At 31.6% G+C, this 62,620-nt stretch overlaps 8 protein-coding genes and 1 long non-coding RNA gene across 22 annotated transcripts in view; 5 read left to right on the forward strand and 4 right to left on the reverse strand.

Annotated features, from left to right (window-relative positions):
* LOC107912013 (transmembrane protein 53) overlaps window positions 1–214 on the forward strand; it is a 2,241-nt gene extending 2,027 nt beyond the window's left edge. Inside the window, exon 4 of the mRNA XM_041105564.1 lies at window positions 1–214. This exon is cut by the window's left edge and continues 207 nt beyond it. Within this exon, the coding sequence (XP_040961498.1) occupies window positions 1–58 (58 nt within the window). The 3' untranslated portion in view covers window positions 59–214.
* A 6,323-nt stretch (window positions 215–6,537) lies between these two features.
* LOC107923766 (syntaxin-112) lies at window positions 6,538–8,134 on the forward strand. 4 transcript variants are annotated; one of them, XM_041105565.1, is made up of 3 exons: window positions 6,538–6,714; window positions 6,832–6,895; window positions 7,006–8,128. In XM_041105565.1, the coding sequence occupies exon 3, from the start codon at window positions 7,035–7,037 to the stop codon at window positions 7,935–7,937; it is 903 nt and encodes a 300-aa protein (XP_040961499.1). In that variant the 5' UTR covers window positions 6,538–6,714; window positions 6,832–6,895; window positions 7,006–7,034; the 3' UTR covers window positions 7,938–8,128. The 4 variants fall into 4 exon arrangements, with proteins under 4 accessions (XP_040961499.1, XP_040961502.1, XP_040961501.1 ...); XM_041105568.1 differs by having other exon boundaries at window positions 6,839–6,895; XM_041105567.1 differs by having other exon boundaries at window positions 6,839–6,873.
* Window positions 8,135–9,641: 1,507 nt separating this feature from the next.
* Window positions 9,642–12,743, forward strand: LOC107912012 (tubby-like F-box protein 5). Its single transcript, XM_016840044.2, has 6 exons — window positions 9,642–9,839; window positions 9,948–10,071; window positions 10,306–10,698; window positions 11,094–11,181; window positions 11,548–11,677; window positions 11,764–12,743. Exons 3-6 carry the CDS (start codon window positions 10,345–10,347, stop codon window positions 12,434–12,436), a joined length of 1,245 nt encoding a protein of 414 aa, XP_016695533.1. The 5' UTR covers window positions 9,642–9,839; window positions 9,948–10,071; window positions 10,306–10,344; the 3' UTR covers window positions 12,437–12,743.
* A 7,003-nt stretch (window positions 12,744–19,746) lies between these two features.
* On the forward strand, window positions 19,747–21,406 carry LOC121223642 (uncharacterized). Its single transcript, XR_005920936.1, has 2 exons — window positions 19,747–20,294; window positions 21,184–21,406. It is a non-coding gene; the product is annotated as an uncharacterized lncRNA (long non-coding RNA).
* A 7,897-nt stretch (window positions 21,407–29,303) lies between these two features.
* On the reverse strand, window positions 29,304–31,569 carry LOC107912010 (zinc-finger homeodomain protein 2). Its single transcript, XM_016840042.2, has one exon. The coding sequence runs from the start codon at window positions 30,347–30,349 to the stop codon at window positions 29,456–29,458; it is 894 nt and encodes a 297-aa protein (XP_016695531.1). The 5' UTR covers window positions 30,350–31,569; the 3' UTR covers window positions 29,304–29,455.
* A 1,420-nt stretch (window positions 31,570–32,989) lies between these two features.
* Window positions 32,990–38,913, forward strand: LOC107911244 (sugar transporter ERD6-like 6). The gene is made up of 18 exons (XM_016839117.2): window positions 32,990–34,434; window positions 34,537–34,599; window positions 34,689–34,778; window positions 35,424–35,483; window positions 35,577–35,642; window positions 35,787–35,852; window positions 35,940–36,015; window positions 36,198–36,262; window positions 36,360–36,452; window positions 36,546–36,626; window positions 36,708–36,792; window positions 36,942–36,988; window positions 37,062–37,124; window positions 37,286–37,345; window positions 37,496–37,561; window positions 37,713–37,772; window positions 38,286–38,400; window positions 38,588–38,913. The coding sequence occupies exons 1-18, from the start codon at window positions 34,246–34,248 to the stop codon at window positions 38,698–38,700; spliced, it is 1,458 nt and encodes a 485-aa protein (XP_016694606.2). The 5' UTR covers window positions 32,990–34,245; the 3' UTR covers window positions 38,701–38,913.
* Window positions 38,914–40,551: 1,638 nt separating this feature from the next.
* Window positions 40,552–48,002, reverse strand: LOC107912007 (phosphatidylinositol transfer protein 3). 11 transcript variants are annotated; one of them, XM_041105574.1, is made up of 10 exons: window positions 47,888–48,002; window positions 47,722–47,788; window positions 47,145–47,637; window positions 45,951–46,116; window positions 45,048–45,864; window positions 43,278–43,338; window positions 42,794–42,970; window positions 41,621–41,719; window positions 41,293–41,538; window positions 40,552–41,046 (listed from the first exon to the last, which is right to left on the reverse strand). In XM_041105574.1, the coding sequence occupies exons 6-10, from the start codon at window positions 43,332–43,334 to the stop codon at window positions 40,756–40,758; spliced, it is 870 nt and encodes a 289-aa protein (XP_040961508.1). In that variant the 5' UTR covers window positions 43,335–43,338; window positions 45,048–45,864; window positions 45,951–46,116; window positions 47,145–47,637; window positions 47,722–47,788; window positions 47,888–48,002; the 3' UTR covers window positions 40,552–40,755. The 11 variants fall into 11 exon arrangements, with proteins under 11 accessions (XP_040961508.1, XP_040961509.1, XP_040961507.1 ...); XM_041105575.1 differs by having other exon boundaries at window positions 45,944–46,116; XM_041105573.1 differs by having other exon boundaries at window positions 45,048–46,116.
* An 802-nt stretch (window positions 48,003–48,804) lies between these two features.
* Window positions 48,805–53,026, reverse strand: LOC107912006 (sulfite exporter TauE/SafE family protein 3). Its single transcript, XM_016840035.2, has 12 exons — window positions 52,616–53,026; window positions 52,302–52,461; window positions 51,857–52,057; window positions 51,675–51,739; window positions 51,553–51,592; window positions 50,626–50,687; window positions 50,442–50,528; window positions 50,279–50,329; window positions 49,904–50,125; window positions 49,521–49,614; window positions 49,242–49,382; window positions 48,805–49,152 (listed from the first exon to the last, which is right to left on the reverse strand). The coding sequence occupies exons 1-12, from the start codon at window positions 52,835–52,837 to the stop codon at window positions 49,070–49,072; spliced, it is 1,428 nt and encodes a 475-aa protein (XP_016695524.2). The 5' UTR covers window positions 52,838–53,026; the 3' UTR covers window positions 48,805–49,069.
* A 4,153-nt stretch (window positions 53,027–57,179) lies between these two features.
* LOC107912005 (probable polyol transporter 6) lies at window positions 57,180–59,133 on the reverse strand. Its single transcript, XM_016840034.2, has 2 exons — window positions 58,957–59,133; window positions 57,180–58,760 (listed from the first exon to the last, which is right to left on the reverse strand). The coding sequence occupies exons 1-2, from the start codon at window positions 59,051–59,053 to the stop codon at window positions 57,358–57,360; spliced, it is 1,500 nt and encodes a 499-aa protein (XP_016695523.2). The 5' UTR covers window positions 59,054–59,133; the 3' UTR covers window positions 57,180–57,357.
* Window positions 59,134–62,620: the final 3,487 nt, after the last annotated feature.

Genomic DNA, 62,620 nt, shown 5'->3' on the forward strand with positions numbered 1-62,620 from the left:
CTCATCAGAGCTTCATACTTTCTTTAAAGAATGTTTCCCACTTTCTAAACAAAAATGAACCCTCCAAGTACTTCAATCACTTTATTGTTGTTGTTGTATGCGGATATTCCTTTGGAAATAAACCTTTTCCTGGGCATGAAGTTGTACTGTTTATCAAGCTGATGCTAAGAGATCACTGCCGAACACTAATAAATTGCCCGTCTTGCATGCTAAAGCTGCAAAAAGATCTCTTATTTTGAATGTATTTTGTTCTTAGAATGCGATGCTTTGAACTTCACTGCTGTTTTAGACCTGTCCAAGAATCTAGGCTACTCCATCCATTTAATATAAAGAAATAGAAACGATTTTGAGCATGGGTTAGGTGCAAGCATGAATACCAATGTTAATTTAATCTCAGAGTCCAGTTTCTTTAATAAGAAAATTGATGATACTTTTTCCTCATTTTCTCAATGTAAAATCCATACATCAAGCCTTCAACAAGTTAAAATTATTCCCATAAAAAAAGAGAGAGTATAATCACAAATCATTTTAGTCTTATTAATCATTCTCTCAATATTTAATTAATTTTTAAAATTTTGAAAATATTAATAAATATATTTTTAATAATTTTATTTTTTAAAAATAAAATAAATGATAATGTATAATTCATGTAGTAATTCATGTGTATGTCACAACAATAAAATTAAAAAATATTAATTTTTTCCATTAATAACAAAAAAAATATATTTAAAAATTAAATTGAATGGTGAAATAAATTATTATGAAATAAAACAAAAAAAGTTAAAATCATTAGAAACGACAAAAGCTTCTAAATCAAGAAGATTTCATGAACAACCTTACAACAAAACTGACTGTGTTGGAAATTTCAAAGAATTCAGCCTAACATGTGATATGAAAAGTTGAAAACACGTATTTTCGAATCATGTGAGAATATTCCCAAATAAGAGTATCAAAATTATCTGTGTTAGACAGGTTTGGAGGAAGGTTGGTTTAAAATTTGAAAAAATTTGGATCAATTTATTAAGTTTGAAAAATGAGTTCGGACAAAAAATTTAAAGTCTCTTTAAAATATAGATTGGGCTCAGGTTAAAAATTCAAGGCCTGAGTTCGATTCTATCTGATTCGTTTTTAAGTTTATAGTACTTTATATTATGTTATTTTTATATATTATATAATTCATAATACATTAAAAAAATAAACCTATACTAAATATATAATATTACTCTAATATAAACATTAAAATAATATTAAGATGATTATATGAAAATTTACAATAAATAGAAAATTATATAAAATTATTAAATATTAAAAAATAATATAAATATTTTTAAAATTTTAAAAAAATAATATGAATGAACCTAAAATAAGTTTGAGTTAATCTTTTACAGATATAGAAAAAAATGTAGACTCATATTTTAGATTGAATCGAGCTTAAACAAACATAAAATACATCAATATCATACTTAAATCCAGTCCAAACCATGAATACTTCTAATACCCATGCTCCTGCCTTTGCCCAACCAACAACAATTTGTCACGACTTCCTCTTAAAAACGAAAAAGGACACAATAACATAGATAAATCCTTTTAAAAAAATTAGTAAAAATTTTATATTGAACTCTGAAATTTGTTTCAGATTTGTAATCTATGAATACATGTTTACGTCCTATACACGTGTTGAAACCTATGTTTATATGGTCAAATATATTTATTATTTTAAGCGTAATTTAGATTCGAATTATATTAATCGTATTTGTTGTTTGAATTTTACTCTTTTATTATAATTAACCAAAAAAAAAAAGAAAAAGAAAAGAAAGAAAGTGAAGTGTATAAATTTTAGGTTTAGCAAAAGGTGTAAGTAATAACAATAGATTTTAACAATGACACTATGAAAGTAGTGATGGTACAATAAAGCTATTAATGGAGCTTCTAGATATTACCGATACAAGTTTCCAAGCATATTGAGTATTAAAAACTCTCTTATTTAAAGCATTTTAGTATAGTTTTCGTAGGAGTAATATAATTATATTTTATTTACCTTTTATTTGTTTTTATTATTTTTAGAGTTAATTATTTTTTCCCTTGTAGATTCAAAATAATAACGAAAGAATTAGAGCATAAAACATTAAACAAGAGACGGTAAAAATAAGCCTTTCACTCCATTGGACCATATTAGTGATAGAATATATTTTAAGTTCAAAACTGTAATTTTTTATTTGACAGAGCGTCACGATAAAAACTTAAGGTAAGAGTAAGAATTTACATGGAGGCAAAAAGAATACTCTCACATCAAGAGAAACTTCAAGGCAGGGGCTCTAGTCTCCTCTAAAATAGATCTTTTTAAAATTTATAAATTATAAACAATATATGGTAAAGTTATAGTTTAACCCCAAAATGATAAAATTTTAATTTCATCATTCTAAAAACTATAAAGATTAATTTAGCTAATATAATAATGAAATTGCATTTTAGTTATTATAAAAATATATAACTTGGTTTCAACTCGTAAAAAAAAAAAATCTAGCTTCTCCCCTACTTCAATTTTGAAAAAACAAGAAGAAAATTATATCAAAATAACTCCATCCAAATTCTTCATCTATTTTTCTTTATAGATTATTTCCTTTTTCTTTTTTAATTGATGCAAAATTGTCTTGAATATCTTTTGTGATGTTTTCTCAAACTTAAGATAAATTAAACTATATTTCTTGAAATGATAAATTAAACTAATTATTTATTCAGTTTAAGCATATTTAATCTGCTTGTATGGTAAGTGACAATATATATTAATTTGATATTCTTAATTTATCTTGAAAAAGAAGATTAAGGTTGAGATCTAGACTAAACAGATTAGTATTAACTCTAGTTGCACTAATGAACGAGTTAATCTGCGGCTAAAACATAATAATATAACTAGTGGGGGAAAGAGATTGACTTAGCTAGATGCTTGAAAGGTCTAATTAATGCCATTAGATCTTAGATTAATAATTAAATACATTGAATGAGAGATGGTTGATTAATTATTTTAAGTGAAGTTTCTAAGTTCCATTGAGACATTGCCTTAGTTCAATAAAATCTTTATAATTTGCTTAGTTTTATTTTTTTAATAATAATTAGAATTAAGTTTATTGATTTGGATTAGATAAATGTGTAATTATTTGTACTAACCAACTTAGAAATTGGTGTTTGTCTTATCATTATGTTACTTGGATGATACATTAATTGGCACATACAATTTCAGTCATCAACTATCCTGGTGCCAAAAGATTATTGGGAGATTCTCCTAATGCCAATATTTTTGGTAGCTATCTTGTGTGCTATACGTAGGAGTCGACAATGCCAAATATTCGTGAATTGCAGGAAAAGATGATGGTTGTTTCATTGTTGGGAAAGCAATGCATGTCTTTTAAAAGATACTGGATAAATATAGTAAATACTGAAACCTGAGGTATTCTCCTAACCAAAACATCATTATGATGAAGTTGGTGAGTTCACTAAAATCAAAGTCGAAGTCAAGCCCAGGCTGAACTCAATATTGAAGCCGCACAAGCTAAAACACAATCCAACTATTGTAGTTCTAATGACTCACAATCATCTTACATCACCACATTCGTAAATATGAATTTCTCAAATATATCTAAAAATGTATGATTTGAATTTTCCTTTATTTAAAGATAATAATAAGCTTACAGTTGGCCAAGTTTCTCTATGAGAAGAGGTTGTTATTAAAAGAATCAAGACCTACACTAATTTAGGGTAAACATTCGATCGAATCGAGTGTAAAAATTTTGAGTTAATCAAGTTGAGAAGTCTTATTTTATCATCTAAACTCGATTTGGAATTTTTTCAAATCGAATTAAGTGAAATAAAATTCGAATCGAGTGAAATTGTTTGAGTTAAATTAAAAAATGAAACATGTCAAATAAAAATTTTGTTACAGTATATATAACTAATTCAAACATAAATTTAAAACCATATATATTTAAATTTTTTTAAGCAAAATAAAAAAAATATTTTAGTATAATAAACTTGAATCATTAATTCTTATTTAGTTTCCCAAAATTATTATTCTAGAAATTTTTTAATTTTTTAACTTTCTTTATATATTTTTTAGAATTTTTTTTATAAATATTTTGAATTTTAAAAATTATTTTTAAATTTTTTTGTAATTTTTTATTGAGAGAGATCAATTTGTTCATTTTCAAATTTGATAATTACCAAAATGATGTTTATATCAATCTGTTATTTAAATTATTCGAATTGTAAAATTTAATTCGATTCAAACTCGAAACTTGAATTACTTATTTGAATTAACTCGAATAATTCAAATAACTTGAGTAATTTAATTTAATTAACTCAAAAAATTTTTTAAATAAATTAAATTTTATTCACCTCTATACAATCTCATATAAATTCATGAAGTCCAGTGTAAATGCATTAAATACAAGATTGATGCAGGCCATCATTGTAAGGTTTGTCACTGACTAACATATTTTCCATATTTGCTACCAATTCTAAGATAGGATACGAAGTAGCAACCTTTTCTATGACAAAGACAGTTGTCTTGTCTCATGCCTGCCAATTTACTTCATTTTCATGCCTGACATTTATGTCCTGCTATGGAGCGCAGTCTTTTCTATCAGCAGATATTATAGGGGCACAGCTTCAATACGTGACGAAACATTAGTTATATAAAAGTAAGATTAATGACAGTTGAAAACATAACGGGTTTTCTACTAAATTATTATAAAAAAATAAAAAATAATCAAAATATTATAATTTTTTTATTTATCAAAATATTATAATTTTTTTATTTATCAAAATATACCAAAAAAATAAAAACATGTAAAGGGTGCCAAAGAGATTGGCGGTACCAATGGTGCCAAAAGACTAAAATGTAACTATCTATAATTTTAAGGACCTGACATGCAAATTTACTATTTTAAATTTTGAAAGTGAATTGTTGCCGCCGTGAGTGTGGGGCGCACTAAAATTGAAATGTGACTAATTACCTTCTAAGCCCTCCTTATTTTAATTAAGTAATAAACTCTAATTAGTTAAGTGATAATTAAGATACTTAGAATTCTAATTAAGTAATAACTCTATTTTAATTTAATAAACTATTCTCATTTAATAAAATCTAATTTAATAAACTCTATTTTGGTAATTTGATGAGAATAGTTTATTAAATTAAAATAAAGTTATTAAATGAGAATAGTTTATTAAATTAAAATAGAGTTATTACTTAATTAGAATTCTAAGTATCTTAATTATCACTTAACTAATATTAGATTTAATTAAAAAATTAATAGAAATACCAGGCATGCCTTATTGAAAAACCAGAAGTAATAATAAAACTGATCACTCATAAATGTAACCCAAACAGAAAAAATAAATTATAATTATAAACTATTCTCATCAAATTACCAAAATAATGCATAAAATGCGAATTAGTTTATACTTTTTTAAATAGCTTTACTTTAGGTAAAATATATTTACTTTAATAATAAAATAAAGGGCTTTTATGAGTAAAAATTATAGATTAAGAGCTTATTTAACTACAAAAATAGGTTGAGGGCTTGTTTATTAAATAAAAAAGTGAGTTAAAAGGGGAATAAAAAGAAAATAATAAATAAGGAGGGCTTCGAAGGTAATTAACTACATTTTAATTTTAGTGCGCCCCACACGCACAGCGGCAGCAATTCACTTTCAAAATTCAAAATGGTAAATTTGCATGTCAGGTCCTTGAAACTACAGATAGTTACATTTTAGTCCTTTGGCACCATTGGTGTCGCCACAGTTTTTTTTTGCAGGTTTTTGTTTTTTTTGGTATATTTTGGTAAATAAAAAAATTATAATATTTTGATAAATAAAAAAACTTATAATATTTTGGTTATTTTTTATTTTTTATAATAATTTAGTAAAAAACCCAAACATAACCTTCTAATTTTATAAATTTAATCCTCATTTAATTCTCATTTTATTAACACTTAAATTTATAATTTTTTTAATCAAATCACCTTAAAATAAATAAAAAAATTAATGTTTTTAATTTTACTGAAATTACATGTACGCCGATTGCCACATGAATAATAGATCATCATTTAATTAATTTTTTAAAATTGAAAAACTCAAAAAGATTATAAAAAGTATTTTTAAAAATTTTGTAAATTTTAATTAAATGTTAACGTGTCATCTTCGTGGCAATTTACATGTATGCCTTTTCAAGAATGATTGGACAAAAAATATAAATTTAAGAATTAAAAAATAATAGATTAAATAAAAGTTAAAAAAAGCAAAAACATTGGAAACAAGATCAAAAGATGGTACCGAGAGAAGAAGTGTAATGTTAAGAAAATAAGTCGTAGTAAAGCAGAAACCATTAATATTAACAAATCATGTGAAATGCTAAATTTCTAGTCCCTACTGTGTGATCAATAATAAATCCAGTGGATGAATGCGTTACATGTTTAACCTGTTGTGGCGGACTTAGATTACCTTTTTAAAAAGGAAAAAAAAAAGTCCAACGGCTATTGTATGTGAAACGAACCTTTAAATTCCGTAACCGCACAATCGCATTCCCGGATTCATTTCAAAAACTCCCCCTTTCAAACAAACCCTATAATCTTACACAGAGAAGAAGAAGAAAGAAGGCTTTGGCACTCAACAAAGCATGCTTAACAATTCTCCTTAGTTTTATTGGAATCCCACTTTCAGGTTTTCTTCTTTACTTTCATTACTATTATATTTTTCATGGGTTTTTTTTTAGTTACTTTATCCTTGCAAGTTGCAACTTTTTTTCTGACTCTGTCTCGGCTAACATGGTGAATTTAGATTGCAGAAGAATCATTTTAAAAGGAAAACACTGAGAAATCTGTACGAGTTCATCCAAACAAGGGTTTTTTTTGTTCTTTCTAATTTCTCTTCCTTTCTGATGTTTATTTTCTTTTTCCCGGGAGAAAGAAAGATTTTCATTTTCTATTTCTTGATTGTTTTTTTCTTTTTCAGGAGGGTTATATTGCAAAGTTCTTGCAAAGATGAATGATCTAATGACAAAGTCTTTCTTAAGTTATGTGGAACTGAAGAAACAAGCAGAGAAAGACTTGGAATCGGAGCTTGATGTCGAGAAAGGCGTTGGGCGACTCAACCCTACTGATGAAATGAACCTATCTAAGTTCTTCCAAGAAGTGGCATCGATCAAGATAACAATGGAAGAGATTACCAATCTCGTGTTTGATCTTCAAACCCTTAACGAAGACACTAAGTCCACTCACAGCGCTAAAGTTGTTCGAGGGTTAAGAGACAGGATGGAATCCGACACGGTTTCCATTCTCAGAAAAGCAAAGATCGTCAAGGCAAGGCTTGAATCACTCGACAAATCCAATGCAAACAACAGGAGATTATCGGAGGCATATAAAGAAGGGACATATGTTGATCGAACCAGGATATCTGTAACCAATGGCTTAAGGGCTAACCTTAAGCAAATGATGAATGATTTTCAAGCCTTGAGAGAGAAGATTTTATCAGACCATAAAGAAGACCTCAAGAGAAGATACTTTACTGTTACCGGAGAGTTCCCGACCGAAGACATGCTCGAAAAGGCGGTTTCCGGCAGCGAAAACGATCGGTTTTCGTTGAAGGAGACAGTCGAAATGGATTTGAAGAACAAGGAAAGGCATGAAGCAGTGATGGACATTCAACGAAGCTTGCAAAGGCTGCATCAAGTGTTCTTGGACATGGCTGTTCTGGTGGAGACACAAGGGGAGAAAATGGATGATATTGAAGAAAACGTGGCCAATGCAGGTAATTTCATCAGTGGTGGAACCAATAACCTTCATTATGCAAATCAAATGATGAAGAAGAAAGCATGGGTTTATTGGGTTTGGGGTGTTATTGTTATCATACTTGTGGTTTGCGTCATTTCGATGTTAGCCTCTTGAGAAGCACAAGATTAAGCGATAGTTCTTTTTTAATGTTTCATAAAGTGAGTGATATGAACTTTTTGATCCCATTGTCTAACATTAATGGGACATCACAATTGGTTTATTTTGGTGGGTTTCGGCATTTTTAATATTTCATTTGGATTCTGTTTTTTTGTTAAATGCAATTGAAGATTTTATACGATTGTTTGGAAGAGACATCAACTCGTAAAAATATCATTCTAGCCCCTTTTAATTTAGATATTGAGCTAATTGATTCCTCTTAAAGAAAATAGAGCAATTTAATCCCTATCAATTTCGAAAGTGAGTAACTAAGGAATAATTAATTACAATGTTAATATTTTTCGTTGATTGTACATATTTTTATTACTATAGTAATAAAATTTTCTTTCGATGTTTATATATTGTAAATGTTAAACATAATGTGTAAATATTGTTGCGGGTTAAATTTACTAAATTAAAAAAGTGAAGTGACAAGATGTAAACGTTGTAAGTTGAATTTGTTAAATCAAATATCAAATCGACGAAATGCGTAAACATTGAAGACTAAATTTATTATAATACTAATAAAAAATATTTACAATTGTAAAAAACATAAACATTGTCATCATTAATTATCTTTCACTCACTTTTGAAATCCGCATTAATTAAATTGTTGTGGTTTTCTAAAAAGAGACTAATTTGTTTAAAATTAAAATTGAGTGGGACGAGAGTGGTGTTTTTACCTTATTTACACAAAACTAGCTAGAATTTAGAAAGGATCATATATATATGGTAGGGGTGTTCATCAAAGGTTAACCAATTAGTGCACTGAATCAAATTAATATTGATCGAATTAATTGAATCTTTTAATCTTTTAACCATTAACATTAACTGAACTGAAATTTATATGTTTTTTTTTGTTAAAACAAGTATAAAACATATACAAAATAAATTTCTAATGTTCATTTGACCGGATTAGTCAAATTAACCGAACTAGTAATAACCTAGTACATATAATATATAATATTATTTATTAAGTTTGATTAATTCGGTTAATTACCCGATTTTGAATTAAATTAACCATTAACTGAAATTTTAAAAAACTTTTAACAAACCTCCTACAGAATTAGATCAATTAAGCGATCGATTAACCGAATTAAATTAATTTAATCAATCAATTTGATTTTAACTGAGGTTTGAACACAACTAACTAAGGCTGAATGGACGGTTATGAAGCAGATTGGGTAGAAAATGGGAAAGGATTGTGTTATAACTATATTTAAAATGTTATATTTTATATAAATTTTAATATATATTTTTATGTAACATAATATTTTTTAATTTATATTCTATGTCAATTTATTATTTGTAAAATAGTATGTATATCTGGGAAAATAGAATTTTCATTTTAAAACATTAAAATGGTCGGTTGTCAAATACTAATCGTGTGGGTAGAAAAAGACGTATCTCCGCAAATACCTGATTGATTGCCATGTGTCTTCATCTACACGCTTTTTTCACTCAGTCCAAATGACAAAAATGTGAAATAATAATTAATCCTTAAATTAATAATTAATAATTAATAATTAATAAAAATCACCTTTTAACGGACCTTAATTAAAAGAAATATCAAACAAATAAATTGTATTTATTTTTTTAATTTATTCTAAAACCAGAAATTAATTTTTAAAAAATATTATATATAAAAAACTTTGGATCCCCTTTAACTGAAAGAGAGCTCTGGTCTTAAAAAGAGCAGGAGGGAGTTAGTTTTGGCTTCTGATCTGCGGAGAAAAACGGTGTTGATGGCTGCGGCGGTGGCCGGGAGGATTGAACGTCGGCGTTAACGCTGATTGTATCGGTCGCACCGGCGTTACGAATGACGTGGCCATCTTAAGATTCCAGCCAATAAAAAGAAAAGTTGGCACTTTCTTTTTCTAATACTGAAAACCTTCTTAATTATTTATTTCATTCTGATCTGATCTTTGTTTTTGGTTTGTGGTGTTGATTGAACTGTGGGTCCCTAAGAGTGTGTGGGGGGAGTGCATCTGAGCTGGTTCAGTTCTGGGTTGATTTGAACCGGTTTGGCTTAGAGCTGGTTTCCTCCTTTTCTCGCAATCCTGCTTTCAGCTTTTCTGGGTTGGTGGTTCAGGTAAAAAAGGAAATTCATTTTTTTGTACGTTTTATTTTATTTCATTTATTGGTTGTTGATCTTTGGGATTTCTTTCTTTTTTGGTCTTGGGTGTTAATTATGACTCAGGTTTCAATATTTTTATTTATGGAGTTTGATTTGATAAAAAAAATTGTTTTAGTGGAACTGGGAACCTGATATTTGAATAGTAGAGAAATGTTTATTTTTATTATTTTTTGATGTTTATATTTGTAGTTGAATATTGAGAGATTGGATTTGGCATGCTTATAAAAGATGTCATTGAAGAGTATTATGCGAGAGTTAAAGGAAATGAAGGAGGGGATTGGGAGCATATCAAAGAGAGGAGGGGAAAGCAAGGTTTGGCGTAGTAGGACTCGATCCCATGTTGCTCCTGATCGAGCACCAACTGAATCTGAATCCGTAGAACAAAGCCCTTGGGCGAACCTACCGCCTGAATTGCTCTTGGATATCATCCAGAGGGTTGAAGAGAGCGAGACAGCTTGGCCTGCTCGAGCCGTTGTAGTATTTTGTGCTGCAGTTTGTAGGTCTTGGAGAGAGATTACAAAGGAGATTGTGCAGACTCCAGAGCAATGTGGAAGGCTCACATTTCCCATTTCGTTGAAGCAGGTTGTACTTTTTTCTCTATTGGAAAATATGCCATTTGATTTTGTGGACGGAACTACTGGTTATTTCGATGTTAGTCTAATTTACTTAGGCCAAAATCTTTGCACTGATATATTTGTTGTTGCATCTTTGTCAAGAACATAACTGCCTATATTTCTATGTTGCTTTTTCAATCATGAAATAGACACTGGCTTATAATGGAAGGTTTCATCTTTGTATTATGAACTTCCAAACGCATGCTTATAAGCTAGGTCTAAAGTTCCCCAACCTTTGTGTCTGCTATATACATTCAACAATAGCTCCGATGTCTGTGTACATAAATAATGGAAGTGACTGTTTTTTATCTCACTCTTCCATTTAAAAGGTTGTTTATATATTCTGTTTATGTTTGTGAACAGCCTGGTCCCCATGAGTCCCCGATTCAATGCTATATTAGAAGAGACAGAGCCACTTCGACATATCTTTTGTTCTATGGTCTGGTGCCTTGTAAGTCCTCTTGTCAGTTGTGCCTTTATGCTTCTATTCATCAAATTGGATTCATTGAAGGTTTTGTGCTAGGGGAGTCAAAAAATAAGTTTGATATCTTGGGTTTTTAAAATAAATTTAAGATGCTAAAACAGATGTGAAGGCTTTGAAACACGGTATAACATTACATTTAGTTTTCCTTTTCCCACGGCTGACTTATACTCATTGAATTTGGCTTTGAGTAATCAGGGTTACATAGCTTTGTGGTTATCGTATTTTGTTCTCATTCTTTTAGCCAATTAATAAAGATTTGTTTGGGCTGCCAATTTTATGAAGCTTCGATACATTTTGAGAAGTATAAACTTGTGTTGCTTCTTTCATTTACAGCTGAGGGGGAGAGTGATAAATTGCTGTTAGCAGCAAGGAAGGTCAGAAGGGCTACCTGCACGGATTTTGTTATATCTTTGGTTGCTGATGATTTTTCTAGGGCCAGCTATACATATGTCGGTAAACTAAGGCAAGTCTCGCTATTAGATTTCTTATGTTTTTCTGATCGTTCTCTCTTTATAATATCTGCGATGACATGTTAAAATTTCTTTTCAGGTCTAATTTTTTTGGTACTAAGTTCACAATACATGACAGTCAACCTCCGTGTGACTCAATAATCCCATCAAGTACCCGATCGAGTCGAAGATTCCACTCGAAGCAGGTGTTTCCAAAACTATCTTCGTCCAACTACAATATTGGTACCATTACCTATGAGCTCAATGTTCTGCGAACACGAGGACCAAGGAGAATGCATTGTGTTTTGCACTCGATTCCCATGTCTTCGATTCAGGAAGGAGGCACTGCACCAACACCATTAGCGTTCCGCCAATCCTTTGATGAACAACTTTCTCCCTTAATCAGTTCAAAAGGAAAGGAACCGGTGACAAACCCCAGCTCCCCTACCCTCCCAGCCACTCCATTACACCCCTTGGGCTCAGGAGAGCCACTAACCCTAAAGAACAAGGCTCCTAGATGGCATGAACAGTTACAGTGCTGGTGCCTTAACTTCAAGGGGCGTGTGACAGTGGCCTCTGTTAAGAATTTCCAGCTTGTTGCTGCTGTTGAGCCATCACATAATGTATCACCTGAAGAGCAAGAGAAGGTAATCTTACAGTTTGGAAAAATCGGCAAAGACATCTTCACCATGGATTATCGATATCCTCTATCTGCTTTCCAAGCCTTTGCAATCTGCCTAAGCAGCTTTGACACCAAACCAGCTTGCGAATGATCAGTGAATCGGTGTTGCCATGGATTAACTCTCCCGTGCTTTCAAGCCTTTGCGATCTACCAGAGCCGCTTTCTTCCAAATCTGCCTGTGAATGATATAGCATGTTGGCAAGAAGATACGTGCATCTCTCCTTTGGAATGCTTCCTTATTTTATTACTATCGTCATTTATGTTCTAATGGAAGCTTTTCTTGAACAGCCATTGCTGGCTAATGCTTAGCTGTACGGTGCGTGACATTTCGGATCATGCAATCTGATTTGCATTCTGTTTGAGTCGTATCTTTGAATCAAAACTAAATTAACCGCAAATGCCTATATCTAGTCTTATAGTTAATCTTATTTAGCATGCATGCATGCATATAACCTTGGTAAACTTCAACAATAGATATACAAGGCTATGTTACTTGAATTTGAACATAGTGTCGTCTGACATCAGTATGTTCAAAATTTGTAAGTTTTTTCATGAATTTGAAGGTTTATATCTTCATACCATGTCCGAATGTATCAAACACAAGCATATCGAGCAGATACAAGGTATCCAAATATCTATAGCCTTTTTCTTGAATAATGGAATGTCACATTGTCTAAAGACATTGTGGAAAAAGAAAATCAGGAAAGAACCTAAAAGGGGAGTCTAAGCTAGTTTTAATCTAATTTATACGACAATACCTACTCATTTTCTTCTTCTATCACTAATGATAGATATAAAGCCATCAGCATGTTTTATATTTACTTTCCTAAGAAAACTACCTCTTCTTAGTTCTGAAAAAATATTTGTTGTCTTGAGTAACACCCATAGTTCTCGTCCAAGCTACTCTTAACTTGGGTATATGTTTAGCACAAGTACAAAAATGTTCTCTCAATTTCTTCTGTGTTTAGAATGTCTTTGGATGATCATATCTCTATATATTCATGGCCGAATGTGTTGGACTTGGATGCTTCAAAATAATGGCTTGTAACAGCATTAGTTTTCTTCAGTTTAGTACAAGATTCCAGAAATCATATTCGACGTCAGTTTTGACCCAAAAGCAAGCTATTAGATCACATTTTACTATCTCAGAGTGGGGCATGTAATGAATTCCCTAGAGGTAAATTGGAATGGTGGGGTGGAATAGGATTCCTGCAATCCATCATTTAAAAAAAAAAGGGTTTAAATCTAGAATATTGGTGATCAAAGAACTGATGCACTGAAAAAAGTAAGAATCTGTGGTAAATCACGGCTGAGGTCCATAAACTTCGATCTGGCGGACATGATTATCCCTACCAATCAAGTGATTTGACAAAGCCACGATTTGCAGTATAAATGTATTTAGAAGTTCTACTGCAAGACATTATGCCAAGTGTAATTTTCCTCGATAATTCATTGTTATATTCACTTGTGTTCTCCGGGTTATAAACTGTTTATATTAACCAAAAGTGCCTAGCAACATAAATCGAACACAATTATTTTCATGGAACTTAAGATACAGGCATATGAAATTCCGGTACATCTCTGTTTTTGGCCCATACTACGTCTTCAATGGCAGTACTCCACGGTATACAGAATGTAAGCCTTTAAGAGTCCTTGTTCCAAGATGAAAAAGGTTGCAGTTGCAGAAATATGATTCAGAGGGATATAACACATAACAAAAGGCCATAAATCAAAGCGTTCAATATGAAGGCTTAAAACCATAGGTGGAAATAATTACAATGATGCAGCGAAGAGAAGAGTTGTAACGTACGTCAAGAGGCCTGTTGGGAGGGTCTTCACCAACTTCATATGGTTATATCTCCACAAGATTTCGTCATGAAGGCTCCTCGGTCCTTAATAACTTATGCTGATCAGACTAATCTGAGTTCCAACCCAGCCACTGGCTATTGTCCCTTGCCAACTACTCATCGAACCTACCAATTATGCAAAACTTGCCTAACAACTAAAAGGGCCCATCAATTTTAAAGAACTTCAACGCGAAGAAAGCATAGGATATGAGCTTATCATCTCTAATACGGAAAACTTCAATTACCTATTAGCTATTCATCAGCCACAAAACAAAATAAGTCGAAGTCATGAAATATTCTGAGGTTTGAGATAGTTTTCTAGTAAGAACAATTCCCTGCATTTCCAGGAAGCAAACCGGGCATTTATATGAAAAAAATGTGGAAGGCAATGATGTTTACCTCGGCAATCCCTGTATATAAACGTGTTCTATTTGTGATCTCTCGACCAATATGACAACTTACCAGAATCTGATCATAGATAAAAAGAATTAGACGAAGAACTTCAGAAGTTGCCAACAGCTGTAAATTCTCAAGAGTTATAGAACCAAAAAATTTATAGCAGATGCATCATACACATAATCAAATCTAAGAAACTAAACCATCAAAATTAGTGTTGGAGCCGGAAAAAATTATTTACCAACTAACTATATTTAGTTACAGTATGAGGATGTTGTAGCCACATTCCGATAAGTGAACCCTTCCCAGGCAAGGAGAAAGAATATTACCAGGCATAATACTTGTTAACCCTAATGTTAATAAAGAGAATAAAATCCAAGTCTAACCACACTAACTAAATTAAATTTATCTGAAAGTAAGTTTAGGAGGAAAACAGCCCCTCTATGAAGGAAATGTTATATGTGGTAATGCACATTTGACCCTAATTATGATGAAAGAGTTATTAAGCATCCAACTTGAAATTATTTGGTTATATGTATAAAACCTAAGCTGAATATGGGATAACGCCACCTTTTTTGTCTCCACTTACGTGATGAGGTTTATTAAACCCATCACCAATATGGTAATCTTCTTTGTATTGGTGAACTGAAAAATATACTTTGTGTACCCAGTTGTTTACAAATACTTCTTATTTTAGAACCAGGTAAAGCTTTTGTAAACAACTCTGCTTGTTGGTCCATAGATCTTACTAACTGTGTACTAATCATACTCTATATAAGTTTGTCTCAAACTTGATGATAATCCCCCTCAATGATTTTGGTTCTTTCATAAACCTCCAGCTTTGAGGTTATAGAAAAAGTAATATAAAAAACATAAAGTATTGTGTCCCACACCCTATCGAAGTTTATGGCTAGTGGTGACAAGGCGATATCCATGAACTAGACCTACCCGCAGGCTCAGAACCTAACATATAACCCAGAGAGCAGAGGCCGTAAGAGAAGAAAGTATACAAACATGCAAATAAGAGGCGGAAAAACACTGCATCCAGTTGGGTTCATCATGGTCTTGATAACGATACAAGAGTACTACTGTTTCTTAACCTCCCTTCAATAATTGTTTCATTATATTATCCAAACGATCCATTATGATATGCGGTTAGATAGGATGGTAAAACTTGATCTATTCAATGGATTTTGAACAGATTCATACCAAATGGGGCAAATTTTTGTTTTTGAACAGTAGATGTAATGCGAAGCAGGATGGGGTGGGTGAATTTTTTTTGAAAAAGAACAATTATGTTAATTACTTGTCGCCCTGTCCCACCCATCATATAAAGTTATCTTTTTACCTCTATATAGGGTGAAAATATTACATTTGAAGAGACGGTGAATTTGACAACGTTTGCCCTTGTCCTGCTCTATTGCCATCTCTAAAAGATATTAAAATTGGCTATTAACTTTCTATCATAGACTAGCATGCATGCGAATGAACCCCAAAGTCTGAAGCAAAGAAAGAACATTGAAAGATCTCTTTTGCTCCCTCAATCAGGTTCACTTGTTATTAACATTTTTCCTGAGCCATCTGTTCTTTTGTTCAAAAATTCCCTAATAAAAATGTTCCATGCTTATGCTAGCAGATGTAGACTAGACAAAATTAGTGGATTTACTTTCATTAGCTTCGAACCAAAAGGTTAAGCGTTACTGCTTGATTGACTCATTATTAACAAGTTGGATTAGAGTCCTAATATTCACCCACTAATGAACTTACATCTTGAATTTCTATATGGGTGTATTGCAGACATCTTCTGTTCTTTGATATGGAATCTAACCACAAAGGAACAGGAAGGCTATCTAGGCATCTTCTTTTGAAAATTTCAGTCACTTCTTTAGGTAAATACAAAGCAACAACCACCAAATGAGAACAAATCTATCAAGGTAAAAAATGGGAATCCATCCGTGTTACTTTGGAAGGAAAGCGGAGATATGATTCCAAAATCTTAGACAGATAAGGTAAAATGATAGTAAATATTCGCTCTACATTTAACCCCAAGCCACTATCACCCAACGGTTAGCCCCCAAAACTACCCTTCTATTATTCTTTGACGCCAACTAGCCAATAGTAACAACTACTCATACTGTGTAACATGAAGAAAAAAACCCTAATTCTTAGTTCTAACTTATGTTATTTGGATTTGGGTGGAAGTGTCAAATAGTATGTGTTCAACACATATATGTTTTTCTTCCCCAAACTTAGAGGTCGCCGTACCATGTCTAAATACGTGTCAAGACCGATATTTCAAGAAAAAATGAAATGTTGGAATAATGTAGGTTCTGACTGCCATAGCTTCCAGAACCTTGTTGCCACTTAACCATTGTACAAAAAGGAAATATTGGTCAAGTGAGTGAGAAGATGCAACTGAGTAACAAAAAAGAGAGTCTATAATTTCTAAGCATGAGCGTAGTAAAGACAATCAGCACATATATGCTTATAGCTAGTTAGCTATAAAAGGATACAAAAACTGGATAAAATTTCCGTACCTTCCTCCTTTAGTCCGATTGTCAGAAAGCAGTTTCTAGATTTTAACTGCGATACATACACATGATCACAGTTCCACTTGCAACAGGTCTGTTCATCCTACCACTTGCACAGTCGGCTAGCAAGGGTCTAGGTATATGCCGAGATATTATCTTCGGTTGAGAATCCATATGCCTCACTTTTCAAACGGTAATTTATATTTATATATGTATAGATTTTAGTGAGAATTCAGTCCATGTCTTGTTGGGAATAATAGCAAGTGGAAGAATCAATGGTCACAATCTGTGTGCCACGGAGTAAAGAGATTAAAAGCCGCACATGATAAGATTCACCATCAAGATCTTTCAAGATTTGGTAGCGGTCCAGTAGGGTGCCATTGACAAACTACACAAATTCCCAGTACTATTGACCTTGATTATTTAATGTATTACATGAGGTATGCCGAGCCACAATCTGCTCAGGTTCAGTGAAAATAATGGAATTGAAATCTTTATCCGTTGATCCTATCATAGTGAAGGTTGGATTGAATCGAGTAAAATTTTTTTTGAGTTGATAGTTAAATTTTATCATTCTAACTCGATTTGAAATTTTCTCAAATCAAGTGAAATTGTTCAAGTTAAATTAAAAATACTAATTACATATTAAGCACATAAATTTGAAATAATATATATTTGAAAACTTTTTCAAAGTAAAATAAAAAAAATATTTTAGTATAATAAAATTGAATCATTAATTAACTTATTTAGATCCCAAAAATTATTATTCTAGAAATTTTTTAATTTTTTTAACTTTCTTTATATATTTTTTATAATTTTTTAAAAAAATATAAATTTTGAAATTTTTATAACAATTTTGAATTTTAAAAATTATTTTTAAATAATTTTGTAATTTTTATTAAGAAAGACTAATTTGCTAATTTTCAAACTTGACAAGGATCAAAAGAGTATTTATACTAATCTGTTATTCGAATTATTCTAGTTATTCTAATTGTAAAATTCAATTTGATTCAAACTCTAATTCGAGTTAGCTCGAATAACTCGATTTGATTAACTCAAAATTTAAATTTTTTTCGATTTTTTCGAATCAAATCAAATTTTGTTCACTTCTAATCCCTACTATTAGCATAGCCCTAGCTTTAAGGTAGTAAAGTTATGCTGGTTTGCATTTTTTACCCTCCAAGAACATCAAATAATCGCCATGTTGTCTCCGTACATGAATGGTTATTTTGGTAACAATACAAAATAGATAGATCTTAAGAACACTGAGAACCTAAGTACATGCCGGAAAGATACAGGATCATTGTCAAAAGCTATTAGAAGGTTGATCTGACTTAAACACTGCAATTTATGATTTATACATGCTCAAGAGGAGATTGCCTAGTTGATCAAAGTAAATAACCATGGTTGTTTGGAAGTTGAGAAGCAACTCTTATCCATGGTATACATTACAACAAATACAATTAATTAGACTTTTGAAGCTTTTTTCTTCTGCTTCCCTGGAAGCCTTTATTCAGCTGGACTACATGGCCCTTTGGTTTTATTTATTCTCTAATTATAAGGAGTTGCAGAGATAAAAGCCGGTGAATCAGAAACGATTAATTAAGAAAGAATAACAAAAAAGTTTTTATATCTTTCGTCTAGCTATCATGGTTCAGTTGGAACCAACCATTGCACTTACCTGAGAGCTGAGCAGAAAGACCGTTAATTTACACAATAAACAATTATGGCTTTGTATGTATAACTTGAAACACGAAAGCAAACCTTACGAATCAATATGCGCCTTCAGTTTTGCTTCAAAACTCCATATCATTAACTTAAACTTCACCCGTCTTCTTCAGTTTAGTAAGCAAGGCACATCATCATCTTTCACATGAAATTCATAACTTTGGCAGCTACTTTAAGGTTTTGAATTTTCATTTGGGAAAAAGTGAAACCGTATTATTTTATAACACTTCGTTAGAAACATGTCAAAATCAATACTGAAGAGCTGTTAATGTCTCTAAAACCCAGTTAGAAGACTAGAACCATTACCAAAGGTTAACTAAGAGTGAAATTTTTCTTCACATGCTTGTAACCCAAGAATAAAAGGAAAAAGCGACCATGACGAAGTAAATCACTTACACTTACCAAAAATTCTTAAACTGATCAACTTCGGTTTTATTGACCTTATGTTTCAATTATTCTGATTATCCCTTCTTTTTTTTCTTTCTATAATTAATATTTTATTCCAAAATCCAAAGCAAGAAAGAAAAACTTGCTACAACAGCAACATAAGGGTAAAGCCTAACAAGTTTTAACTATCATGGCTTATACCCCTCTGATGTCCACTTTCATGCTAAAAGAAAATGTATTAATTATGATTAACTAATGCAACTACTGCTTTGCTAATTGATGCTTCATAACATACAACAAAGGATGAGTTTGCTCCAGCTAATGGTATCCATATATGATATTTCTTTTCACTGACTAGCAAGCAATAACTAGCAAGGCAAATCCCACTTGCCACTGCTAATCAAGGAATACGGTCTGGTTTTAAAATTATAGAGATTGTCTTTTGATACCAATTCTTCTCTTTTTAATTTTTGTTCGTTGTACTACTCCATCTTGTGGTTCCTATGGGGACGGGTCACTTGATACTCTGCCGTTTTGGAGGATATATTCGCCCAACTGGCTCAACCCCACCACACTTTTCCTCCTGCTTATAAGGAGCTCCTTTCATTTCTCCCATACAACTCCTTCAAGTTAAAGTAATTTTCTTTGAGAGAAATAACCCCATCTTTTCCCTTTATACAAGTTTCAATTTATTCACTCTTTCAAATTCAGGAACTGACATAGTTCTCTAAATTTTTAGCCTGTCATTCTGATCCGAAGCTTGTTAAAAAGACCCTCTGTTTTCAGTTGTACTTATTTTCACTTATGTCATCCAATTTTCTCAATAATTCACGCTGCTCTAGCTCTTCCTGGACACCTAAACAAAACAAAACGTTCGAGAAGGCTCTGGCTAAATATGACCAGGACACTCCTGACCGCTGGCACAATGTTGCCAAGGCTGTGGGTGGAAAGTCTGCTGAGGAAGTCAAGCTGCACTATGATGCCCTAGTCAGGGATCTCAAAGACATTGAGTCTGGCCGCTACCCTTATCCATATCCAAGTGGAAGCAACAGCTAAAGTGGTGAGTATAAACAACGGTAATGTGCTCTACTTCCTATTTGCAAGTTATCCACAAACACTTAAATCTCTTCAGTTAATTAAGTGAAGAACCCTGTCATATGCATCAGTGTCACATCCTAAATGCAGTTTTCTTTCTTTATTGTAAGAAATAACCGAATTCTACGGAGTTCATTCGATAAAACAGTGACTTCTAAGAACTACCAATGAGGCATCCATGAAGTATATCCTTATCCTTCTAGCACCACACACCCACAGAAACTCTTACTTAGACATATACCGCCATTCCCGAAGTCCTTAAACATTGATAACTGGAGTCCCTAGTGGATACAAAATAATCTTGAAAATGGGAATAAGAACTCTTTTAAGTCCCTAGTGGGTATAAAATCATATTTTCCTTTTCCTTGGCATTCCAACCATCCAGTTCAACTAGCTGCTTCTCAAATTATCATTTATGTTTGATGTTCTTTTTAGGACAAAACTCCTTGGAACAACTTGTCCTGTCTACAAGCCAAAAGGAACTCAATATGAGATTGGTCCTTTACTTTATACCAGTTCAGAAGATTCCCATGTATAATAAAAAAAGGACCACCTTCTTTTGTTTGATTTTTATAAAGGGCCACTCAATAGTTCACCATCTTTATTCTCGCTTTCTCAGTCACTTGGAACATTCTTTTATTAAAATTTTATGCATTTTGTCTTTACGCAGGACCAAACCGATTGCTTTCCAACTTATTTGGAAACATTGACTGCATTATTGCCTAAACTGATAATGTTTCTTTTTCCCTTTTCTGGATCGTTTTGGATTCGTTTTCAAGGTTTTCAGTGAGCTATGAAAAATCAATAAAATTCCTTTTTCCCATATTCTAACCTATATTCTCCTTGTCTTTCAGGTTCCCAAAGAGTCAAGTACTAAAATGAAAAAGAACATGATACTCACAAAACCAGAGACCTCAGTCGCACAGTCGCAGAAATCTAGCATTGGATGATATTCCCCCAGAAAAAAAGAAAATCCCTACTGTAATTGTACATGCTGCTATTACTATTTTCTGTATTATCACTTTGTATTTTCCTTTGACCTTGTCTAGTTAAATTAAAATATTAAATATTTATATAGTAATTTACCTTGTTTTTACAAACACAAAAGCAGTGCCGACGAATCAGTTTATACTAAATTATAAACAAAGCAGGCTACGAAACCGTTGAAGAGAAACGAACCTGCTTAATTTCTGGAAAATCAATCCAATCGAAGAATCCTGCAGATCTAGCAAATAAGATAATAACCTGAAGAATTCAAGAACAAATTTACTACGAAAAAGATGGTAACACTTGAGAATTATTTGTATACATTTCAGTATCAAACATAAAATTGTTATAAATGAAAATTCAAAAGGTTCGGTTTTGAAATTCTACAAATAAAGTGTGGAATACCGACCTGATCGTTATAGAATATCGGGGATTTTTCGCCGATTCGTAAAGCGATCCGATTCTCGTTTTCCATCACATAGAAGGAATCTGGTGTATCGTTATGATGAATTTCTAGGGAAAAAGGAGGACAAAAGTTGAAAGAGGAATCCAAATTCAAATGAAATGAAAACGTAAATTTGCATTTAAAATAAACGCATGGTTTTAAGGCGGGAACTTGTTTTCCCACACGTTTTCCTGCTTAATAAGAAATCAAATTAAATGAAACAAACATTGATTCTTTTTTATAGATTATGTAATATATATTTCTTTAAGATTGATTCGATCCAATAAGTTGAGTTTGAATTCTCTTATGACTCTTTGTATTTGTAACTCAATTCTTCAATTATGCTTATATTTCTGTTTAATGAAAATAATAGCATGTCATTTTGTTTATTTTAAATTACTACGTATTGGTAAAATTACTTTTAAAATAATATATTTCAAGGTATGTTTGTTTCACTACAAATGGTTTCCGGAAAATTATTTCTGAAAAATGACTTACTTTTCTTAAATATTAATATTTTTTTTGTGTTTTGATGAATTTGTGTAAAATATTTTCTGTTGTTTGATAGATTTCTTAAAAATCTTTCATAAAAGTTGTTTTCAATCAAACAAATATACATTTGAGATTTTTTTTTATCTTTTCATTGCTTAATTGAGTTTATTTTATATCTATAAATTTATATTTTACATTATTTTTGCATATATTAAAAATATTTTGTTAAATTTAGGTAAGTCATTTTTTAGTTACACTAAATGAGTATTTTTTTATTTTAAAAATGTGACATAAAAAATATTGACAAAAATATTTAACAATGTCAACAATTGGACTTGATTTTCAAATTTAAAAAGTAGAGGGATTTAATTCTTGAAAATAAAAGTACAAAGATTAAATTGCAAATTTATGAAGAGTACATAGACTTATGACATATTTTAACCTTTATACTACAAAATATTTATTATTAATATACTTATTATTAAAATAAAATTGAAATATTAAACAATTTATTAATATAATACAATATATTAATTATATTAATAATTTATTATATGACTAAATGTAAGTAATTAAATATGTATGTTTAATAATATTAAAAAATATAATATTTTATATTAATATTTTAAATATAATAATATTAAGTTTGGTTTAAGTTAATTTTTATATAAAAAATACCTATAGAGGAGTTCTTTTTCGAAAAATGACTTACGTTTTTCAAAAGAGTAAGTCATTTTATAGGAAAAATGGCTTATTTTACGTTGATATGTAAGTCATTTTCCGTTGAACAAGTTGTTTTCTATGAAACGAATACAGAAAAATGCAAAAAACATGTTTCGTAAAACTTTTTATATGTAAACAAACAAAACCCTTACTTCATAAAGTAACAATATTTTAATCGTTATTCAAATGAGTTTATGCCCAATTGGCTTATGACACCAACTTAATTAAAGACCCGATACATAGTATAGATAATTAAAAAACAAATTGGGTTGAGGTAAGATTAAACTCTGAATATATATAAAACCCAATTCTTCTTAGTATAGATAATTAAAAAACAAATTGGGTTGAGGTAAGATTAAACTCTGAATATATATAAAACCCAATTCTTCTTCTTTTTTTATAAACAAACCCACCTTATTTCAAGTTTGACCTACTCCTTTCATGTTATGTTAGAATGAGTATTTTTTTTCTTGGACTAATAAAATGAGCCTTGAAAAAATTTTCGGCCAGTTGGATTTGATTCACTTGAGTGTGGCATGTTTGACAAAACAAGTAGCATAGTTCAACTATGACACATGACTCCCAACTGCTTCTTGATGTGCTTGATATTATTGGATAAGTATTGAGTTCTTATCATTATCTCTTTGGTAACTAAGGAATTAATTTAGAGATAATTATCCGATTTTCTCTAATGGATTTTTTCAAGGGTTTATCTGCTAATTTAAGAAGATTATTTTGTTACTATTGCAGCCTATAAATAGGCGTTACTTTCCCTTCGTGTTACTCGATTTTGAGAGTTGGAAATCTACAATACTTTGTAACCAACTTTTGTTTGTTTGTTTGTTTTTTTGTATTGTGTGCTTCGTTTTTTTGTGGTTAATTGATAAACTCTCTTGAGTGACTAGTTAGTAAAGGGGTTATGAGTTTTATCTGATAGAGATGGATTGTTGCGGTTATGGATTTTATATATTTTAAGCTAGGCTTCATAGACGTAAAATTATTATGTCCGAACTTAATAAATAAAGATTAATTTTATCGTTTCTTCTTTTCTTATCTTATTTTTATTTTCGTTCTATTTATTATTGCAACAAGCTCCAAGTTCACTGAAAACTAATAATTTTTTCACCCTTTTATATATTTAATTAACCCAAGTAATTAGTTACTGTAAATTAACTTATACTCTCAACTCAATCATTAATTTAAAAAATAGTAAAAATGAAAGCAAGATCGATATATTCCAAATCAAAGCCTGCTAAAAAGGCAAATAAATAAAAACCCAAGTCAACTTAAACACTTCTAGTTTACGTTATTTCATTACTCGGCAGTACTAAAATAAACATCGAATGTTCATTTTTCTTTTTCCTTTTTATAATGTTAATTGCCTGTTCATTTTATCACATAGATGAAACAAATTTTACATGTCACCACCCCTTAAAGTGACTTAGAATGGTAACACATTGTAAACAAAATTCAGAAAATAAAACTATAAATTATTTGATTCCATTTCATCATATAATCATAATATTGTTTTAACTTACTAATCCTTTTCGAGAGTTCATTCTGTTTTGTGTTTCAACCATATTAGTACATTATATATCAAGCATCTAAGTAAATTCAAGCATAAATGGATTTAACTAAGATGTACCACAAAATTTTATCAGGAAAAATAAAAGTAAATTATAAAAATAGTCACTTTTGTTTTCTTCAGGTTATATTTTAGTCACTTATATTTGGAATGTTACATTTTAGTCACTTACTTTAACGTGTTGTAACATTTTAGTCATTAAGCCATTAATTACCATTAACGATATAATGGTAAGCTGACGTGACATGTTAAATCATCATTTCAAACAAAAATTTTAGGTTAAATTCTACAATTGGTCCCCATATTTTTTTCATTTTGAGTAATTTAATTTTTTTCTTTATTTTCTATTCTTTTTTGCTTCTCCCTCTATTTTCCTCCCTTCTCCACCTCTTTTAACGTAAAATAAAAAATTAAATTGCTCAAAATAAAAAAATATAGGGACCAATTGTATAATTTAACTAAAAATTTTCGTTTGAAATGATGATTTAACATACCACATCAACTTACCGTAAATGGAGATTAACATTTAGTGACTAAAATGTTACAACACGATAACGTAAATAACTAAAACGTAAATAAAAATGACTATTTTAAGAGTTTACCAAAAAAAAAGATGTACCATAAAACGAAACTTAATTGGGTTGACCTAAAAGCCCAAAATTAACATGAACTTGATTCCATTTCTTCCCAAATCCAACACAAACCCATCAATTTGTCATGTACATATTAATTAGAGAAAAATATTTGAGAGACAGTAAGAATTTTTAGATTTTAAAAATGACATTGCCCATTAAAAATTTAAGAAATAAAGAAAAAGGATGTGGCAGCATTTGAACCTACTCTTAATAAAATACGAAATATGTTTTGTAGTTTAGAACATAGAAATCTTAGCTGAAGTTATTAACTTAGGTTAAAGATAAGAAATAAATTGCAAATGTTAGAAATTTGAAGTTATTGATACTAGATTTAAGTAACCTTCCCCCATTGATTGTGTGCGACTCTTGGCAGCTGTTCTCCCTTCAGATGGACTTAATTAATGCTTTCCTTTTGTTTTTTCTGTTTTTTTTTTCTTCCTTCATCACCTACATCTCCCTCCATAATTTACACTGCTGAACAGTGTTCCTTAACTATCACTTAATATTTAACCCAATCCCTAGTTGCCATGACTTAATGTTTCATTTGAATAACCGGTGGGGAGTCTCCGGTGCAATGCCAAACACCATATGCGGTACGATTGAAACAACTTCATACAAATAAATCATTGACTAAGATATTGATATTCTTATGACTCCTTCAATAGTTGGGATTTGTATAAATAGTGTGTTTCTCGAAGGTTAAGGTAATATTTAGTCCTTGAATTTGAAGATTTGTATAAATAGTGTGTTTCTCGAAGGTTAAGGTAATACTTAGTCCTTGAATTTGTTAGGGATCGACCCGGTTCAGCAACAAGTAACAAAAAAATGGAATAAATTGATAAATTGAACACACAAATTTAACGTGGAAAAACCCCTCCAAAGAGGATAAAAAACAACGGGCAAAGATAATTTTACTATAATGGCAAAAGAACGAAGAGTACAAAAGATGGAGATAAAACTAAACTAAAAAAACCCAAAAACAAAGAACCCTCAAAACGTAAACACAAAATTCTCTAAATGTGTTGTGAGTTCTAATCTCTAATGGGTGTATTTTCTAAGGTTGTAAAAGAGCCTATTTATAGGCTATATTCATATGTCAAATAATAATAAAATAATCTAAACTAATCAGTGTTTGATTGAAACAAATAAACAGAGTTTAACTAGAAAATTTTTTCTCAAATTTGACTGAAATAGAAGTCATACTTAACAAATCTCCACCTTGACTCATATTTCTACAACGTCATCTTTGTCAAAGCTCGCCACGAGCCTATCTTGAACTATGCAGGGAATTAACTGAGTCGAATTTGTGCTTAGAAAATGGAAGACTTCTAGCCTTCGACTTGTACACTGCCAAATCAAAACAAACCCGGGTCTGATTTTCACGAACACAGTGCCCTAGCTTTTCAAAACCTGCATCCAAAAGAGAACCTCTCTTCAACGAAACGGTCATACATTTTTTCCTTCTATGACTAAGTTGCCTCCGCTCCAAACGAGTTGACTTCGACTCCGTAACAGACGAGGGACGTCTAATTTCACCGGTCACTGTAGAACATTCCAAAATATAAAGACTGTCAGTTCTTTTACCTTTTAACAAAATGAGAGCTCCACGAGATACTTTAATGCCGCTTGACTCGATGTTGATTCTGCATCCTTTCAAGTCTAAAATACTCAAGGATATGAGATTCTTTCGTAAATCAGGTACATAACATCTAAGAGTGCTCTAATTGTCCCATCGTGTATCCTCATTTTAACAGAACCAATATCAATTACCTTACTAGATGAATCGTTTCCTATGCAGAAAACTTCACCTTCAACCGAACAGTATGTGGAGAACCATTCTCTATTGGGACACATGTGGAAAGAACATCCCGAATCTAGGATCTACTCGGACGTGAGCTTGGAGTTATCGCTCGTTGACACTAGCAAGAAATCATCACCGCTTTCATCAGCCAAATTAGCACCAGCTACATTTTCATCGTTACCCTCAGCAGCTCTTTTATTTCGCAGTTTATAACAATTTGCTTTGACGTGACCTAACTTTTTACAACAGCGACACCTTTTGTCTCGTTTATTTGATGCTACTAAAACGGAAGCTTGCCTATCTGCCTTGCTATCCAAATGAAGCTCATTGTTGAGTTTGTCTCTACTTAACAAATGAACCTTCACATCTTCGAACGAGATTTTGTCTTTGCCATAAATCAGTGTCTCCCTAAAAGACTTGTATGAAGGGGGTAAAGAGCACAATAATAGCATAGCTTGATCTTCATCATCAATATGAACCTCAACGTTCTTTAAATCATTTAAAAGAGTAATGAATTGACTGATGTGATCTCTAAGAAGCTCACATTCGTTCATGCGAAACGTAAATAGACGTTGTTTCAACACTAAACGGTTAGCTAGAGGCTTAGTCGCATAAAGAGTTTCTAGCCTTTTCCACAAGGCGGATGAGGTCTTCTCCATCAATACCTCCTGCAATACCATATTCGCGAGGCACAACTGGATTGCAGACAAGGCCTTTTCATCAAGCTCTTCCCATTCTGTTTTATTTAGATTCTCAGGCTTTTTCCCGGTAACAACTTTTTTCAAACCGGATTGAACGAGAATTGCCATCATCCGAACTTGCCACAGATTGAAATTTGTCTCACCATAGAACTTCTCAATTTCAAACCTTGTTGTTGCCATATATGAAGGGGTTGATCTATGAAAATTGAACTAGCTCTGATACCACTTGTTAGGGATCGACCCGATTAAGCAACAAGTAACAAAAAACAAAATAAATTGAGAAATTGAACACACAAATTTAACGTGAAAAAACCCCTCTAAAGAGGATAAAAAACCACGGGCAAAGATAATTTTACTATAATGGCAAAAGAACGAAGAATACAAAAGATGGAGATAAAACTAAACCCCAAAAACCCGAAAACAAAGAACCCTCAAAACGTAAACACAAAATTCTCTAAATGTGTTATGAGTTCTAATCTCTAATGGGTGTATTTTCTAAGGTTGTAAAAGAGCCTATTTATAGGCTAAATTCATATGTCAAATAATAATAAAATAATCTAAACTAATTAGTGTTTGATTGAAACAAATAAACAGAGTTTAACTAGAAAATTATTTATCAAATTGACTAAAATAGAAGTCATACTTAACAGAATTTGAAGATTAATATGAATTAAAAGTCAAGAGAAATTGTCAAATTCCATATAAACCAATAAAAGATTTGAAAGACTAAATTGAAAAAAAAATTATCAAATTTAAGGATTAAAAACTGCTACCCTTTCTTGAACTATCTAAAATGTCCATTCTTCCAATTCATTTACTATACATCTTTGATATATATCACGGCTGACATTAATCTGACTAAATCTACTAGATAAATGTGAGTATATATATATATATCCAAGTGATTGTCTATCATTTTCCATATTTCCATCACTCTTTACCACGAAAGAATCTCTCAATTATGATAAGTCTCCTTCAAAGATGGGGCCAATTACATTAACACTTGAAACATAGAGAGTAAAATCAGGATTGCCATGTAAAAACATGGCCCAATTTGTAGCTCCAAAACAACAAAAACTTGGTTCCATCGAAATATTCTTAACCATGGAAAATGGGATTTATGTATGATGCCTATATAATCATGTTGATATCGTAAAAAACCCATCAAATTCCGGTTGCCCCGGCTTTTATGGTAGGGTTTGAAGCAACCATAGATACCATGATTAAGGAGTGAAAGTCAAATGGAAGTGGTGGAAAAAAGGTTGAAAATATCTGCATGCATAAAAGTAAACAACAACATTTATTTACAAACTAGTGAAAGAGCTGAAGCCACGGAGTGGGGAAAAATTAATAATGGCCGGGTTATGGGTCACACTCTTATATATGTTCTTAGCGGAATGTGATAACTATTAAGTTAAATTATTGATTTTATTTAAATTCTAATTTATTTACTCACCTTAAAGAAGAAAATATATTGCACACAAAAATCCTAGATGTTTTAGTGAAAAAGAAGTACAATCTTTATGTGTTTCGGAAGTTTGTAAGAACTGTAATATATCCGAATCTGAAATACAATAAACAAACATTAAGAAGAAGAATGCCAGATTTAAATGATGTTAATTAAACAAACATTACTTTCTGAAAAAAATCAGGGATTATAGTAAGAGTTCTAATCTATTTCTTTATGCACATCTCTGACCTAAATTTATTCTCTCTTGCTACTAATATTTTTAAAGGGTTTGGTACAAAAATCTTCCTTACATTTGCTTTTTCTTCATAGCTTGTTTACTGTTGTGCATCCAAACTTTAAAAACCTGTCTCTTAACTCCCACTTGAGCACAAAATTGCTGCACTTCTGGTTCATCTTGTTTCTGGATTCTCCAACCCAATTTCTCAGCAAATTCCATCATCTTATCCTTTTGATCTCGGCTGAACTTTGTTCGAAACCTCTTCTTTGATGACTGTGGATATGATGGTTGTCGACCTCCTGCTTCATTAGAATGAAACATGTTCAGTTCTTCACTTGATGACTCCGCCGGGCCGCCACGGAAGTTCGTCATCGCAGCCGGTGCAATTGGCAAACACGGACTGTTAGACAATTCAAGGGAGAATCTTTGTTGACGAAGAGGTGTTGGTTGTTGAGGATGAACGGGTCCTCTTCTCCCGTTGTTTTTGTAGGTAAAACAACACCTTGTGGCGGGATATTGTGTTTCGCCGTCGATTTCTTTTCTGTGGAAATTCCTATGGCATTCACAGGCTGCACATTTCAAGGCTTCTTGGGTGCCGTCTTCGCCGCTGGGCATGAATTCTCCGCAGCCATCGACGACATGACCACCCATGCTGGCAACGTGGTTCTTCAAACATTCTCTATATCTTATCAAAGGAGTCGAGCTTATAGTTGTTGATGTTGGAGCAGCAACTGTTGGAATCGGAGATGAAACTGGATTTCGGTCATGATCTGGATTGCTTCTGGGATTGTCTATTTGATGTTGTGATGGGTTTGGTTCATTGTATTGATCTAGGGTTCTTGATTGGTTTATAGGTGCAGAAGAAGATGAGAGTTTTAAGGAAGAATCAGCTTGATTCAGCTTATTATTACAACTAAAAGAGCTCGGCATCCCCATTTCCTTATCTTGGCCTTTCACTTCCATTAAAACTATGATTTCTAATGTATAAAAAACTCTTGATCCCAGACACCCTGACCTTTTATTAAACTAATATATAGTAGTAAAACATTTACTAATATCTTTTAAACCCTAATTCACCATCATTTATTCACTTAATTAAAGGAATAAGCAATAATACCCAAAACCTGTTTCCTGAAATTGTGTTTGAGCAGACAAATGAAGCCTTTTTGAAGGACTAAAAGGGATTAATTATATAAAAAAACCATAAATTTGGCATGAAAACTCAAACAGGAAATGGGAATAAATAATAAGGGGCCTTACTGGTAAAATATGCTAAAAGTTGCAAAAGAACTTACCTTTGATGAATTAAGCTGATAAGAACTGGTGTGTTGTTTGATGTAAGAAAGTCAGCAGTTGCATGAGGCAGCAGATGGAAATGGAAGGAAACTTGTTTTTTAGCATAGATTAAGGAAGGCAAAAAACTTAACTTTGAATCTTAAAAAACTGATAAGTAAAAGGAGTTTAAATCCAGGACAAAGAGGTTAAAAGAAAAAGGATAGAGATATGTGAGGGAGCTTTTGTTTCCTACTTACCCATCAGATCCAAATAAAATCCATATAAACGAAGGAACAGGTGGGTTGTTTTGTACTAAAAACAACTAGTGATTAGTATTAACGACGGGTGCCATTGAGAGACCTAGTACTCTTACAGAACAACCGACAAGGCCACGTTAGTTCCTCTCAGAACCTGCAATACTGGTCCAGCTCCTAATTATTGCCTCCTTAACACCATATTTTTATTTTTAAAGACCATTCTCTAATTCTCTCTTCTCTCTCTAATCTATCTGCAACTCCAAACAAACCCATAAACTTTGATACTAAAAGACATGTAAATAATATTAGCTAGTATGTGAATATGTGATGAACGTTGGGTTGTTTGCCTGAAATCTGCCTGCAACCTCAAGAACCCACATTAGGTCAGGTTTTGAACAGTGGTTGGGGATTTTGTACATCACCAGACAATGAAACCTTTATAATTATTACAGAATCTGTTAAACAAAGGTAGTTAAGGTAAAGATGGATGGATGATCTAAAAGAGAGAGAGGACCCCATCCTGACCTTTATCTTTTATGTTCAGCGGCAGTTGAAGTGCGGGAATGGTGATCCATAGCTAACACTGCACTTGTCCTGTTAGTGTGTGTATGTGTGTGTCAGATCCTCTTTCTCTCTCTACTTGAACCCTTTTTTACTTTTTAGGTGCAAGCAACAATTTTATTTTTCTCTGCAATTCCACTATTAACTTTTTGCTCTACTAGAGATACAAACGCATTTATTGAAATTAGTCTTAAATTTTATGTAGTATAAGAGAATTAATTACGAATTCTTAAAACATTAATATGAAGATTAAAGATATTTTAAGAAATATAAAAAAACAACAACCTCCCAACCTTCAAAATTGTCTTCCATATCAAAATCTAACCACTACTTCATTATCATTAAAGATGAATTTAAATGGATAATACATTTATTCGTAATTAATATAAAAATAATAATAATAATAAAATTAAATACTATAAAAAATAAATTAAAATCACACCTCACTTAATTACCCATCCAAACTCACCCTCAATATAATACATTCTTCTCTACCATCTGAATCGAACATCGATTAGTTGCGGGGTTATTTTTGGGTTACATATTTTGTTGCGCTTTTCAACGTCTACTTTGTGTTTTTCCTATTTGTCTTGGTGGTAAGAGCGTGGACACGTTTTGTGCCCCCAAAAATAAAAAAAAAGAAAGTGTTGACACGTTGGCCAATATAAAGAGATGGAGTAGCTTTTAAAGGATCTGCACAACACAGCACTGTAGTGTTTTGACGCATTCTCCCACCTCCTTTTAGGTCCATGCTTTGCTTCTCTTGCCATCCATCAAACATTACATTAGATGAGCTTTTTCCCATTCTCATTTCGGCCATTAAACCCCCTTTTTGTTTCACTCAATATTCATAACACCGGTTCTAAATAAAAAGGCATTAATCTACACTGTAAAGTGAGAGGAAAAAGCCTGGGTTTTCTTCCCTCTTTAATCATCAATCCAAGTAGGAGAGGAAATCAAATGGTTAGCTGTGTGGAGAGGCAACAGTCAACTCACTACTCGATTTTGCAAAAGAGTATGAGCACTACTGCACTACCCTCGTCTAAGTTTCCTAATTAAAGAGTTCATTTGTAGGACATACTTATCTCCCAGTACAACCTACAATTTCATATAAATCCAAAAACAAAGTGAAATGGATTAATGAAGTGGTCCATTTCAATGTTCTTCTTCGACCCACTTTCTCTTTTTGTCGTAATAGAGATCACACCCTCCCCCAAAACATCCTATACAGTTTTATGTCTTAATCTCATTCTAGAATTTCAAAACAAAAAATTAATCTTATTCTAGCTTTTCAACTCAAACTAATATTTTCACCTAAACAAGTAGGGTTTTTTTTTTCTTCAAATTAACACTTAGAGTAAATTTAAAAAAAAAAGCCATTTCGTTCCAATTTATAATATTGTTATTCATTTATTTTAATTATTAATTATAAATATAATTTATATATTCAAATTAAAATTCATTAATGGGATTACCATAATTTTTTTATACTTTTATTATTGTCTATGTTGAATATTTATTAATATCAAAATAATACTAACATGACGCCGTGATAATAATAAGAAAAAAATGATGAAAGAACAATACTTTACATACTAGTCTATTAATTATAGAAATATATTTTATATATTCAAATTATATTTTATAAACAATTTATATTAATTTCTAATACTTTAAATCTTAGATTGACTCGTTTTAAGTTTATTAATTTGATGGGATCTTATATATTTCTCCTCGAAAGTTTATTTATGGAAAAATGCAACACCAGTTGAACTCAAAGTTGATCCATTTTGATAAAGTGGATCAAAACGATTAATGTTTGACCATTATCTCCGGCGGCCCATATTAGGGTTTTGTGTGTGTAGAGTGAGAATCAAGCATGGACTGCTTACTATATTTGGGTTTGCCTAAGAAATGCACAATCATTAATCACAGAATGTATTTCGATATTTTGTTGTGTCCAAATAATTTTAAGATTCGGTTATTATCAGTTGGACCCAAGCGAGTTAAGTGAGCTTTTGATCCAAGCGAAAAATATCACAAACTTTTGGACCGACAAACCAGTTGGAAACTTATCTGAAAGGTGGTGGAGAGAGTTAGCTATCTTTGTGACCTGAGACGCCAATCTTTCTTAGCTTTTCCGGGGAAAAAAAAGAGAAATGTTTTTAACGGAACGGGTCTGTTGGATTTATTTTCTCAAAGGGAAATGAAGGTTCTTGGAAGGTAACGGGATTCGGAAAGAGGAGTTTTGGTGGGGAATGGGCGGAAATGAGGGCGGCGCTGGACAAAGAAATGGCGAGGAAACTTTGCGGGGATTCGGTGGCGCCGTCAACCTCCGTTTGGAGGCAAGCTACTTGACGGTGCTACTAGTGGTGATAACAGTGGCTTGCGGTGGAGATTTCATAAATGTTTAGTTAATTTGATGTCTCAAACTCGGTCCCTCCAAAGCTTGAAAAACTCGAGCAAGTCATCCAAAAATAGTAATAAAGTTGCCGTCGTAATAGGATCTAGTCTTTGAAACCACGGACAAGACCCCGACCAAGATCTTCAAATTAAACTAAAAATATATCTTTAATTACAATTATACCGTTAATTCCCCCCAAAATGGCGCCACGTGTTCTTTCCTCCACTTAAGAATATTAACCAACCCAACAGTCGTCTTCTTCATTTTCAGCATTCCTTTTTGTTTGCCTGTTTCAATCAAAAGATTGAGCTTCAAAATTTCCTCCAAATTCGACCGTTCAAATACGCCATTGTTTTGCTTCGATGAGTTTCCGTGACGATACTGAAGATGGCCGCGATCTCAAGAAGCCGTTTCTACATACCGGAAGTTGGTATCGGATGAGGCAGTCCAGTATTATGAGCTCCTCCGCTCAAGTCATTCGCGATGGATCAATCTCCGTCGTTCTCTGTGTTCTCATCGTCGCCTTGGGCCCTATACAATTTGGCTTCACCGTACAAAATTTCTTCATCTTTCTCTTTTTCTGTTTCTGATTTAAGCGTTCAACTGTGAAATTTAGGTTTTTCTTAAATGATTTTTCAAATTTGAAAATGCAGTGTGGATTTTCTTCACCTACGCAAGATCAAATCGTTGAAGATCTCAAGCTTTCGGTTTCAGAGGTCTAAATTTGAATCACTTAAATTCCCATTTCATTTTTTTTTTCAATTTAAACCGATTTTATTTTCTCAAAAAAAAAATTGTGATGCAGTATTCTATTTTTGGTTCGTTGTCAAATGTGGGCGCAATGGTTGGTGCGATTGCCAGCGGTCAAATTGCTGAATACATTGGCCGAAAAGGGGTACAAATTGATTTTCATCGATTAATATTTTAAATCTAACGTATAAATCCCAAAATCCTCAATATTACCCATTAATGTGTAAATATTTTAAAATATATATAATGTGAATTTTTCAAAAATATATATATAGTGATACTAAAATTTTGAAATGAGACTTCAATTTTATACTAAATTTAAAAAGAAAAAAAATGTAGATTATAAAAAAAAAAACTCTGAAAATAACATTATTAAAAAATTCAAATAGAAATATCGAAATAATTAATTTTGATGAAAAAATGTTTCATAAGTTTAAATAATAAAATACATAAAAGAATGATATTAAATTTTCTTAAAATCCATTTATACTAAATGGACTAAAACATTATCATATAAATTTAGCTTACGAAGATAACAAATAAATCCAAACTTTGAATAAACATAAAATGGTGTCAGATAAATTATATATGATATGAAATTTATCCTGAATCTTATCATTTCATTAGTTCTTGGTTTCTCTTATTTACTGTTTGATTGATGCAATGTTTCAGCTTAGAACTAAAAACTTATAAATCAAATAATTAATATTCCTCATTTATGTATTTATATTTAAATGCATGCTTCTTTTAACATTGAATATACTGCATGTTGTGTGTGTTGAATTTGCAGTCGTTACTGATTGCAGCGATTCCAAACATAATAGGATGGCTGGCCATATCTTTTGCCAATGTGAGCCACTTTCGCCACTTTTGTTATTGTTGCTGTGTCTCCCATGCAAAGCTTGTTGCTAATTAATTTTATTATGCCTTTTGCTATTTGCAGCATTCCTCATTTTTATTCATGGGAAGGTTGTTAGAAGGCTTCGGTGTCGGCATTATTTCGTACACGGTAACTTCAACTCCTTCTCTTCTCCTTTTAAGTAGGCAGGGTTGACAAAGAACAAAATATCAAATCCGATTTTATAAGCATATATGTATTTTTAATTAAAAGGTTAAAATAGCAGCGACATCATGCTGTTAATTGTGTGTGTAGGTACCTGTATATATAGCAGAGATAGCACCCCAAAACATGAGAGGAAGCCTTGGATCAGTAAACCAGGTTTGTTCCACATTTTTATCCACATTAGTATCCCATACTTAATACTTTTATTAACTGATTGGTGGAGTTAACTTGTTTACTGGATAGCTATCAGTCACTATTGGAATAATGCTGGCTTATCTGTTGGGGTTGTTTACAAATTGGAGAGTGCTTGCAGTTTTAGGTATGTGGCCAACAATATGTAAAAGGTTTTCATAATAATTGAACAGATTCGAGAATTTTGAAAATATCCTATCTTGCATGCATACGCGTGATAGAACTCGAACATGGGTCAAGAAGCTACCATGGGTGGACGGATGCTCAGTGTTATGATTAACAGATTGACATCATCTTTCTTCTTTGTAGGAATATTGCCATGTCTAATATTGATACCTGGGCTGTTCTTCATACCCGAATCTCCTCGATGGCTGGTATGAAACTTGCTATTGCTATCATTCATATTGGATTGGACCTCTTATAACCCCTTTTGTATATATGTTGTTGTTTTGGGACTGGGTTGCATACCAGGCACAAATGGGAATGACGGATGAATTTGAAGCCTCTTTGCAAGTTTTGCGTGGTTTTGATACGGATATCTCTGTCGAAGTTAATGATATCAAGGTATACAAGTACTGACTTATCGATACAACCGCTAGACTGCTCATATTTATATTTACACATCCTATATACGAGAATTTTAGTTGTTCGCTGCAGAGAGCCGTAGCATCATCAAGGAAGACAACAACAATTCGATTTGCAGATCTTAGGCGAAGAAGATATTGGTATCCTTTGACGGTAGAATTTGAATCTTTTTATTTCAGGTGTTGTCCTTTGAGGGAACCGTCTTTTGTTTTAGTGCTAATTGGTATGCCGCAGGTAGGGATTGGATTATTGGTGCTTCAGCAACTCAGTGGCATCAATGCTGTTTTATTCTATTCCAGTAATATCTTCGAAAGAGCTGGTAATTACAACAACGTTTCTTTGATGTTTAACACAAGCCCTAGTAAAAGGATATATATACGCAAGTTTAAAACATTGAATTTCCCATTTTCGTCTGAGTACTGCTTTCATTCTATAAAAGCTTTTGTGCTTTGCCTTTTCGTTGCCCAGGGGTTAAATCTAGCAATGTGGCCACGTTTGGGCTCGGTCTTATTCAGGTAGCATCTCTAAGTTGTTCAGTAATTTTTATTTTTTTTTGGAAAAATAATAAATTTGTATTGTGTGTTGTAGGTCATTGCATCTGGTGTGACCACGTGGTTGGTAGACAAAGCCGGTCGCAGGGTGCTCCTTATGGTATGTTTTCTCTCTTTTATTATTTTTAAAATCCATAAAAAAATTGTAAAATTTGAATATACTCATGTCAAATATATACTTAATTATTTACCCTTATGTGATAATAGGTTAAATCGAAAATAGCAATAAATAAAATGAATAATCTACGAATGATTTTGCAGATATCCTCATCTGGAATGACTTTGAGTCTGCTCCTTGTTGCCACGGCATTTTACGTTGAGGTTAGTGATAATGTACTCATTTAATTATTTTTCAGTATATCTTCTAATGCAAATTTCAGCCATCAATGCATATTCAAATATGAGAAATTCAACGTACACATTCAAACTGGAAACCCAGTAAGATAACTCTTGTATTGTGATGGAGAGCAGGGATACATCTTAGAAGATTCCGTCATACATAGCGTAATGGGAATAATGTCATTGGTGGGCCTTGTGGTAAGATTTCCTCCATACATCATGTTGTTGGATTCATTTCAATTATGATTCTTTCTATTGCAACTTACCACAATTTATCCAAATTACATTTAAGAAAATGGTTGAATGAGTTATTTGATCAATCTGATTGACTTTTTTCTTTTCCATCTAGGCTTTTGCAATTTCCTTCTGTTTGGGTGTTGGAGCAATCCCATGGGTTATAATGTCCGAGGTAGTCAAATTCTTCTCATATGTTCATCTTACATAGAAATGGAAATTTTCTTAAATTGTGCAGACAAAATTTATATTAAAAAGTCGGAATTAGATTATAATTTTTAGATTCAACACAAACTTTATGGACTCAAAAGATAAATTTATCAAACTGAAATTAAAAAAAAAAATCTTATCGTACCTACCTTTAGATATAACACCTTAACTAATTTCTTTATCTCGTGCGATGCATAGGTTGATTATATATATTAATTTATTTATATATTTTTTTTGAAAATTAGTACTTTTCAATAAAAAAATTAAATAATTTTAGGGCAAGATAATATAGTATTTTTACAGTATTAAAATATAATATTTAAATAGTATATATTTAGAATACATTTTATAATATGGTGTGGACTTCCTGCACAAATTATTTAATTATAAGTATAGGATTGGCAGTTTAGGTTGTTCATTTTCAGTAATTTCCTTATTAAAATGTTCTTTTAACATAGAAAAAAAATTCATCATTCAGATACTTCCAGTAAATATTAAGGGTCTAGCCGGCAGTGTGGCGACGTTGTTCAACTGGATGACGGCTTGGGCAGTTACCATGACTGCAAACTTGCTCCTGTCTTGGAGTGGTGGAGGTATGTAGGCAGGCATGAATTTTAATAATTATTTCAAGCAAGTTTTGGATTTAAAAATAATAAATAAATAAATAAACCATTTGATTTGGTCGGGCTCAAATTACTATTTAAAATTTTTAAAATATAGTTTAAATTTAAATTTAACTGTAAAATAAAAGAAAATAAAGCTTACATGGTTTGGTTTCAGGGACGTTCACAATTTATGCTGGTTTGGCTGCTTTCACCATTATATTTGTGGCACGTTGCGTTCCGGAAACAAAAGGAAGAAGTCTAGAGGAAATTCAATCCTCCTTCAGATAGAAAATAGCATATTTGTACATCCAATCTTTTGACTTTTTTATATTATGCATTTATCACTAAACTTGTTTCAACCCATGTAATGAATATATGGATAAAGATGCATGTTATTACTACTAAAAATTCTATCACACGCATATGAGTGTGAAAATCATGAATTTATAATATAAATGTGTGTTTGAAAATAATATATAATATTATAAATATTGAAATGTATGGTTTGAAACTAATTAATAATAACACATGATATATGTATAGTATTAAAATGAAAAAAAAATAGATTAAACTATATATTGATAGAGGTATAAAAGGTACATATTAAAATAATATATATATATATAAAAAGAAGATTAAATTAAAGCTTTGATTGAGTGGTAAATTTAAGATTTACTAATGCAAATCGCTTGAGTTTAAATATAAAAAAATATTTTTAAATAATATAATTTATTTTAATTATAAAAAAATATTTCTATTATTTTCTTAACGAAATTGGTGATGCACCAATTCATAACACCAACTCAATTAGGTGATAAAATAATAGTATAGATTTATTGATAATACCATATTTATAATTTTATATGCTATAATTGTGTATAAGATGCATTTATAGAATGAAGTGAAGTAAATTTTTAATTGATCAAGAAATAGTTACTTAAGGAAAAAGGAAAGAAAAAGAATATGAAATTTCTACCTTTTTAATTTTGTATAAATATATAATTACTTTTTTATTTAATTTTTTTAAAAGAAGATGCCATGTCCCATAAAAGAATTGGTTTCAAAAGAAATTTTAATAGTTGATTTAAAAGTGGCAACCAATAAAAGAAAGTACCTAACAACAAAATCACTATAATTTTTATTATGGGTGAGCTTTCGATTGGATTGAGTCGAATCAAGTGAAAAAATTTTGAGTTAACTGAATTGACGAGTCCTATTTTATCATCTTAATTTGAATTGAATCAAATGAATTTGTTAGTGTTAAATTTAAAAATTAAACATGTCATATTAAAATCTTGTTAAAATATAATTATTTCTAGGTTAAAAGCATATAAATTTGAAACCATATATATTTGAAAACTTTTTCAAAGCAAAATAATTTAAAAATACTTTAGTATTATAAACTTTAATTATTAATTAACTTATTTAGGCCCCAAAATTATTGTTTTAAAATCATTTAAATAATTTATAATTATTTATAAAATATAAATTTTGAAATTTTTTATAAATATTTTGAATTTTAAAAGTTTTTTAAATTTTTTTGTAATTTTTGTTGAGAGACCAATTTGTTTATTTTTAAAATTGATAGGGATCAAAGGAGTAATTACAGCAATCTATTATTTGAGTTATTGAAATTGTAAAATATAACAACTCGAAACTTGAATTACTTATTCGAATATTTTTTCAATTTTCTCTAATCGAATCGAGTTTTGCTCACCTCTAAGTCAATAGTAAACTGAAAAGAGCAGTGCAATGATTTAGTGTTTGTTTACATAGTACCGTTGAGTAGCAGATTCAGAAGATATACTAAAATGGCGAAATACCAGTCAGCGCCTGCAGTCAACGTTGTCGTCATTTGTATATAAAGATATGCCTGTACATACTTATAATAAAGATAGAGACCGCATATGTATATAAAGATATCTTTCGTCAATTTATGTCCTTATTTTATACCGACCTTAATCATTCTGTAATCTCCAAGTTCGAGATGTCCAACGTACCTCTACTCATCCCATTTCATCACCTTTATAATCTGGTTGATTTTCCTTTAAATTTTCATTTCTTTGCTTTTATAACAAGAAATACACAAACACAGGGTGAGCTAAATAGCCGAAGGAGAAGATGCATAAACATGTGTCATACAGAATATAGCCATATCCTTTACTAGCATTTATGTCAGCAGAAAACATGCTCCTTTTTTTGGTCTTAATAGTTAGGAATGAAGGGGGGTAAAAAAGGAAATGACTTTTATTCATCATGTAAAGAAGGATGTGGATGTTGATTTACATAGGCACATCACTTAACCTTAGAGACATACCAGTTATAGAAAATAGGCAAGTTGTCTCAGCCCGCTTGTTGTGAAATGGGCGCTGGCTCCGGTGCTACTGAATGTCCATTGCCAATTTGGTATGGTTTCTCATCAATTCCCCAGAATTTAGCAGTTTTTACATCATCTTGAGCCATCAATCGTGAGAACTCTTCGTGGTCATACTTCAATGTTGCGTTTCCCCCAAATTCGTTGGGGAGATTCTCAATATCAAAATATAATTGCATCATCTCCACACTATCTTTGTTTTTAGGGTAAACAAATTTCACCTTCTGAGCTGTTTTTGGATCCAGAAAATACCTCACAGCCTGTGGAAAATGTACATAGCAACACATCAATCAAATGAAATATTGCAACTTCAAGGAGCCAAGTACATTGGTTTTATGTTAGTTCCTATGTTCCTAAATACATGTTGCAATATTAGCGTCAAACATATAATCAGATATCCGTATGGAGATATAAATAACTAGGTTAGGCAATGGTCTTCCTGCCAGACTTATAGAATGCTTAAAGAATACAAGAAACCAAATTAATGGAAAGGCTGGAGAGAAAACCTTATAGAAGGCTTCAAAAAACCTTGGTGGATTATACAAGAAAGCGATTGCCAGCCTCTCTGGATAGTGGCTCTGAAGGATGTATATGATATCCCGGGCTGTTCTGATGGGAACACTGGTGTTCAAGGAAAATCCTGTGAAGTCTATCAACCATGACATTTGCTCTTGGCCTTCGGAGAGATTTATGACAGCATTTTCTAAGAGATAGACCAAATGGCGAATATTATTTTCCGCTGATGTAGTGTTCTGCCAAGACATATAGGTGGGAAAATTAAAAGGGCATGTTTGGTGACGAAGCTTAGCAAACTGAATGAAACCTACTGCAAACCTGCATTCCAGGCCTCAATATAAGCACTGTTCTTCCTTGACGGTCATGGAAACTCGCTCGGGATACTTTTCCGGTCTCACCTTCATGTGCCACTTCGTGCTGGAGAAAAACATGTCATGAGGTAAATTCCAGAAACCAAAAATAAGCCTTTTAACATCAGAAATTGTACTAGTTATAAACTCATAATCATACGCAAAAACAGGAATGAAACATGTCATCCGTGATTCATGATCAGGTAGAAGGAAAGAACAATTATCCAGTTTCATAACCATAAAATCTTAAATTTATAGAGAGACATCAAAACTAATCTAAACGAGTTTTGACTTGAACTTATTAAACAAAGTTTCAAGTATTCTAATACGCTTTGGAATCTCATCCTACACTAACAACTCTATGTTGCTAAGACTATTCATTTTCTTTTTTCCGGGATTATCTATATCCTATATATATCCGGATAAAAGGGTATAATCATCCAAATACTTTGAAGATACATGAAAATCTTGAAATGAATGAATATACAAGTCTCGAATATATATCCATGTCTGACACTCGCAACCAGAGTTACATAATGATTACTAAATTATCCACACATTGCTACTATTGTGCGGAAGCGTGTAAAAGAGTAAAATTATTGTACTAAAAAATCACACTAAGTTCAATTCCCAGGAAAGAGAGGTGGATCGCAAGGATCGCTTAAGTACCAGGTCTTTCCTAGCCAGAATATCCCTCAATCGTAATTTAATAGCACAATAAATCACTACAATCACACACACAATTCATGCAGAATAATACAATAAAGAACACAAGAATTTAACGAGGTTCAGCAAATTTTGCCTACGTCCTCGGGCACTACCAAATATATTTCACTCCAAAATACAAGTGAGAATTTACAAAGAGAGAGAGAGAAAACAATGCCTTAAGTAGAGAATGGCAAGTTTGAGATACAGAATGAGAGATGGTTATGCCTATTTATAGTTGAGGTTTAGGGATCAACTTGCAAAGTCACTTTACAATTTAGGGACCATATATTGCAAATATCTCAGATTTTATTATGCCAATATTTGATACCCATATCTTTGACTTTCCAATATTTGATACCCATATCTTTGATTTTCCATAAATATGGATAATTCCCAATAGCTACCATAAGGAGGCAGGAATTATCAAACATACCCAACGGATTTCTTCAGGCTTATAAGTCGATCGCCACTTTAATGTCTCTTCTAACATCTTCCTTGCCTTGTCTACATTCCAATTCCGAGCTTCTAAATATCTCATGAGGCATGCATCGGTACAGAACAATGAACAACGTCCAGACAGGGGTCCTATTGCAGTCCTGAGTTCAATGACCTGCTTATCAACCAAGTATATGATTCAACTTTTTATATTTAGATATGCTTTGGACTCAAATGTAGAACACAGATGCTGTAAGCCGGAAAAATGAAGAGTCGAAATAACAAAGAATTCAAAAATACTTTTTAGACTTTAATTTGACGCCTCCCGTATTTACAACATCTAGAGATCAATTCCATAAACTTTGAAGGATTTCTCATTATTTCCAATCCTTTGATCAACAACGATAAAGCTATGAACCGAATTAATTAAATTTAGTCTGCTCAAAATACAAATATATTCGAATAAAATAAATAAATATTACCTTTGCATCTCGTTGCTCAGAATCATCCTTCTGTGTATGCTTTCTCCGAAGAAACATTTCCCTGCAAATCAAGTCAATCACAATCTTAACATGCTCAACTTTTCAGTTTAAAATTAATTAATTAATTAATTAAAACGATTGTTCTGATGTTCATAACAAATTTGATTATTATTATTATTATTAGCATAAACTAAACAGCTGTAATGAACGCCAAACAGAGGTCCAGAACTCTTAAAGATCCATCAATTTAAAAACAGATCTATCTCTTCGCAAGCTCTCAAAAAAGGGAGGGGGGGGAGGAGTAGTTTATTCAAATCTTATAATCAACACAAAAATTAATAATATGGATGAAACAGTCAATGCAGATAGATCTACTTTACAGCACAAGAACACTGTAAGTGTTGAAATATTAGAAATAACAAAAACGAGATTAGAAAAGAAGGAAAAATTTTAAATTATATGTACCTGGTTATGCAAAAACCAGCTGAATATCGAAACTATCAGGGGCAGTGAGAATATCAAAGCTTTCAGATTTCTTCCTTTATTAATGATGGGAATACAAGAGTATTGTTGGTTTGAGTTTATTTTATTAATGTTTTAGAACCCAAGCGTGGGCCTCATAGCCTTGCTATTTTTTTTCAAAAAAATATTATTATAATACGATGTAATTATATAATTTACTAGAAAAAAATAAATTTTGTTGATTGAATTTAACTTAATTAATATTAATATTGTTGATAATATAAAAAAGACTTGAATTTAAGCGTGTCAATCCGTCGATAAATTAACGAAATTTTTAATAATAGTGACGAGTTGGGATAATCATCTTAATTAAGTAACTAAATTGAAAAAGAATTTATAATGACCAAAATAAACGAGTGACCTGGTTGTCTAGTCTCAGAAAACAGAAAGAATGGCTAAAAGCTATTCTCAGAAAAAAGAAAGGCGGAAAGCTTGGACCACCGCATTATGCTTGCGTTTCCACTTTCCACGCAATGGCACCAGTTTCAACTCCACTATGGTATGTTTTTCATTTAATTTATATATTTTTATTTTTAAAGCATTATATAAAATTTAGTGTTTCAGAAAAGAAATTATGTCTTCAAATTTTTATTGAAAATGCTAATCCGAGATAAGTGGTCTAATAAATAATAAACATATTAAAACAATTTTTTTGTTCTTATAGAATTTAATATTCTTTTTTTTTCTGTTCAACTATAGAATTTAATTTCCATATAGAAATAAGAAGTTTCCGCTGTGATTTTCTAGGTTTTCTAAGTGGTCACTGTTTTCTTATAAAATGTTCATTTTTTTACCTTCTTAAGGCAAAGACAAGTTCATTGTTTTAAACGCTAGCATTAAATAAGTATCATTACTTCTTTTGTCCCTCTTATAACAAGTCAATTAACATTGTTTTCTGAGTTAGTACCATATACAGGAAATTTTTAATTTTATAAATTAAAATCGAAATAATGCTATGTCTCATTTTTATAATAAAATAATATTTATTGTTTTATTACACTAAGAAAGAACGTGTTAGTCATCTAAATGCTGCTTGTGAAAATAGTCCAAGCAATAGATATTGCTTTCTAACATTAAATTTTCAAAATAATACTAAATTATAAAAAATTAATATACTTCTAAAGAATTAATATAAAAATAAATTGATCTTTGTCAAAATTATAAAGTTCCGCCTGTATATTCATATTTTTTCCATTACCGAAAAAAGGAGAGAAAAAAAACAGATCTGGATGGATTCGAACCACCAACCTCTCAACCCCCGTCAAAGGGATCCAGCGCTCTGCCGTTTTGAGCTTACAGATCTTTCGAAATAAATAGTCATAAATGAATCAACATTGCACCTCCTTTTCCTTTTGACGAAATATAAACAAAATTTAGTGTGGACTACAGTTAAGAGTTGAGACAATTCGCAGAAAACAGTTATCCTAGGAAAAGATTTTCAAAGGAAAAAGCAAATCAGATTATCAAAATCGGTAATGGGTACCCAATTTTTTGAAGCTATCTGTTCGAATATAAAGAACTCCCTCAGAAACTCAAATCTGAATCATAAACAACAATTTACATGCGTAATTTTTTTTAAATGTAATGATATAATATTTTTATAAAAAATTATTAAGAACCATTATAGAAAACAACTTCAAAGAACGAAGCCTTAAGAGCCCAAAAATAATAGCAACTCTCCAACCTGAAATAAAACTCGGGTTTAAAATCACAGAGAAACTTGATGGGTTTTTTCTTAATACAATAGAGAGATTTGACTTGAATAGGGTTATTAATTTAGTTGAAAACGTTGAAAACTTTTAGTAGAAAGAATTAATGGGATACCATTTCTTTCATACCTTCGAATGGAATCAATAGTGTGACGCGATTCACCTTCGGCTTAATAACGAATGAACATAAGAATATAGAAAGACACCAAATTTACGTGGAAAACCCCACAAAGGGGGAAAAACCACGGGACCGAAGTCCACTGAAAATTTTTTAATATGTAAATGGAACCGGTTACACATTTGACATATGTACCTCTCGTATCAAACACTTCTTCAAAACTAATCCCAGTAGAAAACTGCACCATGTAAAAAATCAAGGATTCAATATATGCAATGACTTCAATGCTTCAAGAACTAGGAAAATGATGGGAAGACCTTCTACCAATAGAACCCGCAAAAGCATCGAGCTCTTCATCTGGTGCGTCCCAAGCTCCACTCTTTATAAATCCATAAATCTTGAAAATCGACCAAAGCTCAAATACATTGATTTCCGATGCTAATCAAAGCTGACATATGCAAACTCCCAACACACAAACTACCTCTTCTCACTGCTGATACAACTTCCGTCAATATCTTCAACAGCTAGTAAATGAACTACAACCTTCAACGCAATGAATAATAAAGGCCCATGCAAGAGCCTGAACTACAGGGCAATACAAGATATGTACACGTACTAAAAATATTCTCAAAATACGCAGTTCGGAGAAAAATAGATACGAGGATAATACATTAAAAGGAAAATAATAATGATAAAATGAGAAATTAGCATAGGCAATTAAATGGAACCAGGATTGATACCGGGAAATTGATCATTGTATTAAGATACCTACTTTATCGGGGAAATCCTCACCGTCTCCGCCTAAATGTAATCCAGTATTTTAGTAAGCACTTTGCAAAGGGAATTGGTGAAATTTTCAGCTGATTCAAATGGACATACCATTGAATACATTTAAAAACAGTTATTGCCTAATTGCTCTACCTAAGCCATGGCATATTTTGGGTTATTTAAGCTGGGATGTGTGAAGGCAAATAAAAAAACGAGTACCGAATTTTCTAAACAAAATCTAACCGACATATCACCACTTGAATACTATACTCTTGTTCTTATTAGATCAACTAGCTATTAAAACAAACATATTAAAAATAAATCTTAAAATTTTAAGACCATGAAAAGTTCAAAAATTGAATAGCTTATTTTAACAATTTAAAAAAAAACCTTATTGGTAATATAATTAAACTCCTAAAAATATATAGTGAAAGAACACGGTCAGTTAGGAAAAATCAAATAATTTTAAAATTTGTTATCAAAATCGTTATTTGAAAATAATTAACTCCGTTTTTAAAAATAAAAACAAGTACCAAAAATCTAGAATTGATAAAGATGCTTTTAGAAATTGATTATCAATTATATCTATGTTTAAGATATATACGATTCTCATCCTTATCCGGCTTATCCAGGTAACCCAAGGATAGTTAGGTGCATATTTGTCAAAGTTAATGGTAAATTGACTGGCATGATAACTAGCAAATGTCTATTTTTTAAACTAAAATTTTGTTTTGAATACGTAAAAAATACCTTGGGTTTGAGGTTTGCAAGTGGTTGAAGATCAATTGCTTCGACAGCTTATTCCGAGTTGGTGATGATGATGTGGGATCATGCATCCATCCCGTATGTTGCAGCGTATATGAAGTAAATAATGGCAAGCAGAAAGGATAAAAAAGTAAAGAGGCACGAGACACAACAGCAGAGGGGAGAACCCGGGCAACCCCCGTGCGAACTCCCCCTGAAAACACCGAAAAAATAGAATTTTTATTAAGTTTCGGTGACCTGCCATGCAAGCGCACCCGACATGGCAAAGGTCTTGGATGACAAAGATAGATCAGGACTCAGCCCTATTCTTATTTTCAAAATAATTAGGACCTCTGACCTGACATCTTACACATCCTTTCAAACATAAACCACCTTTCGATCCAACATCGCTATCTCAGAACATCACTTGTTTTACTACGATAGATCCTAAGATCAAGAACAAGAACCACCTCTGGCGAGATCAAATCTTTCACCATCCCTGCAAGATTACAAGAACAATATATAAACAAAGGAATTATTGAAAATAAACTTCGTAAAAAGAGAAAGAATATAGAATACATACTTAGGAAGATATATCTCTTCAAATAGATAACGATTCCTGCAAACCTTTGGATCTTGCCGTCTAAGGACTTTTTAAAGCATTAGATCAGACAACGTTAACCCTCGTCAAAAATCTGATATCAAAGAGAAGATCATGAAACTGTGGTACCGGATCTGAAGAAACAAACCTCGCATAAGGAATCATAGAAGATAGATCTGAACTTTTGCAAGAACTAGACGGCGGGAAGGAACAGAAAATAACAGAGGAGATGAGAAATTTAGAATGAGATTTTCTTTGCAACAAAACCTAAAATATATAGGCGGCTTTTTGAAGAATGGACGGTCAGTGTTTGGAAAGATGAATGGTTAATGTTAATCCACGTGTATTAAGTCGGCATCTTTTTTAATTGAGGAAAAAGGTAAAAGAAATTTGGCAGACACCATCCAATAGTTGTGCGCCACGTCAAGAATGTGGTTGTTATGAAGTTGGCGTTATGTTTTTTTTTATTTTTTTCTGATAAAATGAAATAGCGTTGTTATTACGCAAATTGGGGATGTGTTATCATCTCATCTTTACCGTCCGTTCTTCGTTGCGCTGTCATTCTCTCAGTGCGATTGAAAACGACGCCGTTGGTTCTCTCGAAAGATACGTATACAGCTGCATCACATGCGTTTTCTAGGTAATTGTTTCAACTTTCACCATAATTTCATTTGGAGGTTTTTTTATTATTGTATTTTCTTAATCTCTAAGTTTTCTCTTCCTTTTCGTCAAGAAGGACGAAGATATTAAAAAGAATCTATACTGTATAGAAAAAAATATATCTATGTGTAGCTTTAGAACCCACCTGACTGAGGGAAAAGGGTGATGACCACTTCTGGCGCTAGACTGTTGATTGGAGTTCAGAGCCCACCTGACTGAGCAATCTGCATATGCTAGAATGCTTTTGATAACTTGGTACCGTTTTAATAATAAGTACCTAATGGATATTAATGCTTTTCTCACCCGAATCCAAATTTTATTTCAATAGACCACAATGGTTGTTTTAATAAATATTAATTTATATTACAATTTTATTAAAATAACAAATATTTTTTGGATGACCAATTACATTTAAACAAAACTTTATATATATTTTAATCTAAAAACCATTAAAGGGAAAAAAATGGAAAATAAAACATTCGACTGCAGAAGGTTTCTTGCATAGACTGGACAAGAACATATAACAAAACCCAAATCTTTAGTTGGAAATAATTGACAAATACTTTGACTTTAAGTTCAATGCAATTGCTTGTTCTCTGCTGAGAATTCCATCTGTAATAAGTCAAAAGTAAAAAATACAAAACGAAAAAAAAAGAGAGAGAGAAAGGACTCAAGAGAGCTTGCAAAGGTTTTCAAATCCCATGTACTCTTCATCTTCCAGTTTTTCAACCATATCAGCAATGCCAACTCCACCTGCAAACATTCATCCAAATTGTATGGTTCAGCTCTGCTTCTTATAATACCTTTTCCGACTGAAGTAAATTAAATAGAGCATTCTATACCTAAACTGATTGCACTGATAAAGATGGTTAAAGCCAGTATGAAGATGATTATCGATGCTCGTCCGAGGACTGCGATAATTTTTCGGACTACATGCTGGCCGGTGAAAGCCGCTATGGTGGCGACTAGAACGAAATAAGCAGCTGCAGGGTAAACAAAAAAGTTTAACATCAAGACTATTAAGGCCGATGAAGTCTATGTCGAGAACACGCCTTAGGTACATATTTGTATTTGACATTCATGCTCAAATCCGAGTATTTTTCACTTCTAATGTCGCTTACCATATGGAATTGGGAAACGATTGAGAAGATAATATTGTACAACTGACATTGAGGATGAGAACGCCATTGAAAACGTTGATGTTGCACTAGCTACCTGGACAATATTGCATAGTGACATGAATCTTTTTTCAGCTTCTGGTTACTTGAAGACGCCTACATATCGGGATATGACTCGCCCCTGTGTTTACTTACATCGAATGTATTGCCCTCTTTGATCACCCACCAACTCCTCAAAGATTTATCATAAGCAGGGTGCGTCTCTGGTTCGAGCCAAAGAGTCACCTTGCAAGTGGCAAATCTTTGAGAGACCGGTGAATACCCATAGAGAAAATACCTTTGATGTAAGCATACGCGAAAATTAGTGATACTAGTTTAAGTAATACCTGAGGAGGAATTCCAAGTTCAAGGAAAAGAGGACCCAAGATGAAGCCACCTCCCAGTCCAAGCAAACCACCAACCATACCAGCAATTATGCCACAAGAACAGTAAAAAAGAATCTGATATATCTTCCAGTTTGTGATTTCTTTTCCTTTTGATGCAATCACCCTTCTCCCTTTGTATAAGCATATGGCTTCAAACACTGTTACAGAGGCTGCAATGGGTATCTATAGAAAAAACAAAAACAATAACAACAAAAAATTTGAAGAGATATCAGCCATACGAAACTCTACACTCTCTGTTCTGCAAAAATGGGCATCTCAAGCTTTCCAGATTCTACATTTTTTTTTATTAATTATCTAGAATTTCAAAGTTTCTACCTGCAAAGAGTTCACAATCCAATACATGACCGAGCAAGTTTGAAGATATTCCTGCACAAACATGTGGGTCATCTTAAAACTCGAACTCAGTTTGAAAAACTATCTTATATAAACTTATCATTAAACATCGATGGTTGTTGAGATGTGGACAATAATAGCATACCTTAATAATCTGAACGATAAGAAAACCAATCCACACATAAACGAGCAGCGATAACTCTTTCCAGTATATGTTATGTATCAGAGAAATCTGAATTCAATGATTAACAACAATGGTTAACAACATTGTGATTTAGAGATGAAAGCCTGTTTTCGTAAGGACACTGAAAATGTTCTTAATTACTCACATCATCATCTGGCATAGTGCTTGGGCCACTAGGTAACATTTTGTAATCTTGAACAGCTCCATCTGCAACTCTCAAAGTTTAGTACAACCCATTTGCTATGTTCTTTAATTATGTATGTAGAGATATTTCTGCTTTTCACATATATTATTTTTCATACAAACTGTCGTTTGAATCTGAGCCCATTTCTTATTTGAATTTCTTTTGAAGTTATTTCTTCTTTGAATTTTTGAACTCATATTTTGTGGCCAAAAATAATAAATTGGACAAACCGTTTATGCCTGCAAATGACTCAGCACTTAATTAGGGGCGTTTCTCCGTCAAGTCTAGCTGCATTTTTTTGCTTATATAAGTTTAATCCGATACAAAATATTATCTTAAAATTTTGTTTAAATTCATCTATATTTTCAAACCACTAATCCAAACTACTCATCTATATTATTTTTTTAATTTTTTTAAATATTTATTTTATTTTATTTTAATATTTAAAATTTTATTATATTTTTTTATTTATTAAAATTTTATATAAAAACAACTTAACAATTTTGTTTGAATATTTACATTGTAGTATTATATATTACTACATGTTTAACTTTTATGTTTTATAAATGACATAATATATTAAAATAACATAATATTTTAAACTGGTCCGTCAAACTCATTTTTCAAGTTTAATATTTTTATTCAAATATTCTAAAATTCTAACCAAAATTCAGACTTTAACAGATAACCCAAATATCTACCTTGATTACCTATCCCCTTCATACTATCACATTACATCCTAGTTTATTGTCCTTTGTGTAAATCCATGTGGATCCCGTCATTACATTTACAAGTTTATGTAAGAATCATTAGTTTAATCTTTATTTCTCATTTGAAATTTACTTATGGATATAAAAAGCTATTTGGTGGATCAATTACGGCACTCACCAGCTAGTTTGGACACCTCAGCTTCTAACCTTGCTGCTTCCTGAAAAGAGAATCTCAAAATCCTCATTAATAATCCTTGCCATGGAAAAACATGAAGAGCGAAACGAAGTTGGAAACTCTACCTTTTTCATCACTGTCTCTTTCTTCCATGTATCTACACCTTTGAATAAGGCTTTAGTCGAAGTACCTGGAGACAATGGCATGTGAAATCAATCATAATTAATAGTTAAAAAAAAAAAGTTATCTTCCTGGCCGAAATGGTGAAAATGAGATAGAATTCCCAATATTATGTTATTATTGTTACCAATGAAGAGGAGGATAAGCAAAACTGTGACCATCCAATCAGCAAACATGATATTGAGGGTAACTCCAATGCTGATTCCAAGCATAAGCATGGGCTGGAAGAGCAACGCCAAGTCATAATCTATGAGAGGCATTTCCAGTGTTGGATGCCTAAGTCTCAGGTTATAGTATACTGTTGATCCAGCTGCACCCATTATCATACCTGCAATCTCCAAAATATAGATACATGTATCTTTCTTATCAGTCTACATGATAAGCCTATCATGCGTTATCAGTGCATATACCAACGTTAAATTATGTTATGGCCATGCTTGCTGCAATACCCATACTCTTAATAAGCACGTACGTGTGTATTCATATTATGAAATGGATTCATACATACTGACATTAATGCAAAATGAATACTGACATGGAAATATTTGAGCAAATTAAGAAGAAACTCTCACACTTGGAAATGGCAGTGGAAGACTTGGGGTCGAAACCTATGATGAGAGTGAGCATTGGAACAAAAATCCCACCACCACCAACCCCTCCAACGCTACCCAAAGCTGCACCAAGGAATCCAACAATTGTTCCCACAACTATTTTCCAACCAAACTCCATCTCCTATTTCAATCATTAGTTTAAATTCAATTATCAAATCTAAACTAACTTGCAAAATTAAAGACAAGTGCATTTATTGGAAAGAAAAAAGGATTTCAACTTTCAAGGCTGTTTCATCTTGTTGATGTTCAACAAGGTTAAACGGCGGCTAACTCACCGGCCAGACTGGTTCGTAGGCGGACTTGCCACCTTGCCATAGGAAGCTGACAACCCTAAGTAGAAGCCCTCGTGTTTTTTCGTTTTCTTTGGAAACTTGGTGGTTTCTTTCGTCTTTCAATAATCTCTCTGCAAGACCCACATTGGTCATCATCACAAGAACCATAAAGACTGTCCATGCTACCATTGCCAAGCCTCTCCGGTTCACATGAAATTGACCCATTTTGGCTACTGCCTTGAACTGTTAGCAAGGAGGGAGTCAAATGAGAAACTTTACTTGGGTTTAAGTTTTCTTAATTCTCTTCTTATCCCTTTTTGCTCTCAATACAGTAGCATAATACAAATGGAAGAAAAGTTGAAGAAATTTAACGAGTTCACTCCTTCGGTACCTCTTAGGTATCTACATTTATAAAACCCTCTCTCTCTCCTTTCCTAGAGTCTCGAATAATGAATATCGAATACGAATACGTATTCAGTACGTATATATTTTATTTTTAGAAAATATTTTAAGATCGTATGTTATATCATATCTAAATATAACATAAATCTCTACCATACATGCCATTGTGAACTTTTAACCATCTCATCATTTGAGAAGATAGCTAACAAAAAACTTGTAACTTAAAATTTCAGAAAAGAACAGCTATGAATATTATGTAATTTACTACAAATTTGCCTTGCCTTTAAGTATCCTATTTTCCCTACATGTCTTGATTTTTTTTTTTTTTGCAGGAAGATAATTAAATGCTTTATAGTAAATAAATTACATGATCAGGTTTCCAATTCCATACTCTTTTGTTAAACAACTTTACCATATTTGACCTGATGTAGGATGTTAATAAAAATGAACTTTGCGTGGATAAACTTTGCTGTTTTTTACCGATTATGGTCTATGATGACTTTAGTTTGAACGTGTAAAACACAGGGTGTTTTTGGGTTATGTATTTAAAGGGTCTTGGAAAGATCAGATTTTCATACTCATGCTCAAAATAAAGAGCAACATAGATTATTATCACTCTTTTTAGCAATTTTCTTTATTCTAAGTTATATTAGCTCTTTGATATGAATATATGTCTCACATATATAATATAGATCCTCATTCCCTACCCACTACCCACAATTATATAAACAAAAAGCATAATAATATTTGGCCCTCTAACTTCAAAAAAAAAAGAAAGAAGAAGTTATTTTAGTCTTTCATTTAATTTTTCGTCTCTTTTAGTTATTGAACTTGCATTGTTTGTCAAATCACCCTAAAATTAATGAAAAAGTCAATATTTATTAACTTTGCTGATATGGCATCCATGTAGAAGTTCATGTGTATGACATTTAGGTAGTAGTCTACATGTATGTCACATCAATAAAGTTAATACAAATTTAAGGACTAAAAGTAAAAAAAAATTAAATAAAAGGTTAAAATATTTTTTTTATAAAATTGAGGGACCAAATAATTCATTATGCAAAAAAAAAAAACATTCAAAATCTCCCACCTGTTGAATGTTCTCTATATATCTTGGATAATCCTTTTCTTACTATGTTTATAGGAAGCTTCATGTCTGTTTCCAATTTGACTTTAGTTGATATATAATAAACTGGTTAATCAAACCATGTTTCTGTTTACCAATTTTAATGATATTTTTCCTTTCATAAACATCCATTTCCATATAATAACGTAAAAGAAAAGTAATTAATGATCCCATGATGATCATGACCCAGATTGAACTCAATCGATTTTGATATCCAAAAAAACACTAAATTTAAATTTAATAAGAACTAGTAGTTTTGTGGATAGAAGCTAAAACTGAAGAGTAAAGGGGGTGGCAATTGGTAAGGTTTGAAGGAAACTTCGTAAAGTTTTCAAACATTTTAGTACGAAATATTAAAGGTTTACGGGGAAGCCATATGAAGCTTCATAGTTGCGTCAATATTCAATCCAACTTTGGCTTTTCTTCTTTTTAATTTCATTATTATGTCTTTTGCTGGGTTTTGGAACTTCCTCGTTTGTTTTCGGTCCAGAAAGAGAGTTTCAACAAGACAAATTACCACCTATTTTTCTTTTTTCTTTTAAATGTTCACCGCCTTCACCAACTATAAAAACTACAGACAAATTAGAAACATTTTTTAATTTAAATTGCTTGGGATTAAATTAAATTAACCTTCTAATTAATTTAAATTTATTGAAAAAAATAAAATAAATCTAAATTATAATAGAATCAATATTTACGTTTAAAAGATGTGATGTAAATATTTATAATTTTTATAAAAATCTCTATGTAAAATGTATTATAAATAATTATTATATTGTTAGCAATTTTAATTTGTTTTGATATTTTTAAAAAAATTAGAATAATTATTAAGAAATAATTAAAATAATCAAAACAATATTTTAACGGAAATAAAAATCGAAATGTATATTCACCAAAGTCATGTGTATATTTTTAGATAACGGGCCATGAATCAGGTGAAGGGATGTGTATAAAATCCGTGAAGCCTATTAACAAGAAAGGAAGGCCCCGAAATTCTTTTTAACAATAAACCCACTATTTGCTATGGTTTGCATTGAAAAGCCCAAACCCACAATTTTATTTAATTTTATAAGCATGAATTTTGTTTATATTTTTTCACCAGTTCATAAAATACAAATCAAATTACCATAAAATAAAAATTTATAAGGGTTACTAAATATTAAAATTTGTCACTGATATTTGCCATTATACTTTAAAAATATATGAGTAAGAATATTAGCTTAGTTGGTATCAACAATCGATGGTACAATAAGATGTGGGTTTGAGCGTATTCAAGCGCTTTTATCATCCTATTTAAGGGTTGGGAATAAGTTATAAGTAGTTTTAAGCATTCTATAATAAATATATATATATATATGAGTAAATCTTTGCTACTCAACTTTATCATTAAATTTTGAAATTTATTAAAATTTAGCAAGAACTTTTATTTTTAATTAAAATTTACCATTTGATATTGATTTTGATGGTCTCAAAACAAAATATTACGGAAAAAAACATTGTTGAAATATTTATTTTGTTAGTTAACAATAAATTAATTTTAAAAAATAAAAAATTGACTTCAATTTTTCATTTAATGAAAAAGATACTAGAAAATTTAAAATAAAAATATTATTTTTATTTTTATAAATAAGAGTTTTTATTGATATTTAACATTATATTACTTAATTTATTATTGTTAATTATTAAAATTTTCTTCAAGTTATTTAAAATTAAAATCTAATCAAAAATTAAACTTTAGTTTCAAATTTTAATAAAGCAAAAGTGTAGTAAAATTTAATATAGAGTTAAAATAGAATGATAAATTTACCCTTAGTTCAAAAATATAAGAGCAAATTTTAATTTTTCCTGCCAAATTTACATATTAACCCAATTTAATATTTAATCACATATGTGATTTATTTTGGTATAAAAGTCTTTGTATATTGCGAGTTATAAGAGCTTTAGAGGAAATTGAAAGTTTAGAAAGGTTTAAAATTTTTTACTTTTAAGTGTCTAAACCCGGGCGGCCCGGCCCGGCCCAACGGCCCATTTAAAATATGGGAGGGTTCGGGTAAAAATATAGGGCCGAAATATGGGTTTGAGCAAAAAAACGAGGCCATTTAGAAAACGGGTCGGGCCTCGGACACCACTTTTTTGGCCCGGACCCGGGCCCGAATATATAATAAATATATTTTTTAAAATTTTAAATTTTTAAATTTTTTTTAAAATATTTTTTATTTTTATTTTTATTTTTAGAATAAATTTTTGGTGATTATTAAAAAAATAGGCCAAGCCGGGCCGGGCTCGGGCTTAGGAATTTTTCCCGGGCTGGACATGGACAAAATTTCATGCTCATATTTCGGGCCGGACCTAGGAAGCGGGCCGAAATTTTTTCCTAACCCGACCCGTCCTATGAACACCTCTAGTTCAAACTCATACACCCACGTATGCAAGTATTATAACATTATATAAGTGAACTTAAGAATCAAACCCTAATCTCGGATTTAAACGAACTTATTTCAACTAATGAACCGACTGCTGGAATTCTATTGAGACTAAACTTGATATATTTCTAATATATATGTACTATCAATATCCATAAAATAATAGTGACATTGAAGTGGAAGCCGAAACACAATATGCAAACAATAAAATAATTATAGATTTAGCAAAATTCATTGTAATCCCTATTTATTGATGATAATAAATACTCCCTCTTTTCCAGTATTGCATTTATATTTTAGTCCTTCGCAAATGGCCATTGCACCGAAAAATATATAAAATTAATTTCATGCTTTCTTTCATCTTATCTTAGGAGAAAGATTATGAACAAAAACTAGGGTAAAGGCCGTTTCCGGTCATATTTTTTAATACCAAAGGTCGCTTGGCAGAGATTGGAAACGAAAGACATCAGTCATCCGATCAAGGAAAACTCAGTAGAGCAGGCTAATTTAGTGGTTTCGCAATCATGACTTTTTCAATCAATAAAGGTGCCACTCAAGTTTTAATGAAAAATAAACCCCATTAACAAAAGATGTGGAAGAGAGAGAGACCAACTGGAAAGCAAGTAATAAACTATATGTATATCTCGCATCGGGTTCGGGTTTGCATAAAAACTTAACCAACCCGGTACAACGTGATTTTGCATATAAACTAGTATTCATTTTACATAGAATACAAGTCGAAATTTGCTAGTTTTTGCTTAAGAATCACTTTAAACATACTAATTTAAGCCCTACTAAACACTATTACTGGTTGTTGGTTGGATTTCTAAGCCCTGGTTTTCATGCCTTGTGTTCTTGGTGAAGAGTATCTCAATCTCTTCCAAGGATTTCCCCTTGGTTTCAGGCAATAGGAAGAAGAAAAACCACCAGGCCACTAGAGATACTCCTGCAAACATAAAGAAAGCACCTCCAATGGTAATGGCTTTATAGATTGAGATAAAGCTCATTGAAACTATGGCATTCATCAGCCTATTAACAGCCACACCAATGCTGGCCCCTTGTGCCCTTAACCTGAGTGGAAATATTTCACTGCTGTAGACCCATGTGATGGGACCAAGTCCTATGGAAAAGAAAGCCACATATAGATATGTGAATATAATGCTTAAACATAATGCCCATACAAGCCTCTCACCAGGGTTCAGCTCCACCATTGTTAAAGCAAAGCCTAACCCTGACAAGGATACGACCAATCCTGCGGTGCTGGCTAATAAAAGCCGTCGTCTCCCGACTTTGTCGAGGAAAACCGTGGCGATTAAAATGAAGGTTGTTTTTGTAAGGCCGACCCCGACAGTGGCGAGCAAAAGCTTGTTCTTGCTGGTGACTCCAGCTTTGTGAAAGATTCTTGGACTGTATAAAACGACTGCTTCGATCCCTGTTGCGTGTTCGAAGAAATGGATTCCGATGGCGGTGATTAGAATCCGACGAACGGCCGGTGTCGGCCTTATAAAAAGATCTTTCCACACGCCTTGACCATGGTGGATGTTAGGTGGCTTGACGACTTCTTCAACACAATCCGGATCGATCCCTGCTGCTATTTTTATGTCGTGGAACCGAGATTCGGCTTCTTCTTCGCTGTTGGATATCAGTAATAAGATTTTCTTGGCTTCTTTTAATCGACCTTCTAACACTAGCCATCTGGGAGACTCGGGCATTTTCAGTATACTGAAAGCTAAAGCGAGGGAAGGGACGGCGGCGACGCCCAGCATCATCCGCCAGCCAAGCCTCAAAGTCAATTTTCCAAACAAGTAATTGGAAGTGTAACCGAGTAAAATGCCGAAGCTGATGCAAAGCTCTGGCAAGGACGTTAAGAAGCCACGGGTGGAAGGAGATGAAATCTCTGCCGAGTAAACTGGAGCGATCATAAGGGCGAAGCCAACACCAACTCCGGCAGTGCATCTTCCTGTCATTAGAATGGCATAGTTCGGAGCATAGCCCATTAAAACTGCACCGATCAAGAAAATTATTGAAGCTAAAACGATTGTATATCTGCGTCCGATATAATCAGACGTTCTTCCTGCTGCTAAAGAACCAACCAGAGCACAAATATTTAGAATTCCAGCCAGTATTTCCACTTGCACGTCACTGATTTTCAGGTCCTCCTTTATGAATATCATGGCCCCGCTCATTACTCCGGTATCTGATCAACAATCCAACAATTTGATTTACTGAATCAATCTTATATTTCGTAATTAGATTAAAGTGATGGCTATTATGCATGTTAATATATAATAAGCATCGCAATGGAAATCGAAAAAGTACTTTAATTACCCAGTGAAATATATAACACCAGCATGCATATATATATATTTGTTGAAGGATGGAGAAGGGATTACCATAACCAAAAATGATGGAGATGATAGATGCAATAATAGCACATAAACAAGCATATCTATTGAAGCTGTTCTTGTTTTCACCACTCTCTGCTGCCATTGAAGCCTACCTTACTAGTCTCCCACTGTGCTTCTTCGTACAATTTGTTTCTCAATTGTTACTGAACACAACAATCTCCCATATATATAAACAAATGAGATGGCATAAAAAGTTGCAATTGTAATAGTTAACAAGTGGATGTCAATGTTGAATTTAGAGGAGCATTATGGATAGAGTTTTTTTTTTTTTGCATTTAATTATCCTATCTCTTTTTATTTTTATTTTATTTTTTATAATTCTATAAAAAAGATAATTTTGCTTAAAACTGATTTCTTTTAAAAATAGAAAGTTTTAATTACGGCGAAATTTTCAAAGATGGATAGATAATTAAAATTAGACGATAAGATAATCTCTAATTCTCTATATGGAGATTGGAGAACTTAATTTTATTTTTGCCAAAATAATAATACCATTTAAAAAAAATAATTTGCAATTGGGAGGACATTTAACTTGATATCCATAGTTGTCTGAAATATAGGATTTCGAAATGTGATTGTCTAATGGATTTTAGCCTTTCGTTTCGATAGTTAATTTCCTTATTTAATTGCGATAAGAACGCCAAGCAATCTCACCTATATTTTCAACAGAATCGTTCCCCATTGACTACCCCATCTCTATTTTATTAGAATAACATTTTCTAACTTTTTTTTTTTAATTTGACACCTAAATATTTTTTTCCAATTTCATATTTAAACTTGACACCTTTTCTTAATTTGATATGTATATATTTTTGGCCCAATTTAGTGCCTAAATTTATTAAATATTTTACTATTTTTTTTGTTGTTATGCTATAAAAATATTGTCAATGTTAGAGGAAATTTATGTTTAAAAAAATTTTATTGAGTTATACTTGACGAATTAATATTAAATAAGAAAAAAAGAGTTTTAAAAACCCAAATTAAAAAAATTCATTATTTTTAATTAATTAAAACTAAAAGTAATTGAACATATAAAGTACAAAAAAATATCATATCATCTATCACATGTCATTCATACATTGATTATTTTCGCTACTCATAAAAAAATAATATTGTTAGTATATTGAAGTAATTTGTAAAACATTTGACAAGTTCAAGTACCAAATCGAACAAAAAAATAATTAGGTACCAAATTAGGAAAAAGAGTCAAGTTCATGTACCAAATTGAACCCCAAAAAAGATTAAGTAGCAACTTAAGAAAAGTGCCAAGTTTAGGTACCAAATTGAAAAAAATATCAAATTTGAATACCAAATTAGACCAAAAAATTTAAATACCAAACTAAGAAAAAGTATCAAATTCGGATACCAAATATTATACTGATAATTAGAATAATGCTGGAATGAATAGAGCAATCAGTATCAAATTAGTACCTTTTACATTATCCATTGTTTTGAATTGCACTACTAGATAAAAAATAATAATAATCACAAGTGATTGTACGTGTATGTTTATTGATTTTTTAGATTTTTAAATTTTTTTTAAATGCTATTATCTAATCTTTGCTCGAGAATTTTTTATTTTTATTTTCAGAAACAATAAACTAAATAATAATTGATTAAATGTTTAAATTGGATCAAACTTTTTATAAGTTATTCACATAAGAATTAAACTATTTAAAATAAATATATAAGAACTCATCGTTTAAGTGCTTAAATAAATATTAAAGCTTTTAAAATTGTAAATTAAAAATTAAATTCTTTCAGAAGTCTTCAAATAATAATTAAATTTTAAATTATGTTTGTGTTTTTTCTTTTTAAGGAATATTGGATTCAATTGTTATATATCATTCATCTCATTTTTACTACAAATTAAATTAAAATATATGAAATTTTTTTATTTAAGTCTTTTCGTTAACCTTTTACCTAAACAACACTAAAAAAAATGGAATTGGAGCTCATTTGAGGATTTAGCTTTTTGCTTATTTTTAACATAAAGGTGTATGTACAGCTAATTTCCAAATCCAATTTAGCCATATAGTTGGAATTAGCTATTTGCCAAATCCAATTTCTTTCATCTTTGTGGTTTAGGGTAATCATGACTTCCACAGTACAATTTTCTTTTTATGAATTAGGCATTCAGAGTAGAATATATTTATATTTGCATATATACAAGGACGTCGCCAACTAAGACAGGCGATTTGCCGCATTGGAAGCAATGGAGTTTCACTTTCATGAAAATGAAAGTTTTAAATATAAAAATAACACAATAAATTTAATAAAAATTAGAATTTTTATCACATTACATATTTAAAATTAACATATAATAAATAATATAATATATAATAAAGCATGCAATATATGTATAATATTAAAAATAAAAAATTTAGATTAATTTGTGAGTAAAATGAAACTTAAACACGTAAATACATGAAATTAAAATTTAATAATATTAAATACACTATGAACCTCATGTTGTGACCTATTGGTGAGGCGTTCACCTTCCCCAAAAATAGTTTAGGTTCAAATCATAGTTATACCAAAAAAAAATTAAATACACTACAAGTATTTATTATAGTATTGTCGTCAATATTGAGTTTACGTTAACTTATAACACTAACTCAATCAATAACATTATCAATATATATAATTGATGGAGGGGAGAAATTATGCATAAGAAAGTTAAAATATATTTAACGTTTCAAGATAAAACATTAGTTGAGTGATAAAGTTGAAGTTTTATAGATGTTTATTTATTAATTTTTGATAAAAAATCTAAAATATTATAAAATAACATTATTTATTTTAAATATATAAAAAAAATTTATAATTTTATAATTAAATTGATACCTAATTAATTCGTGATATACCATTTATATATTTAAAATTTTATGATATATTTACTGTTTACATGAAAACGAAGATCAACATCGTCTTTGCTTTTGCGCTTTTACATGGTGGCATGGCCATGTCACTTGTATGACAGTCATGGCGACATAAGAAAATACAATGCACCGAGCAAGAGTCAAAAACCTACCAACCCATATGTCCCTCTAGTGGGTTTGAATGGTGGAAAATTTATTAATCCAAATTGCTTTCATTTAAATCGGATAATGTTTGTATTGGAATTGAGGAGAGAAAGAAAAAACAGCTTCACTAGACGCAGACACAGCGGACTATTGTGGCTGCTGGTGACGTGACCAAATTTTGGTGCATCTTTTTCTCCGTTATTAGAAAGTGAGTTTGTCGTGTGGTCTTCTACCATAAACAAAAAGTTCTCGGATTGAAGAAGTAAAATTTTACGTGTTTTTCACATTTATGTTTTGGTTTGGATTTAAATTGACGTATATATATATATATTGATTATGTCATAATATCGTATGAAATTTTAAAAATCATATGTTAGGATCGACCTGATTAAGTAACAAGTAAAAAAATTAGTGGCATAAATTGATAAATTGAACACACAAAATTAACGTGGAAAAACTCCTCAAAAGAGAATAAAAAACCACAGGCAAAGATAATTTTACTATAATGTTAAAAGAACGAAGAGTGCAAAAGATGGAGATAAAAACTAAACCTCAAAAACCCGAAAACAAAAAAACCCTCAAAACGTAAACACAAAATTCTCTAAATATGTTACAAGTTCTAA

Source organism: Gossypium hirsutum, chromosome D11 (genome assembly GCF_007990345.1).
Source record: "Gossypium hirsutum isolate 1008001.06 chromosome D11, Gossypium_hirsutum_v2.1, whole genome shotgun sequence".
NCBI classification, from domain to species: Eukaryota; Viridiplantae; Streptophyta; class Magnoliopsida; order Malvales; family Malvaceae; genus Gossypium; species Gossypium hirsutum.

What these genes read in the sequence shown, in the direction of transcription:
- LOC107923766 (XM_041105565.1), top strand. Translation starts at nt 7,035, where the DNA reads ATGAATGATCTAATGACAAAGTCTTTCTTAAGTTATGTGGAACTGAAG.
- LOC107912012 (XM_016840044.2), top strand. Translation starts at nt 10,345, where the DNA reads ATGTCATTGAAGAGTATTATGCGAGAGTTAAAGGAAATGAAGGAGGGG. An exon ending in TTCCCATTTCGTTGAAGCAG is followed by an intron (nt 10,699 to 11,093) that starts GTTGTACTTTTT and finishes GTTTGTGAACAG; the next exon opens with CCTGGTCCCCATGAGTCCCC. An exon ending in GTTCTATGGTCTGGTGCCTT is followed by an intron (nt 11,182 to 11,547) that starts GTAAGTCCTCTT and finishes TTTCATTTACAG; the next exon opens with CTGAGGGGGAGAGTGATAAA.
- LOC107912010 (XM_016840042.2), bottom strand. Translation starts at nt 30,349, where the DNA reads ATGGAAGTGAAAGGCCAAGATAAGGAAATGGGGATGCCGAGCTCTTTT.
- LOC107911244 (XM_016839117.2), top strand. Translation starts at nt 34,246, where the DNA reads ATGAGTTTCCGTGACGATACTGAAGATGGCCGCGATCTCAAGAAGCCG. An exon ending in TGGCCATATCTTTTGCCAAT is followed by an intron (nt 35,484 to 35,576) that starts GTGAGCCACTTT and finishes TGCTATTTGCAG; the next exon opens with CATTCCTCATTTTTATTCAT. An exon ending in GTCGCAGGGTGCTCCTTATG is followed by an intron (nt 37,125 to 37,285) that starts GTATGTTTTCTC and finishes ATGATTTTGCAG; the next exon opens with ATATCCTCATCTGGAATGAC.
- LOC107912007 (XM_041105574.1), bottom strand. Translation starts at nt 43,334, where the DNA reads ATGTTTCTTCGGAGAAAGCATACACAGAAGGATGATTCTGAGCAACGA. An exon ending in CTGAGCAACGAGATGCAAAG is followed by an intron (nt 42,971 to 43,277) that starts GTAATATTTATT and finishes GTTGATAAGCAG; the next exon opens with GTCATTGAACTCAGGACTGC. An exon ending in TTTTTGAAGCCTTCTATAAG is followed by an intron (nt 41,047 to 41,292) that starts GTTTTCTCTCCA and finishes CATTTTCCACAG; the next exon opens with GCTGTGAGGTATTTTCTGGA.
- LOC107912006 (XM_016840035.2), bottom strand. Translation starts at nt 52,837, where the DNA reads ATGGGTCAATTTCATGTGAACCGGAGAGGCTTGGCAATGGTAGCATGG. An exon ending in GCTTATCCTCCTCTTCATTG is followed by an intron (nt 51,740 to 51,856) that starts GTAACAATAATA and finishes CATTGTCTCCAG; the next exon opens with GTACTTCGACTAAAGCCTTA. An exon ending in GCACTATGCCAGATGATGAT is followed by an intron (nt 50,529 to 50,625) that starts GTGAGTAATTAA and finishes CATTGAATTCAG; the next exon opens with ATTTCTCTGATACATAACAT.
- LOC107912005 (XM_016840034.2), bottom strand. Translation starts at nt 59,053, where the DNA reads ATGGCAGCAGAGAGTGGTGAAAACAAGAACAGCTTCAATAGATATGCT. An exon ending in CTCCATCATTTTTGGTTATG is followed by an intron (nt 58,761 to 58,956) that starts GTAATCCCTTCT and finishes ATTGTTGATCAG; the next exon opens with ATACCGGAGTAATGAGCGGG.